Source organism: Mus musculus, chromosome 17 (genome assembly GCF_000001635.26).
Source record: "Mus musculus strain C57BL/6J chromosome 17, GRCm38.p6 C57BL/6J".
Classification (NCBI taxonomy): domain Eukaryota; kingdom Metazoa; phylum Chordata; class Mammalia; order Rodentia; family Muridae; genus Mus; species Mus musculus.
In genome coordinates, this window is record NC_000083.6 from 88435896 (window position 1) to 88507984 (window position 72089).

Sequence of the window (72089 nt, forward strand, 5' to 3'; positions counted from 1 at the left end):
GAGATGGCTTTGTGCATAGAGGCTTGCTGAAGAGCCTGCTGACCTGAGTTTGGTTCCTGGGACTCAGGTCATAGTAAGAGAGAGCTGACTCTTGCATGTACAAGTTGTTCCCTCATATCTATACATGTGCTGTGACACATGCTCCCCCCCCCCCCCCCAAAGCAAATCAAAGACTGTAGGAAACTGGCTGGATTTAGCTATTAGGACAATAGTTTGCTGAGCCCCGTATGCAAGTACTTAGACGACACAGCCTTCTCATTACAACTCCTGCTGGTCCTTGAGACCGGTCAGGAATTGACTGCTAGTCGCTCAGCAGTCTAGCTAGGTAGACATGGAATGTGGATGCTGCTATTTGGGGCAGCTTGATTAGGCCACATGGAATCAGATAAGTGAGCAAAAAGACCCATCCCCATGAGTGAAGGAAGCTCACAAAGAAATGTCAAGACTAACCTGATAAGGAGAGAGAGAAGAGAGAAAGAAGCAAGTTCTTGCAACTCTAGCTGAGCTTACCAGGGCTGACTCTCAAGTAATCCCTGCCTGTTTTTGTATCAGATATCTCTTATGTAGCCAGTTTGCTTGCATTTCTGTTTCTTGCCACTAGATAACTTGAGCAAGCTTATCTATCCAACTTTCCAAATAAAAACAGCCATGAATCTGCAGTGTTGGGTTTTGCTAGGTTCCTTTCTGGGATTAAAGGTGTGCACTGCCGCGCTTGGTACCCCAATTTATCTTTGAGACACGGCTGAACTCTGTATTCGAGGTTACTGTGGAACCTGTTTTGTAGACAGGCTGACTTGGAACTCGGAGCAACCTTCCCACTCCTTCCTGTCAGAGTGCTCAGATTGCAAGCGCTTGCAAATATGTTTGCCTACTTTTTTTTTCTTTTTTCTTTTTCAAGTTCAGAATCAATGATAACTCAATCACTGGGCACAACAACTAACATCCAAATTATAAGCCACACTAAATTAAATCCTCCGGTAGAGGATCCAAACGGATTGGACGATTGAAACTGGGCCTCAGCTATCTACATATCTTGCCTCAACTGTCCCCTTCCCAAAGTCTGGTATCTCTTTCCTGCCTCTTCTCTTCCTCTTTTGCCTATTCTGTCTTTTTTTTTTTTTTTTTTTTTTCCCCTGAGACAGGGTTTCTCTGTGTAGTCCTGGCTGTCCTGGAACTCACTCTGTAGACCAGGCTGGCCTCGAACTCAGAAATCCGCCTGCCTCTGCCTCCTGAGAGCTGGGATTAAAGGTGTGTGCCACCACGCCTGGCTTCTTTTGCCTATTCTTAAACAATTTCTTTTCTTTTTTTTTTTTTTAAATATTTTTTTTATTACGTATTTTCCAACAATTTATTTTCTAATGTGTTAGTTTTCCTGTAAACCTATACTGAGTAAGTTTCTTTAAAACTGTTGTGTAGCTGTTTACCCCAAAATAAAAACATTCCAGTTTGGAGGAAAGCTCATTAAGATGCAGAATATTTTAAAGGGAAGCAAAAAATTCCTTTCATCCCATGGGGAAGCTTGTAAGATAGGGAAATAGACTAACAAAGGTTTCAGGAAGTCCCTGAAATTTACCAGATGAACTAGGCTCCTCCCAGTCCAAGCTTATGTAAGCAGTAAGGACTACTGGGAGGCACTATCAGACCAAACAAGCTTCCTAGAACCAAAGATAAGCCAAACTACCTGGAAGGAGCAGAGACTGACTAAACTGCTTAGAAAGGGCTATCTCCAACTTGCAGGTTGTGCCCTGGGTCCCCAGTTTCCAACTTTCACGAGGTGTCCTCATGCTGGAGTGGGCTTTTGGTAATGCTGATCTTTGAGTAATTTCTGTTCCTCCACTAACACACCCTCCCTACCCCTGTACTCCTGTTAGAAACTCCAACAAAACACATTGGTTCGACAAGTTGTACGTTGATGGCTTGTATTTGTCCCCTATTTGGGGTGAGTAGGTATTTGCCCATGTCCCCCGAGGGCACAAAATCACACAACAGAAGTACTCTGAAGAAAGAATAAAGCTGCACAAAATCTGAAACCTGGGGCTGTTTTTTTGTTAAGAGGTAAAGTTTTGCTCTTTTAGACTGCTTACTCTTGTAAACTCAAGGGAAAAGCTGCCCCTTCTGGATCGCCATTATCTTTAATCAGAGCTTTTCCTTGGTGGATGTTCAAAGTCCTCTAAATTAGCCTCTTGGTATACAAGAATCTCCAGACTTTGAACTAAGTGGAGCGGATTTGCTAAAACGCTTGAACTTTACAGGTTGAGGTTGGACAAAGGTGCCCAGGCTTGTGGTCTGAGTGTGGTCTGGGTGTGGTCAGTCACGGCAGGGGACCAGCAAAAGGGCTTAATGAATGAAGATGCAGAAAATTCATTACTTGACCTTGGATAGGTATATTTTTTTCTGAGTTTATCTATTTTATGGTAGGCTGGCTCCTGGGGTGATTTATCTCTGAACTATCTGCAGCTTTCAAATTTTATGATTCCTTCGGAGTTCAGGAAGAGCATTTAGCTACTTGAGTTTAAAATAGATGCAATGATGAATGGGAGAAAGAACTACATAAAATATAAGTTCATTCTGTATTTCAAATACTGTACTAGCAATATTAGTCCATCTTTGTCAGAAGGTGAAAGGCTAGCAGATAACCTTGGCTGAGACACTGACGTTGTGGCTGCTTTTTGTCGTTATTGTTTGTTTGTTTGTTTGTTTTGAGACAGGGTTTCTCTGTGCAGCCCTGACTGTCCTGGGACTCTCTCTGTAGATCAGGCTGGGTTTGAACTCACAGAGATCTGCCTGCCTCTGCCTCCCACGTGCTGGAATTCAAGGCGAGCACCACCCCTGGCTGAACTTGGTTTCTTAAAAGCCAACTTTTCTTGCTCTTCCTTTCCTTCTCGTGCTCTTTCTTCTGTATCTTCTTTAATTTGTCTACATGAGTGGGGGGCAACAGTGATGCTATGTAAGGAGATTTGCAGTAGATGTTGCTCCTCCGCTGAAGCACATCTTACATTTGCCCTGAGATTTCGTACTCTGAAGAAAACTGGGATTCTCCGGGACTTTGAAAAGAAAACAAACAAACAAAACAAAATGAAATAGAACTGGTAGGCGAGCTTACATGGATCATACGAATAATGTTGTTTGTGGAATGAGGGAATCAAATATTTCTGGCTTTGTTCTTGTACATCGGGGTGCCTACAATTCCTCTGCATCTCTGCCATATTCACAGCTCATCTACTTTACTGCGAGCAGATAGCCTGCTTCAGTCATTTTATATGCAAAGACATTGAATAGTCAACATCCCCTCATCAGGAACCAAATGAAGCTTTGTTGAGCAAGCAGACGGGCAATGTCTCCGTTTTAGAGACCCTTTCTCTTAATCCATTTATATCTGTGTGAAACAGGTATCAGTAGCATGGTTTTTAAAGAACTGGGTATAGAAATTGAAAGGTTTAATTTCCAGGTTCATAATGATAACAGTAAACTCAAACTATAGTTTTCTTTTAGAAATTCAATGGAATAGTCCTCTCTCTCTCTCTCTCCCTATGTAGATGGCCTTAAACATTTGAGTCTCCTATGTCCTCCTTCCAAGTTCCAGGATTACAGGAATGAGGCACTATACCCTGCTTTCCTTTTGAGACAGACTTCTTTTTTTTTTTTTTTTTTTTTTTTTTTCTGAGGCAGGGTTTCTCTGTGTAGCCCTGGCTGTCCTGGAACTCACTCTGTAGACCAGGCTGGCCTCGAACTCAGAAATCCGCCTGCCTCTGCCTCCCGAGTGCTGGGATGAAAGGCGCGCGCCACCACCGCGCAGCTGAGACAGAAACTTCTTATGAAGGCCAGGGTGACCTCTAAATCTTGGCACTCCTCCAGCCTCACCCTACCCAGTACTGATACATAAACCTTCACTGCCAAGGGCAGTTTGATAGGCTACTTCTAGGCTTCAGTTTCCTTCTATGTAAAGGGAATTCCTGAAATTGTAGAGTTGGCAGATTCACTAAAACATGAAGCAACCAGAAAGTATACCCCGAAGGGAATGTCCTTAACATTAAAAATTATTCTACATTTGTCTGCAATTCAGAATTAACTGGCCACTCCCGTTTTATCTAGCAGCACTGTACCCGCAATACAGTGTAGGCAATACGTGTACAATGCATATTAAGTCCTTATTACTGTACACAGCAATTAGTGAGAGCTCTGTACATTTTTGTTGTTGCTGTGTTGCCTTTTATTACTGGTTTTTAATTTGGGAGACAGAGTCTCAGAAAATCTTTAGTAAAATTTGGATCTGATTCCAAAGCCCCATTTCCCCTCTAAAATCTGCTCTGCATAGAGTTTCCACGGCACTTCAGTCAGAAGAAGGTAGCGTTGTTCTCAAGAAAGCTTCCCGGTCCCCACACTTTCAAAGCCAAGGGGCTGTTCGGGCCGTCGCGGCAGCCCCAGCACACGCGTCGCGGGCGGACACTCGCGCGTCCCGCGCCAGCTCGTCCACTCAGCAGCCGCGCCGCGCCTCGGTCGCCCTCCCATAGGTCCTTCCGGGCGACAGGCGAGGGCTTTTCATTTTCCCGCCTGCACGCCCAGCTCCGTAAACCTCAGCGTCCCCTCGCTTTGCCTTCCGAGCCCGCTCCACCCTTCCGGACGCCACCTTCCCCCCCACCCGCCTGCAGGACGACAGCTCGGAGGGGCGGCCGCCGCCCTGGTAGGAGGCGGGACGAGGCAAGGGCGGGCTGCGGGAGGCGGGACGGAAGGAGGGGCGGGGCCAAGCGCCTTGGCGCCGCGTTGTCATGGCAGCGGGGCGGGGAGGAGGGGAGGAAGCGAGCAGGCGGGAGGGGTGGGGGGGGGGGGGATGTGGTGCTGCGGCGGCCGCCACCGCAGCTGCCACTGCCTGCTCGCGCCTGGGTGTCCCGGAGGCGGCTGCTGGGAGCCACGGGAGCAGCTGCGGTGCTCTGCCATATTGTGTCTGGCCCGGCCCGGCCCTCGCCTCTGGTTCGCGGCGGCTGAGTGACGGTGAGTCCCCGGGGTCGCGCGGCGCGGCGCGGCGCGGAGGCAGCGTGTGCGGCCGGCGCTGGGCGTGGGGGCGCGGAGGCGGCTGTCCCGTGACGCGCCGGGACATTTTTGTGTCCCGGGAAGAATTGGCGCCCCTGCGCGGGGGTGTACCCGGCGCGCGGCTCCGGCAGAGCGTGGGCTGCCCCGGGGGTGTGGAACCGAGGCGAGCACGGGTCCCCGGGAGTGAGGAGTTAGGAGTTTTCTCCCGAGGTAATGACCGTACCGGAGGGGGCGTCGCGCAGTCGGAGCCACAGAGGGCAGAGGACGCCCAGGCGGAAACCTGCGACCCCGGGAGTTGCTGCTCTAAGAGTCCCGGGGAGCCCGCGCCAGCCACGTCGCCGCTCCGGCTCCCATCCGAGCGGGACGCGCGCGGCGTGGAGTCCCAGTCCGGGGCCCGGCCCGGCCCGGGCGGGATGGCTGGGCCCGGAGAAGTAGTGCCCAGGAGGACTCGCGTAAACTTCGGGCGCGGGGCCCCGATGTGGGGTGGCGACCCCAGCCCGGTTCTCGCGGCCGGAGGCGCCCCCAAGCCTGGCTGGCCCGGGCCGGGGGTGGGGTGGGGTGGGGTGGGGGTGGGACTTGGACTGTTTCGGCGTTGCAACATGTGCACTTCCTGTTCGCCATCTCCTTCGGGGCCGAGGTTACTTCTGCCCTCCGGCCCGGCGCTCGGGCCGGGAGGGTGCGCGGTGGTCCGCGGCCTTGAGCTTGGGTGCCGGCCGGCGTGCAGTGCCCGGCAGCCCGAAGCCGAGCCGGGGAGGTTAGGGGCAGGGAGTCCACGTGCTCGGTGCTCGGTCTTGCACTGCAAACTCCGCCCCCGGCTGCCCTCCGGCAAAATGCCTGGGTTCCCACCGCCGCACCTCACGCGAGTTGGGGGTAGCAATTTCATTGGGAAGCCGCGCTCTCGAGATCTTCTTGCACTTGGTTTCTGCTTTAAAGCTTTCCTTTTTCCACCTTTTGGGTGGCGGTGGGAGGAGTCATAAGTGCAGAGAAATGACAGACTTTTTTTTTTTTTCCCCTACTTGCAACTCCGCTGTGAGCGGTTAATTATTTCCAGGTTAGTTGGTGCTCTTTTCTCCTGTCTTCTGATTGTGACAGCCACGTGGCCGGCTGAGTGCAATAGAGTGCTCTAGCGGCCAGAGAGCTTGAGGCTTCTCTCGCAGCAGGGGCTTTGTAATGGTATAGTCTTGGCTTCTGCGCTCTAATAAGAGGAAGTGGAAAAAGCCGAACCGATCACATCTAGTTGTTTCACCTGAATCGTAGAATGGCTTTCCTTTGCAATTCTGGTAAGGTGTCTATTGCCATTTTTGCCATTCGCTGCAACTTTGATGATTCATCTTAAAATTTCAGCAGTGTTAGGTATCTTCAAAGAGCGACAGGGCAATGTCTTTATAAAAAGAGTTCCCCGACTCTTTAGAAAAATCGTTTTAATTTCAAAGCCAATAACGAGCGATTCTAATGAATCTGAAATGATAACATTCTGGCATTATTTCGGGCTTATGAAAAAAACTCATTTGTTTCTTTTTACACAGATTAGCAATGAAATTATCTTTTTAAGGATAAATACTAGTTTTGTATGTAGTCAGATTTGAGCAGAATTCATAGGTGGAAATTATAGTATATAAAAGTGAAAGAGAAAATGATTAAAGTTAAAAAAATAAACTACTGGAGAGTGAAGATTTAGAATGTCTTTACAGTCTAGATCATGCGTCATTTTTTTGATCGGCAATTTTAATTTGTTTCTATGGCATGTTTGTGTTATTACTTAGTTTTACGTTATTGTTAAACCATTAAGAAGGAAACCCCTTACATTTATAGAGTTCTGGAGAAATGGTTCGGACTTCGTTTACTGGGCTTTTGAATGTTCTAGTGAAGTTAATGAAGGTATCGAAGAGGGTGTAAAGCTTTCTGTAGGAAAGAAGATAGGCTGGAAAGTGAGTGTGCACTGACCACTGAGAACAGTTCATAGTTGAGGAAGAAAAGTAAACGAACTGAAGAGAAGTGAAGAGACATTTACATAAAGCCGGAAGCCTGGAACACTGCAAACAGTTTAAAGTAAAGTGAAATTTAAAAGTAATACTCAAACAGCAAGTGTGTGTGTGTGTGTGTGTGTGTGTTTTGAGAAGGCTTTCACTCTGTGGTCCAGGCTGGCTTCAAAGTTGGCGTGACCCTCCTGCTTCTGCAGCTTCCTTTTGTTGTTTTTGTTTTTTTGTGTGTGTTTTATTTTGCTTTGTTTTGTTTTGTGAGACAGGGTTTCTCTGTGTATCCCTGGCTTTCCTGGGAACTCACTCTGTAGACCAGGCTGGCCTCGAACTCAGAAATCCGCCTGGCTCTGCCTCCCAAGTGCTGGGATTAAAGGCATGCGCCACCACTGCCTGGCTCTTTTGTTTTGAGACAAGCTCTCACTGTGGAGCCCTGGCTGTCCTGGAACTTGCTATGTAGATTAGGCTGGCTTGCAGTTCTCAGAGAACCACCTGCCTCTCTGCACCATGGATGCTGGAATTGTAGGGTGCATCACCTGGGTTGCTTGCTTGCATGTAGTTTCGGTTTGTTTGTTCAAGACAGGACCTTGACGAGATCAGCCTCTCGTGTAGATGAGGACAACTTTAAATTCCTGATCCACCTGCCTCTGTCTCCCAAGAGCTGGTTGTATAGGTGTGTACCACCACAGTTAACTTTATGTGTTTCGTTGCTGTTTGTTTTAACAACTCAAAAGAATGGTTATTTTTAAAATAATATTTTTATTCTTCAAGACTGTCATACAGTGGAACTCCCCAGATCCACCCACATCTTTGCACCCACCCAAATTCATGTCCTTTTTTTTTTTTAACTTAAGAGTGATATTTTTTTTGTCTGTTTTTTTGTTGTTGGTTTTAGATTGTGTACTAATAACTGGGTTTTATGTAAATGCAAACAGTCTTCCAGTTATAGTTTTGAGTGCCCAGGGCTTGAGGTTGAAGAAGTAAAACACAACTGAGACAGTACAAGGAGTTAAACCGTACTAAAAGTCAGATTAAGAGTGAGTGTAAGAGAGTCAGCGGGGAAGGAAGTCGTAGAAAACTTGGGAGGGTAGGAGAGGTTTCTTGGAAAAGGCAGGTGTTGATTTCTACGGGAGAACTTCTATGCTAATAATGTCGCCCAAATGGCCACCCTCTGTTTATTATTAATTTATTTTGTTTGTTTGGTTGGTTGGCTGGTTCCTGGAACTCTCTCTGTAGACCAGGCTGGCCTCAAACTCAGAGATCCACCTGCCTCAGCCTTCCAAGTGCTGGGAATGAAGGCGTGTACCACTACCCCTCCCCCTCCCCCCTTTAAATTAAGCTTGCATAAGAAATTTATTTTGTTAACTTTCACACTTTGGTTCCAGTCTTCTTTCTCCCATCTTAATATTCTACTGTTCTGCAGAAACTTAATTATTATACCTCAGCATGGTACTACAATTTATATTTATGTTGACAGTATCTTTTTATCTGTTGGAAATACACTTGGACACTCCAGTGTAAGGCCTGGCTGAAATACTGATTGTTCTATGAGCCTTGGAATCACAGACTTCTAGATCCATCTTTACTTTCAACCATAAATTCTTTCCCTTTTGTAATAGCATATAATTCTTTCAGGCTGTAGCATTCTCTACTGCCTCACTGATTTAACAAAATTAAAAAAAAAAAACCATATTGAATACCATGTGCTAAGTAAGCTCCATCAAAAGAGCAGTGCGTGGAGCTGGACAAGAGGGATTCCTTCATGTTTTATTATCTGTTAGGTTTTGTTACCCTAATTAAAAGATACGTCCTTGAACAGCAAGTTACATAGAATATATTATTTGCCAGCAAGACACCCTTAGAGCCTTATTTTAGATATATACTCTCTGCCTAGTCTGAATAAAGAAAAAGTAAGATTTGTGGTGTGAGGTGTGAAGTTGAATAGAAAGATCTGTTTTTATAAGTAAAGGTGGGAAGAGAAGAACTACTTTTGAATTTAAATATGGTCTCATTTCCTCCAGAATGAGTTGGAATATGAAATAATCCTCTTTTGAGGAAGACTCCTTTGACTCGGTGTGGTCCAGCACTCAGAGAACTGGGAGGAACTGGAAAGAGTACTACTGAAGGAAAAAGTAACGATGGGATGAAGTTAGGGCTGGTGTTAATAGTCAGGATGCTTAGTTTAGTCAGCTGAATGTAGATGAATGGGAGCGGGCAGGGTGAACACGACCTGTAGGAGTGGCCCACAGAGCTTGGGGGCAATGCAGAGGTGACAGCTAGTGGTATGAATTTTTTGTTGTTGTTGTTGTTTGTTTTTTTGATTTTTCGAGACAGGGTTAGGGTTTCTCTGTATAGCCCTTCTCTGTGTAGCCCTGGCTGTCCTGGAACTCACTTTGTAGACCAGGCTGGCCTCGAGCTCAGAAATCCACCTGCCTCTGCCTCCCGGGTGCTGGGATTAAAGGCATGCGCCACCATGCCCGGCTAGTATGAATTTTCTTAAGAGCTAGCAGTTAGTACTGAGGACTAAAATGTTGCTTGGGAAACTAGAATGTAACAGGCATTAGCTATGGTGACAGGGAGGTTTGAGGTGACTACTGTAGACTTTATCATTCTTTTGGTGTTACTGATAATACATAAACGTGCAAAACCTTACCCAGTTTGTCTGATTAGCGTTTTACACACTCTGGTATGTTGTCACAAGCAAGGAAACAAGATTCCAGTATTACTGTTAATTAGATAAATCATTCAAATTTGCCTGATTTTTCTCTAATGTCCCTTTTTATTCCACAACTAGTTTTTAGGAATTTCGTAGAATGTCCTTGAATTGAGATTACCTGATATATTTCTCAGGATTAGGCTTGGCTGTTGGTTTAGTGCAGGTAAACAGGTGAAGTGCCTGTATAGTATAGACAGTAAGGGTGCATGCTGACTTGCCGTGCCATGGGTAACCATCACTGACTATGGCCTTTGCGTTCCTCACTTACATTCCTCACGCTCCAGAGCTGCTTTGGAAGCAAAGTACTAAGTACAGCTCCTGTTCACAGGTCTTGACCCAATTTTGATTGATATGTTTTTTTTTTTAATTTCCCTCAACCTAATTTTCTGTTACATAAAGCAACAAACAAACAAACAACCTGGGCAAATACTTGTGAGCATCTACTGTACTTAGTGCTAAGACTGGAGTTGTGAGCAAGAGACATTTTTATACCCAAGGAGGTCTGTCTGCTGTCATCATAAAGTAGGGTTTATTGGCTTGCTGTGTCTTTTGATTTCATTAGCATTTATACATACAAAGTTACCAAAGCCCTGAAAGTCTAAACAAAGCTCTTTTAAGTAGCCATTTGTAAGCTACTATCATACAACTTTAGTATGTGTGCCATAAAAATAGCTGTCCTTTTGCTGTCAACACACATTTTCATTCTTCCCAAGTAGTTATATTCTGATAAATTTAATTTAATTTGTAGTCAACTATTTTCATAGCTTTGGTGTGTGTGTGTGTGTGTGTGTGTGTGCGCGTGTGTGTGCTGCACCTGTGCTATGTGTTTGTGTGTGTGTTTGTACTGTGTGTGAGTGTGTGTGTGAGTCTGTCTCAAAGCCTCTTGTGTAGCTGAGACTGACCTTGGGCTCTGGTCCTCTGGCCTCCATATCTTGAATCCTGGTGTTACAGGTAAGAGGCAAACTAGAGTTTGCAGGTGTAAAGAAGGCAAGAATTTTCTTGCCTTTTAAAAAATTTGAATTTTACGTGTTGGTGTGTGCCAGTGTGTATGTATGCAGAGCACATGTGTGCAAGTGCCTAAGGAAACTACTGTCAGAACACCTGTACCTGCAGTTATAGGTAGTTGTGAGCTGCCCAGTGTGGCTGCTGAGAATTGAACCCTGTTCCTCTGCAAGATTAGCAAATACTCTTAACCACTGACCCATCTCTTCAGCCATTCTTTGCCTTTCTGATAGTTCTTTCTTAATAATACAGATTTAGTTCTTTTGGCACCAGAAGCTTGTCTTATTTGTTTGAGAAGTGCTTTGAATTGAAATTGATATATGAAAATATATGTATGGGAAAACAGATTGGGAAAAGACAGGGCACATGGGCAGGTAGAGGTCAGGACTCTTGTGGGAGTTGGTTTTCAAGAGTCAACAGAAGTTACAAGGATGTGGCAGGTCCTTTCACCTGATGAGTCATCTTGCGGACCCTCTTTTTTTTTATGTTTCAGACAAGAGCGCTGTGTGTTCACACTGGTCTCAAACTATTGATTGTCCCACTTCAGCCGTCTGAATCTTAGGTCACAGATATGTAGCATCACATCCAGCTTTGAAAAGTTTCTAATTTGTAGAAATATTCTTAACTTGTGGATTCACGGAGCAGAATTTAATTTTAGATTCTGCAGTGATATGGTGCTAATAGTGATTTTTGCTGTTTTGTTTTTGAGACAGGGTTTTACTATGTAGCACAGATATCCATTTGCCTCTGTCCTAAGTACTAGGGCTAAAGGTGTATAGTTATTTAGAATTGTTTACATAGCCTTAGAGGTAAAGGATTTAGGAAACTGATAAAAACATGCCCTTGTGGTTTATGTTAAAAAAGAAATACAAAGAAAAATGGGGAAAAGTTTCTTTTGAATTAAGATTTTGCTGTACTGTGACTTTGTCCAGCATCTTCATCCTTAAAAGTTTAATTGAATGATACTCTGTCCCCCTCCCCCCCTACCCCACCCCCACCCCTGCCAAAATCAGTGTTTGGGTCCCACCTGACAAGGGATTGAATTAATATATTCTGGAAGAATAATGAGCTCTTAGCCACTGAGCATCTCTCCAGTCTGAAGTAAACCTTTCTTTTGTACTGATTGAACATTTATCAATAATATCAATAATTGCTAACTCTTATTGCCTGTTGTGTCCTGGCCTGCTAGACACAGGAGTATATAATTCTCAGCAACAGCCCTGCAGGGAATAGTGTGTTTTTGCACATATACGAAACAGATAGTGAGACATTATGTCAATGTAGTGCTGGCTGGGTTTTGAATAAAAATCTGTCATAGTAAAAATCCATGTTCTTTGTATTATAATCTGAAGTTTTTTAAGAAAATGGGTTGTTAGAATGAAATGCTTCTATATTGATCTGTCCCAAGCTGGAACAGTAAAGAATGCTTGATAGAGAAGCCGTTATTCAGATGCCTGAACTGGCAGGAACGCCACCACTTTCTTTGTTACTGTGATTTCAACAATAGGTGTGGTTGCCTAGGACCCAGGCAGGTTCAGTCATCTGTCAGACTGTGTAGGTGAGTTGGTGGCTGGTGGGTTTGCTTGACTTCAAATCTTACTGTGCAGTTACCTAGTGTGACATTCTGCTATAATTATTTTTTAAATGTTTGCTCACTAAATGTTATGGGGTTTGCTAGAGCATAAAAAATGGATACATTGCATTTTGCCTACAATGACTTAATGTCTGTCTGTCTACCCACTTTTCTCCCTCTCCAACTCTGTTATTTTTGAGGCAGGGCGCCACGTGGTCTAGCCTGGCCATGAACTAGCTCTGCAGGGAAAGATGACCTTAAAGTTCTGTTCTTCAAGTGCTGTTATTACAGATAGACATACCTGGTGTGTGTGTGTGTGTGTGTGTGTAGAAGTTAGACCTGGTTCTGCCTCCTAGCCCCATGCTCATAGAAATAAGACTCAGACTCAAAATATATTTACAGATATCTTAGTCATATCGCTAGGCTCTACTCTGACTAGATCAAAACTTAAGGTATCCAATTGTCTTACTATGGGTGGTTAGGTAGCATGCATCCATCTCACATCTTCCTGGGTGGATCTTCATGCACCTCACATTCTATCCCATAATCCTTTCTCCTTCCGGATGTCTTACCATTTATTTCCTGCCTAAGCCATAGCCACAGCCTAGCCACCTGTTTTTAATTGACAGGTTTTGCATCTATACAATACATAAGATAGTCTCTGTACATATGTGTGTGTATGTATCCTGTAACAGACACATGTGTATGTATAACAGCACATGAAGTGTACACAAGTGCCCCTTACTTTCAAGTCTTTAGTATTTCATAAATAGATGCTAGAATCAATATAGATAATTTTATCCATCATTCCTCTGACAGTGTTGGGTTCAGTGTAATAAGTGACAAAAGGAAAGCAGCTGCCCTCATTTTAGACAGACAGCCCTGTCATTCTGTGAGTCTTATACACCAGTGTTGTTGTTTGTTACTGGGGATTGAAACACGGGCCTTGCACACGACTCCCAGCCTTCCTTAGTTGCTGCCTTTATCTGCTGGTTATGAACAGTCAGGAATTTGATACACTGTAGCTGCTATCTTGAGAAATCCTCTCTGGGATAGTTTTTAATTTTTGGGGTGGTCACTTTTTTTACAGTAATTTATATAACAAAAAGTCCCGAATTTGTTTTTTGGGTTTTTTGTTTGTTTTTGTTTTTCTGTTTCTTAGTTGATCTAGCATTTAAGGATCTAGTAAAGAGGCTTAGGAAGGGAGAGGTTGCAGATATTTCCTTGACTGCTCTAATTTTGATTAGTAATTACTAGCCACCCCTTATGGAATAGTGCAGGTGCATTCTAATCATAAAGAGAAATAGTTGGATTTAAATAGCTCAGTATTGCTGGGTTAGTGTTTGGGGAACATGTTGGATTTTATTATTTGGAGAATATCTGATTCAGATATGATTGCACATATTCCTAGATAGTTTGAGATGCAGAGGCAGGGAGATTTACTTAGCCTCTGGGGTAGGACGCCTGTCAGAGTCGTGCGGGCTCTGTAGTGCCACCTTCCAGTGAGTCGTATACCACGTAATCTCCCTGTTTCCACATAGAAAGTAGAACCCAATGATAGTAACTATCTGGTAGGGTCGTTACAAAGTTCATGAGATAGTTTTAGGAAAGGTTTTTAAATGGTATCTATTATCAATAAGCATCAACAAGTGTTCTTTTATTCTCTAATATATGTACATATGTACATTTATCTACAGGAAAGCCAATAATACTTGAATTTGAGTGTGTGTTTAAAGACAACATCTTGCTCTGTTGTGTAGGCTTACCCTAAAATTCCTAAGTGTTAGGATGCACCACCTGAATTCAGTTTTGATTATTAGATTATCCTAGTAAAATTGAATCATACCATTTCTCAGATACCAAAGTAGCATAATAGCAGAACTTTGATTCATCATACAACAAACATTAGAGCAGAAAACAAAATACACAGTTTTGCCCTTGTGGAAACTTCAGCCTGTTTGTTGAAAGAAGTGTATTAAGCCATTTGAGGTGTTGCAGGGTTTATTATTATTATTATTAATTATTATTATTATTTAATTGTGGAAGAGTAGAAGAAGGCCTCTTCTTAATCTTTATGTTAGACCATTCTTACAGTTTTTAAGGCGAAATGTGAAAGATGAATAGCTGTTGTCTAGAGTTAGGTATGCTGTGTACGAACAATTTTAAGGCAGAGATATGCAAGGGAACTTAATTTAGGGACTGCCTTAGTCAGGGTTTCTATTCCTGCACAAACATCATGACCAAGAAGCAGTTGGGGAGGAAAGGGTTTATTCGGCTTACACTTCCATACTGCTGTTCATCACCAAGGAAGTCAGGACTGGAACTCAAGCAGGTCAGGAAGCAGGAGCTGATGCAGAGGCCATGGAGGGATATTCTTTACTGGCTTGCTTCCCCTGGCTTGCTCAGCCTGCTCTCTTATAGAACCAAGACTGCCAGCCCAGAGATGGTCCCACCCACAAGGGGCCTTTCCCCCTTGATCACTAATTGAAAAAATGCCTTACAGCTGGATCTCATGGAGGCACTTCCCCAACTGAAGCTCCTTTCTCTGTGATAACCCCAGCCTGTGTCAAGTTGACACATAAAACCAGCCAGTACAGGGACATATCAGAGTTCCTATGTGTTGGAGTTTCCATTTCAACATACTGTAGTTTTAATGGTCTAGGTAAAAAAAAAAAAAAAGCAAATAAAAACAAAAACAAAACAAAAAATTAGAATAAATTAATCCCACGATTTAGATAATAGTGAATGTTTTCAAATTGTTTTGTTTGCAACCTAAAAATAGAAAGATTCACTTTCTTTGTTGGGTGCCATGTAGGTTCTGTGATACAAATTCAGTCTTCTGCAGGAGCAGTCAGTGCTTGCAATCATTGAACTATCTCTCCAGCCCTTACATTTGGGATTTTAAATCTGTCTTCTAGTCTTCAGAATTGGGTGTTATGGAATGGGCACTATTTATAATGGAGAACTTTAAAAAATATGTTAAAACCCTAGTAAAAGCTGGGGTGTCTTATGGTCCCTGTCTCAGTAATTGTTCTATTCTGTGAAGAGACACTGTAATAACAAAGGCAACTCTTATGAGAGGCATCATTTACTTGGGGGCTTACTGTACAGTTTCAGAGGTCCTTTATCATCATGGCATCCTGACAGGGAGCATGGCAGTATTCAGGCAGGCAGGGTGCTGGAGAGGAGGGGAAAGGGGGGCGGTGAGCAGAATGGTCAGGAGAGCTTGAACTCAGAGATCCTTCAGCCTCTGACTTCTGAGTGCTAGGATTAAACCCAGCCAGAAGGATCTTGATAATAGAAATTCTGATGGAGGACAGTAGATTCTAAGGAGTTGAATACAAGTGAACGTAATTCTGTACACTTTTGTTAGACGCTGTATTGTATTTGTTGCTTTGTCTTCTGTTTCTGAGAATGGTATCAATAAGTAAAACAACCCCTTTTCTAAATTTCTCAGGTTATCTTTTTAAAGATTGTAATTTTATATATGTGTGTTCCCTCCCCACCCTGTGTGTGTGTGTGTGTGTGTGTGTGTGTGTGTATGCGCGTGCCTGTGACTGGAGCTACAGGTGGTTGTGAGCCACTATGGTGTTCATTTTAAAGATTTCTTTTATGTCTAAGAATGTTGGTATAGTGAGGTAGCTAGGGCGTGGAGTCGGCTGACACCGGCAAGCTACCCACAAGACCTGCCACGGGATCTTAAGACCTCTGGTGAGTGGAACACAGCTGCTGCTCCCATCCAATTACGCTGGACCTGAGACTGCATTAATTAGGGAAGCAGAAAACCCGGCCTGATCAGCGGCACAAGTCCCTTCTGGTCCACGCCAGCACAGTGGTACCTTGGGCATGGAGTCTGCGGACACCCGTAAGGTATACACAGGACCCTCCATGGGATCTTAAGACCTCTGTGAGTGGATCACAACTTCTACCAGGAGGCAGGTTCGAACACCAGATATCTGGGCATCTTCCCTGCAAGAGGAGAGCCTACCTGCAGAGAGTATTCTGAACACTGAAACTCAGGAGAGAGCTAGTCTCCCAGGTCTACTGATAGAGGCTAACATAAACACCTGAGGAACAAGATCTAATCAGAGACAACAACAACAACTAATTCCAGAGATTACCAGATGGCGAAAGGCAAACATAAGAATCTTACTAATAGACACCAAGACCACTCACCATCATCAGAATGCAGCACTCCCACCCCACCCAGTCCTGTGCACCCCAACACACCCGAAAAACTAGAACCGGATTTAAAAGCATATCTCATGATGATGGTAGAGGACATCAAGAAGTACTTTAATAACTCACTTACAGGAGAACACTGCTAAACAGGTAGAAGATCTTAAAGAGGAAGCACAAAAATCCCTTAAAGTATTGCAAGAAAACGCTACCAAACACGTGATGGAATTGAATAAAACCATCCAAGTCCTAAAAAGGGAAGTAGACACAATAAAGAAAACCCAAAGTGAGGCAACGCTGGAGATAGAAAACCTAGGAAAGAAATCTGGAACCATAGATGCAAGCATCAGCTACAGAATACAAGAGATGGAAGAGAGAATCTCAAGTGCAGAAGATTCCATAGAGAACATCAGCACAACATTCAAAGAAAATACAAAATGCGAAAAGATCCTAACTCAAAACATCCAGGAAATCCAGGACACAATGAGAAGACCAAACCTATAGATAATAGGAGTAGATGAGAATGAAGATTTTCAACTTAAAGGGCCAGCAAATATCTTCAACAAAATTATAGAAAAAAAACTTCCCAAACCTAAAGAAAGAGATACCCATGAACATACAAGAAGCCTATAGAACTCCAAATAGATTGGACCAGAAAAGAAATTCCTCCCGACACATAATAATCAGAACAACAAATGCACTAAATAAAGATAGAATATTAAAAGCAGTAAGGGAAAAAGGTCAAGTAACATATAAAGGCAGGCCTATCAGAATTACACCAGACTTTTCACATGAGACTATGAAAGCCAGAAGATCCTGGACAGATGTTATACAGACCCTAAGAGAACACAAATGCCAGCCCAGGCTACTATACCCAGCCAAACTCTCAATTGCCATAGATGGAGAAACCAAAGTTTTCCACGACAAAACCAAATTCACACATTATCTTTCCATGAGTCCAGCCCTTCAAAGGATAATAACAGAAAAAAACAATACAAGGACGGAAACCACGCCCTAGAAAAAGCAAGAAGATAATCCCCCAACAAACCAAAAAGAAGACAGCCACAAAAACAGAATGCCAACTCTAACAACAAAAATAATAGGAAGCAACAATTACTCTTCCTTAATATCTCTTAATATCAATGGACTCAATTCCCCAATAAAGACATAGACTAACAGACTGGCTACACAAACAGGACCCAACATTCTGCTGCTTACAGGAAACCCATCTCAGGGAAAAAGACAGACACTACCTCAGAGTGAAAGGTTGGAAAACAATTTTCCAAGCAAATGGTCTGAAGAAACAAGCTGGAGTAGCCATTCTAATATCGAATAAAATCGACTTCCAACCCAAAATTATCAAAACAGGCAAGGAGGGACACTTCATACTCAACAAAGGTAAAATCCTCCAAGAGGAACTCTCAATTCTGAATATCTATGCTCCAAATGCAAGGGCAGCCACATTCATTAAAGAAACTTTAGTAAAGCTCAAAGCACATATTGCACCTCACACAATAATAGTGGGAGACTTCAACACACCACTTTCAACAATGGACAGATCATGGAAACAGAAACTAAACAGGAACACAGTGAAAATACAGAAGAGATGAAACAAATGGACTTAACAGATATCTACAGAACATTTAATCCTAAAACAAAAGGATATACCTTCTTGTCAGCACCTCATGGTACCTTCTCCAAAATTGACCATATAATTGGTCACAAAACAGGCCTCAACAGATACAAAAATATTGAAATCGTCCCATGCATCCTATCAGACAACCATGGACAAAGGCTGATCTTCAATAACAACATAAATAATGGAAAGCCAACATTCACGTGGAAACTGAACAACACTCTTCTCAATAATACCTTGGTCAAGGAAGGAATAAAGAAAGAAATTAAAGACTTTTTAGAGTTTAATGAAAATGAAGCCACAACATACCCAAACTTATGGGACACTATGAAAGCATTTCTAAGAGGGAAAATCATTGCTCTGAGTGCCTCCAAAAAGAAACTAGAGAGAGCACACACTAGCAGCTTGACAACACATCTAAAAGCTCTAGAAAAAAAGGAAGCAAATTCACCCAAGAGGAGTAGACGGCAGGAAATAATCAAACTCAGGGGCGAAATTAGCAGCTTGACAACACATCTAAAAGCTCTAGAAAAAAAGGAAGCAAATTCACCCAAGAGGAGTAGACGGCAGGAAATAATCAAACTCAGGGGCGAAATCAACCAAGTGGAAACAAGAACTATCCAAAGAATCAACCAAACGAGGAGCTGGTTCTTTGAGAAAATCAACAAGATAGATAAACCCTTAGCCAGACTCACTAGAGGGCACAGGGACAGCATCCTAATTAACAAAATCAGAAATGAAAAGGAAGACATAACAACAGATCCTGAAGAAATCCAAAACACCATCATATCCTTCTACAAAAGCCTATACTCAACAAAACTGGAAAACCTGGATGAAATGGACAAATTTCTAGAGAGATACCAGGTACCAAAGTTAAACCAGGATCAAGTTAAAGATCTAAACAGTCCCATATCCCCTAAAGAAATAGAAGCAGTCATTAATAGTTTCCCAACCAAAAAAAGCCCAGGACCAGATGGGTTTAGTGCAGAGTTCTACCAGACCTTCAAAGAAGATCTAATTCCAGTTCTGCACAAATTATTCCACAAAATAGAAGTAGAAGGTACTCTAACCAACTCATTTTATGAAGCCACAATTACTCTGATACCTAAACCACAGAAAGATCCAACAAAGATAGAGAACTTCAGACCAATTTCCCTTATGAATATCGATGCAAAAATGCTCAATAAAATTCCCGCTAACCGAATCCAAGAACACATTAAAACAATCATCCATCCTGACCAAGAAGGTTTTATTCCAGGGATGCAGGGATGAAAATCCATCAATGTAATCCATTATATAAACAAACTCAAAGACAGAAACCACATGATCATCTCCTTAGATGCGGAGAAAGCATTTCACAAAATCCAACACCCATTCATGATAAAAGTCTTGGAAAGATCAGGAATTCAAGGCCCATACCTAAACATGATAAAAGCAATCTACAGCAAACCAGTAGCCAACATCAAAGTAAATGGTGAGAAGCTGGAAGCAATCCCACTAAAATCAGGGACTAGACAAGGCTGCCTGCTTTCTCCCTACCTATTCAACATTGTACTTGAAATTTAGCTAGAACAATTAGACAACAAAAGGAGGTCAAGGGGATACAAATTGGAAAGGAAGAAATCAAAATATCACTTTTTGCAGATGATATGATAGTATATATATGTGACCCTAAAATTTCCACCAGATAACTCCTAAACCTGAAAAACAGCTTCGGAGAAGTAGCTGGATATAAAATTAACTCAAACAAGTCAATGGCCTTTCTCTACACAAAGAATAAACAGGCTGAGAAAGAAATTAGGGAAACAACACCCTTCTCAATAGTCACAAATAATATCAAATACCTTGGGGTAACTCTAACTAAGGAAGTGAAAGATCTGTATGATAAGAACTTCAAGTCTCTGAAGAAAGAAATTAAAGAAGATCTCAGAAGATGGAAAGATCTCCCATGCTCATGGATTGGCAGGATCAACATTGTAAAAATGGCTATCTTGCCAAAAGCAATCTAAAGATTCAACTTGATCCCCATCAAAATTCCAACTCAATTCTTCAACGAATTAGAAAGAACAATCTGCAAATTCATCTGGAAATACAAAAAACCTAGGATAGCAAAAACTCTTCTCAAGGATAAAAGAACCTCTGGTGGAATCACCATGTCTGACCTAAAGCTTTACTACAGAGCAATTTTGATAAAAACTGCATGGTACTGGTATAGTGACAGACAAGTAGACCAATGGAATAGAACTGAAGACCCAGAAATGAACCCACACACCTATGGCCAATTGATCTTTGACAAGGGAGCTAAAACCATCCAGTGGAAAAAAGACCGCATTTTCAACAAATGGTGCTGGCACAGCTGGTGGTTATCATGTAGAAGAACACGAATTGATCCATTCCTATCTCCTTGTACTAATATCAAATCTAAGTGGATCAAGGAGCGCCACATAAAACCAGAGACACTGAAACTTATAGAGGAGAAAGTGGGGAAAAGCCTGGAAGATATGGGCACAGGGGAAAAATTCCTGAATAGAACAGCAATGGCTTGTGCTGTAAGATTGAGAATTGACAAATGGGACCTCATGAAACTACAAAGCTTCTGTAAGGCAAAAGACACCGTCAATAAAACAAAAAGGCCACCATCAGATTGGGAAAGGATCTTTACCTATCCTAAATCAGATAGAGGACTAATATCCAATATATATAAAGAACTCAAGAAGGTGGACTCTAGAAAATCAAATAACCCCATTAAAAAATGGGGCTCACAGCTAAACAAAGAATTCTCACCTGAGGAATACCGAATGGCTGAGAAACACCTGAAAAAATGTTCAGCATCCTTAATCATCAGGGAAATGAAAATCAAAACAACCCTGAGATTCCATCTCACACCAGTCAGAATGGCTAAGATACAAAATTCAGGTGACAGCAGATGCTGGCGAGGATGTGGAGAAAGAGGAACACTCCTCCACTGTTGGTGGGATTGCAAGCTTGTACAACCACTCTTGAAATCAGTCTGGCAGTTTCTCAGAAAATTGGACATGGTACTACTGGAGGATCCCGCAATACCTCTCCTGGGCATATATCTAGAAGATGTTCCAAGTAGTAAGAAAGACACATGCTCTACTATGTTCATACCAGCCTTATTTATATTAGCCTGAAACTGGAAAGAACCCAGATGCCCCTCAACAGAGGAATGGATAAAAAAAAAAAACGTGGTACATTATACAATGGAATACTACTCAGCTATTAAAAAGAATAAATTTATGAAATTCCTAGGCAAATGGATGGACCTGGAGGGCATTATCCTCAGTGAGGTAACCCAAACACAAAAGAACTCAAATGATATGTTTTCACTGATAAGTGGATATTAGTCCCGAAACTTAGAATACCCAAGATATAAGTTATAATTTGCAAAACACATGAAACTCAAATAGAATGAAGATCAAAGTGTGGACACTTTGCCCCTTCTTAGAATTGGGAACAAAATACCCATGGAACGAGTTACAGAGACAAAGTTTGGAGCTGAGACAAAAGTATGGACCATCTAGAGACTGCCATATCCAGGGATCCATCCCATAATCAGCCTCCAAACGCTGACACCATTGCATACACTAGTAAGATTTTGCTGATAGGACCCTGATATAGCTGTCTCTAGTGAGACTAAGCCGGGGCCTAGCAAACACAGAAGTGGATGCTCACAGTCAGCTATTGGATGGATTACAGGGCCCCCAATGGAGGAGCTAGAAAAAGTACCCAAGGAGCTAAAGGGATCTGCAACCCTATAGGTGGAACAACATTATGAACTAACCAGTACCCCGGAGCTCTTGACTCTAGCTGCATATGTATCAAAAGATGGCCTAGTCGGCCATCACTGGAAAGAGAGGCCCATTGGACTTGCAAACTTAACGCCAGGGCCAAAAAGTGGGAGTGGGTGGGTAGGGCAGTGGGAGGGAGGGTATGGGGGACTTTTGGGATAGCATTGGAAATGTAAATGAGGAAAATACCTAATAAAAAAAAAGAAAAAAAGATTAAAGGATAAATTTTTTTAATGAAAAAAAAAAGAATGTTGGTATAGGGTACAGCTGGCAATAAGGAATCTTTTTACATTAATAAAATATTAAAATTTTGAGATTTAAATTATTATAAATTGCTTAAATCCCAGTGATTGGAAGGATTCTATTAAGTGATACGTTGGCAGAGTCCAGTTATAAATATAGTACATGAAACAGAGAATGAAGAAGTGAGTGTTGCACTATGCGGAAGATGGGGAAACAGTTATTGCAGCACTCTGAGAAGTCCATGTTCATGGCTCTCATGCCCAAGTCTGTCCTTGGTGATGGGGGAGAGGCATACTTAATCTTTTTGTAATTTCAAAACAAAAAATAATCTCTGTTAAGTGATGGACTAATTCATGTTATAGAAAAAGCTTTGTGATAGAATCGGCTGTTCTAGTCATTTAAGAGGTGATTTCTGTGTAGACCTGGAGTTTCCTGCTAAGTCTGTGAGTTGCTGTGGTGTGTGTGTGTGTGTGTGTGTGTGTGATGTAACTACTACAAATAAAATAATCTATCACAACATTCTTCTCAAGAACCTTGAGCTTAAGTTTAAATTATAAAATAAATACATTAAAGAAAACTTGGAAAGACAAAGGCCATTACTAATTTAATGATATAAACAACTTTTAAATATACTGTCCTCTAGTTTTTACAAGTTCTTTTGTTTATTTCATTTATTGTTTTATAAGGTCAATTTTAGTGGCTACCAAATAGTAGATTGAATAGGTAATTGCAATTTTTCTATTGCAGGACATGAAAGTTAGTAGTTTTCCAACTTAAATGATTCTTTGGATATTTGTAAGGATGGAGGTGGAAGAGGGCAGGTTGTAGAGGGGTTATAGATGTACATGATCTAATTTATATGTTTTTGGACAGAAATGTTGATTTTTTTTAATTACCAATATTTTTTTAATTACTAATACTATACTTGCTATATATACCATGTTCTGTGCCACATAATAATTAACATCAGATATTGTTTTGTTTCTTTTATTTCCTTGATTGCTAGTGATAGTATTTTTTTACGTATTTTTTTATTTCCTTGATTGTTAGTGACATTTTCTCACGTATTTTTGCTATTGACACTTAAGTCTGCCGTGGCAGACATTGTTTGGATAGAGAGTGATTTTAGTACTCTAAAATGATGGTGTAAAACAATTCCTTGTTTCTCCTTGAAAATACTGCCAATTTTGCTAAGGAAATGCCAGCCTTCTATCTCATCGTGAGTTTTCCTGTAACACTGAAGCACGTTTACTGCCATTTATACTCCATTCCTAAATAATGGTCTTTTAGAATTCATATCAGTGTGGTAATATGTCAGAATTGTAACAGGATTGAGGGACACACACATCATAATAGTGTGAACACCAGTCATCATAGTTATGAACCCAAAAAGAACCTAATAAAGGAATTTTTATAAACTTGTATTTTAGAAGAAAACCATATTTGCCCCATATAAGTTAGTTTCTGATAATATTTAGTGAAGAGATTTTGATTTTTGAGTACCTGTTACAATACATTAATACAATGGTGTTATCTGTAGCAAAGACAGCCCAGCACTGCCAAGAGCAGGCCAGGAGGTTCCTTTTCTGCTTGAAGACATCCACTCAGGTAAAGCCTTATCATTGACTGTGCCAGAGTGAAACGAGTGAGGTTGTTATCAGACGTGAGAAGTCACAGCTTGTACCCTCTTAGCTTGATAACAAGTTCATTAACTATTAAGAAAGAGATACAGGCTGGGGGAGGAAGGAGTAAACAGTCACAAAGCATGATAGGCTTCTGGGGTGGGGGGTCACTTTCTAAGGTGTCTTTACCATGACTTCACATGATCCTGTGGCTCAAAGGTTGTAATTTACAAGGTTACAGATTGATCAAAGCTTAGACTTGATGTTTAGCTATTAAGTAGAAATGTGTAAGCTGAGGCACTTCTCTTTCTTTCAGAATTTGTAAGTTGAATCAATCTTGTTCATGGTTATAGCTTTCAGAATGAGAAAGGAGATCTGGGAGGCTCCTTCCCCAGCACCTCACAAGCCAGATGTCACCACAGCACAGACCTGTAGTTCCAGCACTCAGAAGGTTGAAGCTGCAGGACCTGAAGTTCAGGGTCATACTTGTCTACATAGGGCTCAGGTCCTGTCTCGTTTCTATACGTTCTGCCCTTGAGTAAACAGAGTTCACTTAGTATTTTAGTGCTCTTACTATAGGACTTTTTGGCTTTTTCAAGGCAGGGTGTCTCTGTGTAGCCCTGGCTGTCCTGGAACTCACTCTGTAGACCAGGCTGGCCTCGAAAATTCGCCTGCCCTTTGCCTCCCAAGTACTAGGATTAAAGGTGTGCTCCACCACCCCGGCCCCGGCTTTTTTAGATATCTCTATGCACTTTTGACTTTATCAGTTGTGTGGAAGTTCCTTGACTCTGAGTCAGCAGGAAAAACAAATACTCACGGGTGATGTTTATATACTATTACCATGGTATATTGGGACTAGACTTTTGGTTCTGAGTTTGCCTGCTTGGGTGTGGATGTTTAGCCTGAGTCCTCCTCCTCCTCATCTATAGAATAATAAGGTTCATAACTGTCTCAACTTTAATTGATGGCTAACTGACACAGATTCCAAGGTGACTGGCCCTCACAATATTGACTGATGTTATCACTATTTGAGAAATCAATAATAGCTCCCAGGATGCAAATAGACAGATTTCATAGTTCATGAGTGGCCTGTTGATGGTGGGCTAAGCAAAAGAAGCTCTATAGGTATGTCTCCCATTTTATTTAAATAAGCATGAGTCAGTCAAATTGATTATAGGTTTTTGCTGTCTTTAAAAGTAAGACATCTTTATGTATACTGAAATGAATTAAGTAGCACTAGTATATCCTTCCCTCTGGTCATCTGTGCTCTGGGAAGAGTTATTTGTTATGGCAGTTCAAACATCCTATAATAATGGGATATGTTGAGGCCGAGATGATTGGGAATTCAGAGTTAAGTTAAATATTGGATTAAAAAAAAACACAAAACAGCAAATTTATTCCCAATTTACCTTAGCCAATAATGAATGTAGGGAATACGAAATTGGCAAGACAATAAATATTAAATATTTTCTTACTACATAGAGAAATAACTATGTGAAATGACTTATTTCATTTATGTGGGCTTCTTTGGTGTGTGCAAGTATGTGTGTGCATGTGTGTATATGTGTGGGTGTGTGGGTCTGTAGACCAAGCTGGCCTTGAACCTAGAATGATCATCCTGCACTGCCTTCTAAATGATGAGGTTATAGGAATGCATGATCATCCTCTTCTAATTAGTCTATTTTAATCATTTCACAATGAATACATGTGCAACTTTATATAATTATCCTGACAATTAAAATTAATGTGATAATTTTTTTTAGTATGACATATAAAAAGAGAACTGGTTTACTTTTGTAAAAATTTTATGTGTACGAATGCTTTGCTTACATGTAATGTGGCCACCATGTGCCCAGTGTCCATGGAAGTTCGAAGAGAGCATCGGATCCTTTAGAATTGGAGTTATGGATGGATGAGCTGTCATTCAAATGCTGAGACTTTAACCCAGGTCCTCCACAAGAGCAACAAGTGCTCTTATACTGAGCCATTGCTACAGTCCTAGGAATGGCTCTTTTCTTTTCTTGTAAATGATAAATATTTAAGACTTGAAGATTTATTTGGAATTATTGTTTAAACACTTTCAAATTTGAGTATTTTAAAGATTGAACAATGTGTATAACTATTACAGTAAAATGTAGATACTTAGGATAAATTATAAAGTTATGATGCAGTGTTTACTATACTTACTTATGTGTGGAAACCGCTACATAATACTTGTCACTGTGCACCTGTGGAGATCAGATGACAGCTTACAGGCATTTGCTCTCTTCTTCTACCTAATGGGTCTGAGAGTTGAATTCAAGTTGTTATGCTGTATCCAGTAAGCCATCTCATTAGCCCCACTGTGTTTAATAATGGCTACTACTGGTTATTGTGGACTAGAAACTTTGCTATACTATATTGTTTATTATTATCAGCCATACGTATAATGCTGTAAAGTTACATTTTATTTACTGTTTATTCTTTCAAATAATATAAAGCAACTAGTACTTTGTATGCATTATAACTGTAAAAACTATTTTATAGGGGACTGGTGAGATGGCTCAGTGGGTAAGAGCACCCGACTGCTCTTCCGAAGGTCCAGAGTTCAAATCCCAGCAACCACATGGTGGCTCACAACCATCCGTAACGAGATCTGACTCCCTCTTCTGGTGTGTCTGAAGACAGCTACAGTGTACTTACATATAATAAATAAATAAATCTTAAAAAAAAAAAAAAAACTATTTTATATTTAAGTATTATATGGGGAGCTGGGCATGGTGGTGCCCACCTTTATTCCTAGCACTCGGGAGGCAGAGGCAGGAGGCTCTCTGAGTTTGAGGACAGTCTGTTGTCAAAGAGAGACCCTGCCTCAAAAAACTCAAACAAAACTCCAAATATGTATGTGTGTGTGTGTGTGTGTGTGTGTTTATTTAATTACTGTATGGCATAGTCAGTTGCAAGTTTTCTTAACTTGCATATATGTGAATGTTTATTTGCTCTTCTAGAGTTTTAGATTTGCATTCATTGGTAATTTGTTTTTTATTGCAGAAATATACGAGTAAATGGGTCCAGTAATTGGAATGACTCCAGATAAGAGAGCTGAGACCCCGGGAGCTGAGAAGGTTGCAGGACTGAGTCAGATTTACAAAATGGGAAGTTTGCCTGAAGCTGGGGATGCTGCCAGGCCAAAGGCCACTCTTGTGGGCAGTGAGTCAGCAGATGACGAGCTAACAAACTTGAACTGGCTTCATGAGAGCAGTAACCTTCTAACAAACCTCAGACTTGGAAGTGAAGGCCTTCCCATGGTCAGTCCGCTGTATGACATAGAGGGAGATGAGATGCCATCCTTTGGACCATCGTGCTACCAGAACCCAGAAAAAAAATCAGCAACTTCAAAGCCCCCGTACTCCTTTAGTCTTCTCATTTATATGGCTATTGAACACTCGCCAAATAAATGTTTGCCTGTCAAAGAAATTTACAGCTGGATTCTGGATCGCTTCCCATACTTTGCCACTGCACCTACAGGCTGGAAGAATTCTGTTCGGCATAATCTATCCCTGAATAAATGTTTTCAGAAAGTGGAAAGAAGTCATGGCAAGGTGAGTGTTCATAAACATCGTTCTGTGTGGTGAGGGAATTAATAGAGTCCTGTAAAATTCAAGACCAAGAGAAATAAAGGCATGTCAGGTTAGCTCGAAGTTAATTATAGTCTTCATGTGCTTTAATATATGGTGTTTTAAGATTTCTTAGTGTTGAAAGAAACTTACTAAAATTACATTCAGTTTGCTTTTGGCACCTAGATTATTCTTTGACGTTTCTTTTCTACCTTGTTACCCACCCTTCCCCTTATCTGAAATTGAACTTAGGGCCTTGAAGATGCTTTGTTAGGAAAGCATGCTACCACTATTCCCAGACCACCAAGTTGCTTTTCTTCCTTTCCTTTCCCATTCCCTTTCCGTCTCTTCTGTGTAGCCCTGGAAATCTACTCTCTGTAGATCAGCCAGACTTGCCTCAAACTCTCAGAGATCCATCTGCCTTTGCCTCCCAGGTGCTAGGATTAAAGGTGTATGCCACCACTGCCCAGCAGATTTTATTTTTAGATGTGTGTGTGATTCTGGGTTTGTGCTTGATTATATTGTCTTCAGAAGTCACATGGATGTTGGATTTCTTGGAGCTAGAGTTAAAGGCATTTGTGAACTGCCTAATATGGGTGCTAAGATCTGAACTTGGGTTCTCTGGAAGCCGTAGTACATTCTTTTAACCACTGATGTGTCTCTCTAGCCCCAATGAGTTGTTGCTCCCAATTTCTCCAACTATGTCAGTATATATATGTATGTATGTATGTGTGTATGTGTGTGTGTGTGTATATATATATATATATATATATATATATATATATATATATATATGTATCCTGTTTATCCAGTATAACATAATGAAAGTGTAGCTCATTTATATTAGAAGTAGGAGGTATACAAAGGCAGTATTTCATTCTGTACAAGTGAGAAATGTAGGCAGGTAGAGTGGAAAGGCACAGTGAATGTGAAGGCTGAATGTTATAAGTTACTAGGGCTTCAGTGTTGAGATCAGAACAAGGGTGTGATAAGGTTTTTCTTTCTTTCATTTGTAAATGATAGTGCATTGTTGTTCTAAACTGTCTGGATTCTCTAAAAAGAGAATTGTACATAGTATCACACATGGATATGGTTTTAATAAAGATGTAGGGTTTGAAGTGTTGATAGTAATACTTGTCTCATGTCTAAGTCTGTGGACTTGTTTTGACATTGTGTTAAAAGGTAAGGATAGCTTTAGAAATTACTTGATTTGCATAGTATATGAAACCATGTTCATACTTCCCTGGATGCTTTTTCTTTACTTTAACTTTTTTGTTTAGTTTTTGTTTTTTAAGACAGTTTTTCTGTGCAGCCCTAGCTGCTAATGGAGCTTAGATCAGACTGGTCTTTAACTCAGATGTCTGCAGACCTCTACCTCCAAGTGATGAGATTAAAGGTGTATGCCACACCCAGCTCTTTTTACAGTTACTTTTAAATCGTTGTTTAGGAACTTACTTTCCCTTTTGCCTGTTTAGTTTTGTGTTTTCTTGGGTAACAGTATCCATTCCTTTGGCTTTACATAGCATCCGGGTGCTAATGACTCTATTAAGTTCTCCTAAAGACCAGACCTAATTTACAACTCATTGTTTAATCTAGAGATAAATTGGGACTTTGTTCTTTCTTCTTCTAAGACCCCAGATTCTAAGCTTGATGTTTGTTCTTCACGATGCCAAGTTACTTGGATATAGAATTTGAAAGGAATTTATACATTATCCTGATGAACTATCTTATTTCATGACCAGGAAAATAAGACCTAGATAGGTAAAACTGTTTGATCCTGGTATATAATAACAGTAGCAAAATTATAGTTATGAAGTAGCAATGACATAATTTTATGTTCAGGGGTTACCACAGCTAGGGAAACTATATTAAAGGGTCTCTTAGCTTTAGAATTGTTGAGAATCACTGGCCTGATATAGAATACCATGTTCATACTTGATTGGATTCTCTTTCTTTTACCATTAATTGGGGGGTGGGGACATGGTTTTGAGACAGGGTTTCTCTGTGTAGTCCCGGCACTCACTTTGTAGACTAGGCTGACCTCACACTCAGAGATCTGCCTGCCTCTGACTCCAAGTGATGGGACTAAAGGTGTATGCCATCACCAACCAGCAACCATTAACCTTATAATTGATTTTCCTTTTAAAACTTATTTTCACTGTTATCTTTTTAGTTTAGCATTCTCTTTCCCTCCCTCGTGGCTCCTGTAGCCCTTTGTTTGTTGTTTCTACAGTATATATTATAGTTGTGTACAAGTTTTTATAGCCTACTGGGGAGGGTATAAACGCTTCTAAAAGTCAAAAATCTTATTGCAGTAATCACATATGGATATCTACCTACTTATCCTTGCTTTACATAGTGATTGGTCATAGGGCTCATGATTCCACCAACCTTTCAACTGCTGGTGAATGTTCAGGAAGGAGGCGAAAATTTTCAGGCTCTTGTTCTCTGAAACTAGAGAGGGGAGAATGGACTACAGTGTGTGGCAGGGGGAGGAATTATTTTGTAACCTTAAAACAATGTTCAGTATTTCCCAAATACTTAGGCATCTGAGTTTCTAAAGTTTTTTTTAAAGACTACTATATAAAGTTCTTTTATATTCATTTTTACTTGTTTGATTTTTATTTAATGTTTGTTTCCTCCCTCCGTCCCTCCCTCCTTCCTTCCTTCCCTCCCTCCCTCCCTCCCCTCCTCTCTCCCTCTCTTCTTGTCTTTGTAGAGTTAGGATTTCATGTAACCCAGCTGAGATCAAACTCAATGTGTAGCTAAGGGTGGCTGTCTTATATACTTTGAAATTGTTGTGATACCATGGCCGATATCTGGGGCTTTTCATATGGTGGGCGTGTTCCTTTAATTAGCCTATGATTTTAAGGACAAACAAAATGAAAAGGGAACTCCAAGTTCATCAAATCACCCATAAAGTGGCGGCAAGAAGTTACTCCCTCGCAGGGCTGTAGTGGCATACTCCTTTAATGCCAGCACTTTTGAGGCAGAGGCATGTAGATTTCTGAGTTCGAGACCAGCTTGGTCTACAGAGTGAGTTCCAGGACAGCCAGGGCTACATAGACAAGCCCTGCCTCGGAAAAAAAGAAAAAAAAAAAAAAAAAAAGAAGAAGAAGTTACTCCCTCAAGCAGAGGGAGCAGGCTGGGATCCAAGAGGAGGGTAAGGGTCCTGGAGCCCAGAGTGGACAGCCCAGTAAATTTCCTGTGGGAGAGCTGATCACTGATCACTTTCTTCTCTAGATGCCCTCCTAGGCCGTTGGGTATTGCCCATGAGAACCACAAAGTCAATATGGAAATGGTGATTGCCATCTCAGAATTCCAAAAGCCAACTTTTCTTTTATAAAGCTTTTATTTTAGCATTAAAGTTTTGTTGGTTTGTCTGTTTTCTCTTCTCATGATAGGGCTTTTCTATTTAGCTTAGGCAGGACTCATGATCCTTCTGCCCTGGCCTCCCACGTATGTTATCATCACACTAGACTTCAGCCAGTGCTTTGCAGATAACAGAGGCTGTAAACAGATATTCAAGGCAGTGTCTGGAAGGCAAGAGCACTGAGGGAAGCTGCCTAGGAAAGACAGAAGGAAGGAACAAAGGGACCCCAAAGGCAGGGATAAGTGCAGCTCAGAAAAATGCCTGAATATCATGGTAGAACCAAGAACCAGCCATGCAATATATTTTAAGAAGACATTCTCAGCTGGATGCTCTGGGAGTCACGTGATTATCATGGAGCTCCTAGGAGCTCTGGATGCTGATCCAGAGAGTCAGACAGCTAAAACTCTGTGTTTAGAAGGAGTGCTGTTGTAGTATTTTCTACTTAATAAATCCCGATGGAGGGTTTGCCCGCCCCAAGGTTTATGTTCCTGAATGAAACACACGCACAGCTTTTATATTTTGATATGCCTTAAGTAGCTCAATAGCTGGACCACTGTCTAACCTCCATGCAGTTAATCCTCAGTTATTTACCAATTTTATGTTCTATCTTGGCTTCTCTGGACTCAGGACTGCTCAGTTGGGCCAAACTCTCCCAGCTCATTAACATGGCAACCATATCTCTCTTCTCAGGCATCACATCTTTCCTCCCTCCACACTTTCCTGGCATGTTGGATCTCTCCTTCATCCCTTCTCTCTTCTGGCCCCAAACCTGAGAATCCTCAAATCCTGCCTGTGTCTCCCCCCCCACCCCCAGCTATTGGCTGTTGGCATCTTTATTACCAATCTGAACCAATGGGGGCGGGGTGGGGTGGAGAAGGGAGGGTGATGGGGGGGGGCAGACTCCCAGGAGTTAAGTGCAGACACTCTCATACAAACAGGTTTTTAGTGAAACATAATTAGCATTCGTAATACAAGCAGCAGTTGGTTCTTCATCTATCAAACAAGATGCCAATGGCCAATTGCTGAACAAAGGAAAGAGACGGGACTTCCACATCCTGCCAAGCAGGCTAAGAGACACAAGACGAGGAAGGGAAATGTCTCCATGCTTCGGAGGGAGAAAAGGTGACCAGCCATGTGAGATCTTGGGGAGCCGCCCGCCATAGGCCACTTCCCCAGGTGAAAGATTAGAAAAAAACTAGCTGAGGGCAGTTTTGGGTTGTTGAACAAGGAGAAGGTAACTGGGTCACTAAGCTAAGGGCAGATTAAGATGTGCTGAGCTAAGAATAGTGGGAAGGACATGCTAGCTACAGGAGATTAGAAGTGCCCAGCAATTGAACCAAGGTGGCAGGTTGAAATTGAGCTGTGTGTGTGTGTCTGTGTTTTTCGTCCATGGATCCAGTATTCTCTGGGCAGGGCCCGGTAGTGCAGTCCACTCAGAGCTTAAAGCAAGTTCATAGGAACTACATGCTACAAGAAGCTACAGTGTAGGCTGGTAGGTGGGGCTTTGATGGCCCCACCAGGAGGGATCCCTGCGAGGACAGGGAGGAAGACTAAGAAGGGAGAGAGGGGCTTCTCCTATAGGAAACACCGAGAAGGTCAGAAAAGAAAACTTTATTTTCAGAGGCCAGGAATGAGAAGTTCACAGTCTAGCACTGGACAGTCGGAGATGGGAGAAAGGACTCCATGGGTATACACGATAAAGCCCCATCCTGGCTTCCCCACCCTTTGGGAGAGGTTTGAGGCACCATAGGACTAGGCATGGTTGGTGTGGTTTGAATGAGGTCTCCTGTAAGTCTCCCAACATTTGGATATTTGGTCCTCAGTGGTTGTTTGAAGAGGATTAGGAAGTATGCCCTTGCTGAAGAATGTATGTTATGGGGGTGAGTTTTCAGATTTCAGAAAGACTCCTACAAAGATCGCCGATGCTCTTGGATTGGCAGGATTAATATAGTAAAAATGGCCATCTTGCTGAAAGCAGTCTACAGATTCAATGAAATCCCCATCAAAATTCCAGCTCAATTCTTTTTTTTTTTTTTTTTTTTTTTTTTTTTTCCCTGAGACAGGGTTTCTCTGTGTAGCCTTGGCTGTCCTGGAACTCACTCTGTAGACCAGGCTGGCCTCGAACTCAGAGATCCGCCTGCCTCTGCCTCCCAAGTGCTGGGACTAAAGGCGTGTGCCACCACGCCCGGCTCCAACTCAATTCTTCATAGGGAAGAGCAATTTGCAAATTCATTTGGAATAACAAAAAACCTAGGATAGCCAAAACTATTCTCAACAATAAAAGAACATCTGGAGAAATCACCATGCCTGACCTCAAGCTGTACTTCAGAGCAATTGTGATTAAAAACTGCATGGTACTGGTACAGTGACAGACAGGTAGATCAATGGAATAGAATTGAAGACCCAGAAATGAACCCACATACCTATGGTCACTTGATCTTTGACAAAGGAGCTAAAACCATCCAGTGGAAAAAAGACAGCATTTTCAACAAATGGTGCTGGTTCAACTGGAGGTCAGCATGTAGAAGGATGCAAATTGGCCCATTCTTATCTACTTGTTCAAAGCTCAAGTCCAAGTGGATCAAGGAGCTCCACATAAAACCAGAAACACTGAAACTCATAGAAGAGAATGTGGGGAAGAGCCTTGAGGACAGGCACAGGGGGAAATTACCTGAACAGAACACCAATGGCTTATGTTCTAAAATCAACAATTGACAAATGGGATCTTATAAAATTGCAAAACTTCTGTTAGGCAAAGGACACTGTCAATAAGACAAAAGGCAACCAACAGATTGGGAAAAGATCTTTACCAACCCTAAATCTGAGAGGGGCTAATATCCAATATATACAAAAAACTAAAGAAGTTAGACTCCAGAGAACCAAATAACCCTATTAAAAATGGGGTACAGAGGTAAACAATTCTCAACTGAGGACTACCAAATGGCTGAGAAGCACCAAAAGAAATGTTCACTATCCTTAGTCATCAGAGAAATGCAAATCAAAACAACCCCGATATTCCACCTCACATTAGTCAGAATGGCTAAGATGAAAAACTCAGGTGACAGCAGATAGTGGCGAGGATGTGGAGAAAGAAGAACACTCCTCCACTGCTGGTGGGATTGCAAGCTGGTACAGCTTAACAGAAATCAGTCTGGCGGTTCCTCAGAAAATTGGATTCATCTATACCACTCCTGAGCATATATCCAAAAGATGCTCCAACATATAGCAAGGACACGTGCTCCACTATGTTCCTAACAGCCTTATTTATAATAACCAGAAGCTGGAAACAAATCAGATGTCCTTCAACAGAAGAATGGATTCAGAAAGTGTGGTACATTTACACAGTGGCGTACTACTCAGCTATTCAAAACAATGACTTCATGAAATTCTTAGGCCAATGGATGGAATTTGAAAATATCATCCTGAGCAAGATAACCCAGTCACAAAAAGAAAATACATGGTATGCACTCATTGATAAGTGGATATTAGTCTAAAAGCTCAGAATACTCAATATATAATTCACAGACCACATGAAGCTCAAGAAGACCAAAGTGTGGGTGCTTCAGTCCTTCTTAGAAAGGGGAACAAAATACTCACAGGAAGGAATTATAGAGACAAAGTGTGGTGCAGAGACTGAAGGAAAGGCCATCCAGAGACTGCTCCACCTGGGGATCCATCCCATATAGAGACACCAAAGCCAGGCACTATTGCAGATGCCAAGAAGTGCTTGCTGATAGGAGCCTGATAAAGCTGTCTCCTGAGAGAATCTGCCAGAGCCTAACAAATACAGAGGCAGATGCTCACAGCCAACCATTGGACTGAGTAGGGGTCCTCAGTGGAGGACTTACAGAAAGGACTGAAAGAAGTGAAGGGGTTTGCAACCCATAGGAAGAACAACAATATCAACCAAGAAGACCCCCCCCCACCACCCAGAGCTCTCAAGAACTAAACCATGAACCAAAGGGTACACATGGAGGGATCCATGACTTTAGCTGCATATGCAGTAGAGGGTGACCTTATCAGACATCAATGAGAGGAGGGGTCCTGGATCCTGGGGAGGTTCCATGTCCCAGTATAGGGGAATGCCAGGGCAGGGAGGTGGGGGTGGGTGGGTGAGTACCTTTATAGAAGCAGGGAGAGGGAGAAGGATGGGATAGGGGGTTTCTGGAGGGGAAACCAGGAAAGGGGATAACATTTGTAAATAAATAAAATATCCAATAAAACAAAATTTAAAAAAGGAAAGAAAAAAAAGACTCCTACACTTTCAAGTGAGTTCTCTCTTTGCTTCCTGTTTGTGGATCTAGACATGTGTGAAATCTCTGCTGCTGTTCCTGTCCCCTTTTGCCTGGTACTTCCATTCTTCCATCATGGATTCTAACCCTCTCACTGTACTCTATGACTAAACTCTTCTATAAGTTGTAGAAAGAAAAAGATACCATGACAAGACAACTGGCAGGAGAAAGAGTTTATTGGGAGCTTACATTTTCAGGGCGAGTCCATAACCATCAAGGTGAGGAGTGACAGGAAACAGGCAAGTATGTTGTTCAGAGCTTGCATCTGAGACACAAGCATGAGGCTGAGAGAGGGAAGAGACAAGTGCTGTGAATGGTGTGGGCTTTTGAAACCTTAAAACCCACCCACAGTGACACACTTCCACTAACAAGGCTACACCTCCTAGTCCTTCCCAAACAGTTCCACCACTAAGGACCATGTATTCAAAGATAGGTGCCTGTGGAGGCTTTTCTCATTCAAACCACTACAGTGGCCTTGAACTCATTAAAAATTTCTATCCATCCATCCATCCATCCATCCATCCATCCATCCATCCATCCATCCATCCATCTATCTATCTATCTATCTATCTATCTATCTATCTATCTATCTATCTATCTATCTAAATTTGAGAGGCTTTCAGTATGTAGCCCTGGCTAACCTAGAATTCAGTATGTAGACCAGGCTGTCTGGAACTCAAAGAAATCTGCCTGCTTTTGCCTCCCAACTGATGGGGTTAAAGCCATGCACCACCATGTCCACCCTACTCCATTTTCTTTAATGCGTATGTCGTCAATAAATGCATGTGTATGCACTGTGTACATACAGGAGTCTGAAAAAGGCCAGAAGGCATCAAATTACCTGGAATTGGAGGCAAGGTAAGCCATCATGCAGGTGCCAGGAAGTGAACCCAGTTCCTCTGTAAGAGCAGCTAGTACTCTTAACCCTTGAGCCATCTCTCTAGTCCCAGGCTCGAACTTTTGATGTTGATCTGCCTGCCTCTGTCTCCTTAAATGCTAGGATTTCAGGTCTGTGCTGCACACCTCAGGCAATTGAAGTGTTCAGAGAAGGGATGGGGAAGTAAGAGCTAGAGAATGCATGGGAAGGATACTGTCTCAAGTTAGGTAGAGTTTGAGAAAGAAAAGTCTGTTCATGAGAAGGAGGGTTCAGAAATTGTAACACAAAAATTGGCAAGCTATCACAAGTAAGGTTAGGTGAGAAGCTTTAGGTACAGGTACCAAACTCCAACTTGGTGAACCAATGCTTTTCATTTGAGTTGCTTAATAAGAATGTGTAAGGGGTTACTTACAGGAGCAGAAATGACTCCAAGACAACTCCATCAGCAAAACTACCCCAACATGGGACAGCTCACAAAAGCCGAGAATTTGGAGTACAATGCATAGGCTGCACGCAGCTCAAGGGATTGGAGCAAGTCCTTTCCAGGTGGCTCAGTTGGTCTACACTTCTTCAGGGCAGCTCAGCTGCTCTCAGCTTCTTTCAGAAGCTTTGCAACTTGTCTTGCCTGAGGAGTGTGAGTGACTTGTAGAAGTCTGTTTGTCTTTCTTTCTTTCTTTCTTTCTTTCTTTCTTTCTTTCTTTCTTTCTTTCTTTCTCTCTCTCTCTCTCTCTCTCTCTCTCTCTCTCTCTCTCTCTCTCTCTCTCTTTCCTTTCTTTTCTGTTTGTTTGTTTGTTTGTTTGTTTTCAAAACAGGGTTTCTCTGTATAGCCCTGGCTGTCCTGGAACTCATTTTGTAGACCAGGCTGGCCTTGAACTCAGAAATCTGCCTGCCTCTGCCTCCCAAGTGCTGGGATTAAAGGCATGTGCCACCATGCCTGGCAGAAGTCTTTATTTTTAATGTGGGAGGGATGGGCATAGTGAATCTGTATGTTTTAAGGACTTCCTGGAGCTGTATGGAGTTGTTTATGTTCTGTCTTGAGGAATTTCTTTGCCGGATGGGATGTCTCCACCTCAGAGGAAAAGGCTCCATGTGGATGAGAATAGAAGAACACTATTTGGGATTTAGGAGTGTTGCTACATTCAGGGGCAGAGGAGAAAGTTCATGTGGGGAAATGTGCCACCACCTCTCAAGTGCTAGAATTACAGTTTTCCACCACCACACCCCAGGGGTTTGTTTTGTTGAAACCTTTTTGAGTGTCTCAGGATGTATTTTTCTTTGCATCTGTGGAAGATAGGTCAGTTATTCTTCCATTAAATTGAGGTTCAATTGAGTGCCCTTGACAGCCCTTTTCTGGGTCTAGAGATGTTATCTAGAGATGTAGTCCTCCCCACAGAAGGCAAGGTCTGGTTTTCTGACCCCTTTGTAGTATCCATAGCACTTCACAAAAATCAGATCTAAAGGGTCAAGTCTTTCCCTGTCCCCCAGGCCTAGAGAGTAAAGCTTTATGTTTTTCTGAATTTTTTATTAAATGTAAGTGAAAATTATGACTAGGATTTTAGTCCATACACACGGAATTAAATCTTGCCTAGTTTAGTACAGACAACTCTTGGTTTTTCAAGGCCTGGAACTCACTTTGTAGACCAGGCCGGCCTCGAATTCAGAAATCCGCCCACCTCTGCCTCCCGAGTGCTGGGATTAAAGGTGTGCACCACCACGCCTGGCTGTACAGACAACTCTTAATGTAGAAGGCAAGAAATAATATTTCAGAAATAGTAAATTGTATCTTCTCTGGATTTATTATTCAAAACTTTTAAGATGGATCTTTGCATTTCACCCCTTTAATGTAGCCCTTTTTACAGAACCTTCGAAGCCATTCTCAGAGCTTTATAGTTCATGATAGTGAAGAGGAGAATGCATATTTTCTGTTTTCCAGTAAGTGTCCAGGCACTTCATTTCTTACAGACAGATTTTATGTTAGGACAAAGATCATTTGGGTTTTATCACTTAAGCAAATTTTAAGGGAGAAGAGTTTTTAAAAAATCATTTTTCAAACTAAAATATATATGAGCAAATACATAGTTTTATTTCTTGTTACTAATGGCTCATGAACAGGCCCAGTGAAAGGCAGTGTTGCCATGGCAACCGAGGCCTGGCTGTTAATTCGAAATTCTGCTCAGGACATTTAAATGTCCTGAAACTGTAAGTTCTCAGCTTTTACAATTTGCTGCTTCAAGGAAATAGCTTTTCTACTGTGATCAGAAACAATTTTCAGTCTTCTCACTGTAGAATTTGAAAACAAAACTTGAACCCAACACTTTGTAGGAAGTATTCCTGGAATACCAAAGTAGAATATGGGTGGTTATAGAATTGTTTGGTCAGTGTATGAAAAATTACATATGCATATGAAACCTAATTAGAACAAAAGATAAAAGTATTGACATTTAGTTTTACTTCCCAGTTGTCAAACTATATCTATCATCTTGTCTAAATGATTTATTTTATCTAAGTTATCTTTTAACACTTAATCTAAATCTTTATTTGCAAATCTTAAGGTTTCTTGGGAAAACTTATCTGCCGCTTAGTTTTTTGTTATTCCTGTTAGGTTTTTGAGACAGGGCACACACACTCACAGGCACAGACAGACAGACAGGCAGATAGACACACACACAAATTAAATACTGCTAGTTGGGACAGATCTCCCCGTATAGAACAAGCTGACCTTGAACTTAGGACAGTCCTCCTGCCTCTGCCTCTGAAGTACTTGGGTTGCACCACACTTACCCTAACACTTCCTGTTGTTTCTGTGGTTCTTGCTACTGAGTGCCAGAGTTCGAATCCCAGCCCATTTCTCCCTGTGCTACTGTGTTAAAGACACGCACTTTCCTTTTTCTGCATGTCTCAGTCGCCAGGGTGTTTAAATCTGCTCCATTCTCAGTAGCTGGACTTTTCCCCAGAGAAGCCGCTTTCTTCCCCAAATTAGTTTTATACCTTACTGTTTATCACCTAACCTTTTGAAAATTTAGTTCCATTTTTATTTTGTATTATCGAATTCCCCTTCAATAAACACCCTATGCCAATTTCAGTATAACAAGTTAATGCTCATGTATTTTTAGCCATGTCACTTAGCTATAAATTACTTTATCTGAATCTTACCACAATTCACTGAAATGACCTTGAATCTTTATGAGTAAAATGTGAGAGATCTGACTTTCAGAATCAACAATTTGTCCAATTTCACATGACTAGTCAGTAAGTAGTAATGAGTATCTTGTTTTTAGGATTTTTTTAAAATTCCATATCACTTATGAGAGTATGTATACCTGTGTGTGAGTGCCACTGGAGGAAATTCCATATCACTTATGAGAGTATGTGCACCTGTGTGTGAGTGCCACTGGAGGTCAGAGGGCTCCAGCCCCTGTGCTTGTCTGAAGTTGTAATCCTGATAATATGTGTTGGGAACTACTCTTAGGTTTCTGCAAGTCTGGTACAATGTACTATTAATTGCTGAAACCATCTCTCCAGCCCCAGATCTTTAAACTTGTAGAATAATATGTTTTCATTATGCCATTTTATAAAAATGAAACAGTATTCAAAGATAAAAGATCTCACTGGTTGCCCGATATTGCTGTGACTGAGAACATAGAAAATGGAAGCAATGTGGAGATAAATGCATCAGACCTCACATCATACATAGCTTTATGCAAGGAAGCAGTGAGGGGGAGGAATAAGTCAATTTAATTAATTCCCAAAGAATAACTGAAAACACAGGGTCAGGCTTAGAAGCACTTGCTGCCGAGAGTGAGGAGCTTGACTTTGAGTTCTTCCATCCACACAGTAAAAAGAGAGAACTAATACACGTATGCTTTCCTTTGACCCCTGATTCATGTCTTGTCTCTCTCCCCATAAATAAATAAATGTTAAGCCTGGGTATAAATAAGTTCCAACCTCTCCCATCTTGGGTTAGAGCATACATTGGCAGAGCAGTTGGGTGATAGATAGCTCCAAGACACTAATTCTTGTACAACTTTTTTCTAGGTTAATGGAAAAGGCTCCTTGTGGTGCGTTGATCCAGAATATAAGCCCAATCTTATGCAGGCCTTAAAGAAGCAGCCTTTTTCTTCTCCACAAAGGTAAGGGCCTCTATGTGATTTAGATTTATTATGTGAGCTGGAGAAAACAAAGCTGTAAGTTTTATTTTAGTTGTCTTATTTTATTTGTGTGTTTATCTAATTGTACAGGGAAGTATTTACTGATAACATTGACCTAAGATATTTTCTTCTTGGTTCATTTTTTTTTCTAGAAAACAAAATGCTGGGTAGTTGAGTATCAATTCTCAGAAAATAAGTCAGTGTACTGTATTATAAGTAGTAAGCTTAATAAATTGTATAACTTCAGTTGCAAAAACATTAACTCATTTTAATTGTTTGTATGCTAACAAGGACACAATAAATTAAATACATATTTAAAATATTTGAGTAAGATGATTCATCATTTGTAACCATAACATTTTGTAAGGTCCATGATTCGCTGAAGAACGATACCCAGACTCACATAGTATGCAAGAGCAACGAGTGCTTTATTCTACAGAAGTCCAGCATGCTGGGGTCTACCATTTACCAAGATGGACATGCCCAAGTGAGCTCACAGGCCCAAGTGAAAGCACAGTAGGGGAATTCTAGGGAGGGGGCAGGTGACATTTATCTTAATTGATTGGCTCTATATCTAGGGACATTCCCGAGCCACTGCTGGGGGTTGTGGGGACTGGAAACTGTTGCTGGGGAAGCCTGGAAACTGTTGCTGACCCATTGTCCTTGTCTCAGGACAGGTGGTGGGGCAGCTTCTGATTGGCTGCCCAAGGCCTGGGGTTTTTCCAGTATCTCAGTTGCCTGGACTTGTCCAGTTCTTGGAAACAGAGATTTAGGCCCAGTCTCCTGACCTGCCAGTGTGAATCCTGTCATGGAGTCAGCCTGACTCTGTCCTCCCACTGTTGCCTAAATCATTCCCCCTCAGTCATGGGCCATTTCGAATCCTTGAGATGTTTCTGTGGACTGCTATTGTTGTTTTAGAATCATTAATTGAACAGTGGAAATCTGTTCCTTAACAAACCTAACTGAAGGATTGATTATGTAGGGATTATAAGTCAAGGCCAACCTCAGTAGCCTAAGAGGGTCAGGGCAGAGGCCATGGAGACCTGTTGAAGAGGGACTCAAACTAACCCTGAGACTGTTGTTTTGTTTGTTTGTTTTATACTGTCTTTCTGATTAAGGCCGTGGATTTTTTTGGCCATCCCTTAGTAGTCAGCATAAAAACAACATTCCTTACCTAAGGCAGCTGGAGGAACAAGAAGTCTAGGCCTCTTCTGTTTTGTAAGACTGCTTCTGCCAGGGAGGACAGGGCACCCTGCAGGGCCGTGATGGACTTTCCTGTCTCCTGTATATCTGCATCTATAGCCATCCGTAGAGCCTTGTAATTTTTATCCTCAGTTACTAGGACTGAGACTCCTACACTAGCAGCTCCTGCCAGCCCTACGCCCAGGAAAGAACCTGGTAACACAGTGGGGGTGGCCATTCTTCTTACAGTTGGTTCGATGCAGTGGGACCTCACTGGGGCAAAAGCGTGGTGGGTCCTGATGAGGGAGCAATGGTGGGCTGCGGCAGAGGTTGGGGGGTGGTTGGTTGGGCCTTGTTGGGGCCTCGGGACTGTGGGTCTCAAGAGGCTACCTTAGAGCAGTTAGACATTAAACAGGAGTCCCAAGTCATAGGCAGAGATGTAAAGTCTTAGTCCCAATGTCTGAAGTGTCCGTGTTGGAATATGCCTTTATTAATTAAGATAAATTTAAGGGTTGGTTGTCTTTGGTGCTTAGTTTGTTTTTTCAAAAGTCTGAAAGGTTATTAATTTTCAAATACATACAGAGGAAGAAAACTAAAATGAAATCTCACTGAAACAAATTGAGAATTTCCTATTGTAGTTTATTTGAATTCTTGAGAATTGTTAACAAAAGGTTATGGTTGAATGTTGTAAACAACCAGGAGAGTGAAGTTGCAATGTCAGCAGCCTCACTTCTGGGACATTACCTCAGCAGCATAGAAGGAACCAGGAGGATGTGTATCCTTATCAAACAAGAGTTTTAAGGAAGTGGTTGGAGCCAGGAGTAGTATTGCATACCTTTAATCCCAGAACTCAGGAGGCAAAGGGAGGCAGATCTCTGTGAGTTCAAGGCCAGCCTGGTCTATTTGTTGAAACCCTGTCTCAAAAAAAAAAAAAAAAACCAACCCAACACCAAAAAGAGAGAGAGAGAGATCACGGCTTTGGAATTGAGTTGTTCTTTTTAGTTAACATTGGTGCCTGTGTGCTATTCTGATTAGCAGTTTGGAGCTAAAAGAAGTATCGTTAATAGTTGATTTATTTAGCTATGCTCTTCATTAAAGATAAAGTGGGAGACTGGCACTGTTTGTAAGACATCACAAATATGTTTCACTATGTCTTTATTTTTTATTTTTTTTAAATATATATTTTTTAAGATTTTTATTTATTATTGTATCTAAGTACACTGTAGCTGTCTTCAGATGCACCAGAAGAGGGTGTCAGATCTCATTATGGGTGGTTGTGAGCCACCATGTGGTTGCTGGGATTTGAACTCAGGACCTTTGGAAGAGCAGTCGGTGTTCTTAACCACTGAGCCATCTCTCCAGCCCTCACTATGTCTTTATTTACATTGGTTAATCTTTAGCTTTATCATTATAATGTATTTCATTAAATACATTAATGCAAATTAATATAAAATAATAACCTTTCAGACTTGAAAAAACAAACTTTAAGTATTATACAAAAGTGATTTTTGCCTTTTTTTTTTTAAAGGAGATTGCATAACAGCATGGGGTTTGTTACTTATTGGCTTTAAAACATTTTAAAGCTTTTTATTCTGTTTTGCTGTTTCCTTCTGAGATGTTTTTGTGTAACCCTCCCATAATTTATAACTATGGGAAAAAGGATGGCATTTATGTAGAAACTGAATAGGAATTAATTTCACTTTAAAGGATTATTCTCTATAATCACAAAGAGAATCCCCTAACCCCCCAAAAGTTTTCATTTTTATACTAAAAATCTCTTGGAATTTCACTCCTATTAGCGTTATACCAAATTTAAATATGTGATATAAAAACTAAATTTTTATTTATTCATTGTTCAAGGCATTTAAAACACATCAATTTATAATTGATATAAAAATACTATGTGAGAAAACTTCTTTGTTCTAACGGTGACCATATAATTATTTTGAGAGTCGCCCTTTGCACACTTCCTCCCTGAGCAGACTCTCTAGCCTTCGTGCGTTAGCAGAGGGAGCGAGGCAGATGCTGCGTGCGGGTTTCAGGGTGTGTGGGTTATGACTAGGCTCTGCTCTGTAGGAGATGAGACGATAGCAAGTAAGCAGTGTGTCTTCTCTTCCGTTTTCAGTGCTGCTTTATCACCTCACTGCTTAAGCTCTGCTCTCAAGCAAAGCCAAGTGCAAACTCTCCAAGGTAAGTGCGAGCCGCCGTGCTGGGTCACGGAGCATTGTTAATGAGATCTAGGAGTTGTAGGAGAATAAGAAATAAACTTCTGGAGAAAAAGTAAAAGTCCTCTTTTACCGACATTTGGTGTGGTAAATGCATGTTTTCCTCCAATAACTCATAGTGCACAGGCATTTTATCCTCTTCTTCATTGGTTTTATGTATATTTTTCCTTGAATGTGGCATTTAATTTCTTAGTAATATTTTCATTGGAGTTACTTTTTCCTAATATTATGTGGCCCATGATAATGCAACATTTATGAAAAAGTTGAAGAAGAAAGAGAACAATAATATTTTGAGACATAGTATCTACTATAGCTGCAGGAGTACTTGTGACCTTGTGCTAAAGAATTTTACCATCCCATAGATTAGGATATAGTTCAGAATATTTTTTAAAGATTTATTTATTTATTTAATGTATATGAGTACACTGTAGCTGTACAGATGGTTGTGAGCCATGTGGTTGCTGGGATTTAAACTCAGGACCTTAGGAAAAGCAGTCAGGGCTCTTAACCACTGAGCCATCTCACCAACCCGTTCAGAATATTTTTTACAAGTTTAGACTAAAGGGCTTTAATTTGGACTAGTGAATTGGCTTCTTATAAAGGAATTTTGGGGCTATTACCCACCACCACCACTTTAATTTTTATGGCATTTTGATATTTAATGGGTTCTGGCTGATCTTCCCTAACTCCTCCTGTCCACCATTGTCCCGCCCCCACCTAACTCTTCCATCTCCAATGCTCTAACTTTCTTTTTTGTCTTTGTTGGTTGATTGGTTGTTTTTTATTGTTGTTTGTTTGTTTGTAAGACAGTCTATGTGACCCTGGCTGGCCTAGAACTCTTAGGTAGACAGGCTAGCCCCAAACTCACAGCGATCCATCAGATGCTGCTGCTTAAGGGCTGAGATTACAGGCTGTGTCACCACACCCTGCTCATCCACCCCACACGTGTTTATTTTATTACCGTCTCTATCGCTCTCCCTTCTCAGGGGGCCCTTACCAGTGTCCCCACATCTACCTGTCTGAGTGCTCACCTAGGTACGCATATGTGACACGCAGAGGCTGAGCTCCACTTGGAGAGAACACGCTCTCTCTATCCTCGTGGGCCAGGGTTACCTCACTCTGCACCTCCATCTCTTCTCCTCAGGTTGCACGGTTTCCTGTTGACTGCCGAGTAAAAGTCTGTTGTGTGTGTGTACGTTTCGTTATCCTTTCATCTGCCTGTGGACATCTAGCTAATGCCACTGCTTTGCTGTGTGAGTCATGAACGTACAGATGTACGAGCATCTCAGAGTAAGATATGGAGACCTGAGTGCTCTAGCTGGGTCATACAAATTTCTACCTTTAGTCTTTGGAAATTTTCCACACTGATCTTCATTGTAGCTGCAGGAGTGAATAATGGTGACCCCTTTTCCACAATCACCACTTGTCACTTGTTTTCTTGATGGGAGCCACTCTGACATCGTTTAGAGGCTTTTTAAAAAACACAAAACTAACAGTCTCATATAGCCCAGTTGGCCTCTTAACTTGCTATGACCTTGAACTTCTACCCCCATCTCCAGAATATTGGCATAACAGGCATGCAGCAGCTTTATGTTGTGCTGGGGGTGAACCCAGGGCTTCATTCGTGCTGGCAAATTTTGTACCAAGACTACATTCCCAGCCTTCCTTGGCAAGTTGTTTTTTTGTTTTTTTGTTTTTTTGTTTTTTTTTAATTTGGTTGTTTGCTACTTAATTTTTTTAAAAAATTCCTTTGGATATACTCGGAACAGATTCTCTGTTGTGTGTAGTTGGGAAAGGTCCTCTTCCACCCTTCCTCATTCAGAATCAGCCGTTAGCTGTTACACAGAAAGCTGTCTGATTAGGAGAGTCTCCATTTGTCTGTTGTTGGTCTTACTTCCTTTGTGACTGTCCTTATCAGAAAGTCTTTATCTATGCCTGCATCTCCAGGGTATATCCTACTTTTTCCTCCAGCAACACCAATATTGAGGGAATTCTTTTGTGTTGTAAAAACAAATCCAGAGATGTATTGTTTCTTTCTGGAGGTGCTAAGACTCAAAGCCTTGTGAGCTTTAGCAAGCTCCACACCACAGCACATCATGTCAGATGAGCAGAGATGAGGCACTTGCAAGCATCCTACGGAGGAACAGACCTGTGCTCCTGTGGGAAAACAGGCTGGAACCACAAGGGTCTCCTCTGGAAGAAACAAAATTTGAATGCAATGAAACAAGAGCAAGAATAGATTCTAAGAACTTCCTAGAATTCACAAAAACTGTGTTGGGGTTGTGTCTTACTGTCTATGGTAATGTTGAGCGTGATCCTCCAGACCCAGAGTCTGCACACAGCCTTGGTTGCCAGCAGCGGCTCCTTCCTTGCTCTTCTTGCTTGGGCAGATGAGGGTTCCTTCCCTAGCCACAGCGAGTTAGGTGAGGAGTGTGGGTGATAGATAGTCTAGACTGACACAGCATTTTTGAGACAGGATTTTTTTTTATTGTGTTCAAGGCTAGTCTGGAATTCATGATTCTTGTGCTCCTGTTGGAATACCCTGTGTGAGGTCATTTTGTAAACCCTGTGAAGTAGCATACACCTAATCTAAACTCCAGAGGCAGAGGATCAGGATTCTTAGGCTAGTCTATGTGACATAGTGAGGCCTGTCTCTAATCACAGAAACAAGCAAGCAAACAAAATACATAGTACTGGGGCTGGAGAGAGAGAGAGAGAGAGAGAGAGAGAGAGAGAGAGAGAGAGAGAGAGAGAGAGAGAGCGCACAGTCAGTAAGATGCTTCCTTACAAAGCCCTGAGCAGGAGCCCTAGAACCCATACGAAAAAGCCAGGTGCCTATAATTCCAGTTCTAGGGAGGAGGAGACAGGGTACCCTGGGCTGGCTTGCCGATTGGGCTTGCCTACTTCACAAGTTCTAGACCAATGAGATATTCTGTCTCAAAAATTACCCCCAAACAAAAACCAGGAGATCTGATGGCCTTGTCTGGGCTCTGCAACAAGCATCAGAGACACAGATGTACACAGACATGCATGCAGGGAAGACACCCATATACATAAAATAAAATACTTCTGTATACAAATTGTCAGTAAGAACTTCTTTTGTACTTTGACTATATGGGTTTGGCAGCTTTTTTTTTTTTTTTTTTTTTTTTGAGTGAAAAAGAAATCTAATTGTAGCCTTAATACTCATTCAAGGAAAATGAGATATTGAAAATTTTCATGCAGTCACTATAATGAACCGTTATGAAGTAAGTAAGGCTCATTGTGTCTGAAATTTTTTGCACCAATGTGTAGGCGTGAGTTTTATAGTGGAAAGAGAAGTCTTTCCTGAAAAGTCCATTGACAGTGAGTTTAGAAATTGGCAGGCATGTGGTAGTTCCATGTCTTTTAACAAATTAGCAAGTTCAGAGCCGGGCTGCGGTGCCACAGGCCTTTAATCCCAGCACTCGGGAGGCAGAGGCAGGCGGATTTCTGAGTTCGAGGCCAGCCTGGTCTATAGAGTGAGTTCCAGGACAGCCAGGGCTACACAGAGAAGCCCTGTCTCAAAAAGCCAAAAAAAAAGGAAATAAATGAATAAATATTAGCAAGTTCGTTTGCTATGTCAATTTTAAGTAAGTAATAACTATGTGGTTTTTGTATTGAATTCTTATTGTTCAAAACTGTGATTCTAATATAGTATACTGGTATATAAAATATATTTTTATATAAAAATATGCCAAGATTGCCTTTGTATTTTGAAGAGCCTCGTAAATTTAGATAGATGTTCCATAACAAAGCTACACAATGAGTATCAATAACAAAAAGAGTGACCTGGCTTCTACACACATGTGCATACACACCAGTATAGACATGAGCATGTATGTATGTATGTGTACACACATAAGACCTAGTAGTTCTTATAGGCGTTTGTATAAGTATGGCTGAACATGATCAATATTTTGATCCTACAGTAACTTCATTTAGCACTTAAAAGTTCAGGTCATAGAGTGACCAGTTAGTTACATGGGTTTTTTTGTTTGTTTTTTGTTTTTTGGGGTTGTTGTTGTTGTTGTTGTTGTTCTTGTTTTTGGTTTTTCGAGACAGGGTTTCTCTGTGTAGCCCTGGCTGTCCTGGAACTCACTCTGTAGACCAGGGTGGCCTCGAACTCAGAAATCTACCTGCCTCTGCCTCTCGAGTGCTGGGATTAAAGGCGTGCGCCACCACGCCCGGCTCAGTTACATGTTTTTAATCTTTCAAATATTGTATAATAAATGTAAATGTATTTTATAACAATAAGCTTATCCAGGGTAAATGCTAAAAAAACAGTATTATGCATTCTAGCTAATTTAGTTTAGAGGTAACTCTGGAAAGGCAGTGATTGTTCACAGTCGTTATGAATGAAGGAAGGCAATCTTACTGCTTGCATCTCTCTATTATCTTTGACATAATACCCTCAATAAACTGTTCAAAATCTTAAAGGAAAACAAATTGTAAAATAACAAGTAATAAGAGCTTGGGATCTATATAGCTCAGTTGGTAGAGTGCTGTTCTAGCATGTGGGGATTCTGTCTCCATATAAACTGGGAATAGTAATACACAGCTGGAATCTAGGACTTCAGAGGCTAAAGCTGGAGAATCCAGAGTTCTGTGTCATCTTCAGCTATATGAGACTTTATTTCAAAATTGTGTGTGTGTGTGTGTGTGTGTGTACAATATATATATATGGGGTGGTATATGGAGGTGTGCTGTTTTTTTATTTTGTTTTGAAACATGGTCTCTCTAAGTAGCTGTGACTGGCTTGGAACTTGATGTGTAGACCAGGTTGGTTTTACCCTTGTGGTTGTGAGCCTGGCCTTCCGTCAGTGGGTGAGCCTTCTTTCCAGACGCAGGTTGATTCTGAAAGAGATGTTCCTTTGCTTCCTCATGCTGGGGTTGAAGGTGTGTGTCAAGACGCTGGGCCGGCAGCGTCCTGATGCTGATCACGTTAACTGTGCAGAGCTTGCTCTCAGGAAGAACATTAATGCTGTCTCTCCTCTCCGTTTTCAGAATCTGACATTGATGCAGCCACTGCAATGATACTTTTAAATACTTCAATAGAACAAGAGATTTTAGAATGTAAGCAGTCATCCTTTTTAAAGTAAATGTTATAAGTGTGTTTTCAAGCTAATGATATAAAATATAAGATGATCAAGTGCCATAACAGAATTCTTTCTTTCCTCTAAATTGTGTTTTAATCTGAATGACTCGGTTTCTTTTGTTTGCTTTTTAATTTTATTTTACTTATTCATTTCACATCCTGCCCACTGCCCCCTCCCGGCCACCCCCAACCACAATGACTCAGTTTCTGTTTCTGTGGAGATCTGAGAAAGCGCGGTTAAGGCTGTGCAAAAGTATTGATAAATCAGTGTAGGGAGGAAACGCTTTTCAGGTAAACTCGAAGAGCTAAAAGCAAAGACGAAAGCTCAGGTCAGTCCCACGGACCTTTGTGGAGAAGTGATTCTCAGGGCTTCTGCCCTCTGATTTCAGTAGCGTGCGCGCACATGCACACACATATTTGCAAAATAATTTTTTACAGGTTATTTAAATTTTGGAGTAGGAGTATTAAGGTATAAATTGCAAAGTCTACTAAGAAAAGATGGACAAATTTAGTTAAAGACAATAGAGTATGTTTGAGAACAACAGACCAGCATAATTGGGAGGGTGGGGGTTAGTGCTGGACCCCCATTATCTCAGCACCTGGAGACTGGGTGAGAAGATCAGGGGTTCAGGCTGGTCAACAAGCTTGAGACCACCCTGGGAGGCTGCATGGGTTTAGAAGGCTTGCCTACCACATACCAGGCCCTGGGCAAGTTTAACCCTCCAAGCACCACAAAAACGGAAGGGAAGTAAGGCAGAATATGGGAGAATTCTTCTTAACTATGTATAATAGACAAAAGCTTAATATTATGCCTGTGTGTTGAAGGGTGCACCTAGTAAGAAACAAACAAACAGGACCCACAACTGCCATTCTAGTCTGTGGGGAAGAGGAGGCAGAGACTGAGCCAGAGGCAGTGGGAACGTGGTGTCTTCAGACACGGCAGTACTGAAAAGGCTCTACAGGTTCAAAACAGACAAAGCGCTGCACTAAGGATAAGTAGACACCGAGGCCCACTCCTGATCAAGAAGCAGTTTCCTGCTGGAAAGGGAAAATATGTTATCTCCAACCTTAGGCCTCATGCCTGGGGGTAGTGTTTTGCTTTTATTTTTTATTTCATTTTTGTCATATTGTATTTGTTTGGTTTAGTTAATCTATTTCAATTTTCAGTTTTTGTATTTTGTTTTTATTCTTTGGGGGTTAGAGAGAGAGGGAGGAAGAATAAAGTTAGGTGGGGAGGTGGGTGGGGAGGAGTCAGGAAAGGGAAAGAGTGTTATAAACCTTTATGGCACTAAAACATTGGAATAAAAACATTTTAAAGTAAAAAAAAAATTCAGGACAGAAGAAAAGTTAGTTGGATATATGAAAGTGAGTTTTAAAAGAAGAAAGATGGAGGAATAAAAACTAACTTTTAAGATACTATCTTTCAAATGTAAATGATTGCTATTATAATATGAAAATAGTTTGTTTCCATACACTTCAGGGCTGTTTCAGCCATGCGTCCCAGGGTTAATCTGACCCTGGCTGAATTTGAGGCAGATTTCCCTCCCTTTGTACTCAGAGCTTGTGTTTGCCATCCCTCCTAGGAACTCTGTGTGTGTAACGGGTATCCGACAAACTTGATTGCTCCAGCGTTATTTGTCGCAGTGCAAACTTAGAAACAATGTAAACACCCACAAGGACATTGTTAAGCAGTGGTGTGGGCATACTGAGACATTCTTTGCAAATAGTTCAAAGTTTTTTTTCAAATGGTTTTTAAATGTTTCAGACTAATAAGTGTAGATAAAATAGTATATTGGGGGAATCCTAGAAAACTACTAATGAGCTCTTATTACTCAAAAGTGAGAGTTTTCGGGGGTCTGATCTTACAAGCAAATACCTCTGACTTGTTGATACAAGTTTTCTTTCTCACAGGTGAGAAGCCACTGCCTCTTAAAACATCACTGCAGAAGAAGAGGAGTTACGGCAGCGCGTTCAGTGCCCCCGGTGCTGTGCGACTGCAGGAGAGCCCGTCTCCAACCGCCGGCATCGACCCAAAAGCCGACCATAACTACAGTGCCAACAGCGTGGCGGCCCAGCGCTGCGCATCCAGGGCGAGCATGTCTTCTCTGTCCTCTGTGGATGAGGTGTATGAATTCATCCCAAAGAGCAGCCACGGCGGGAGCGACGGTAGCGAAGGCTTCCACAGCGACGAGGAGACGGATGCGGAGGACGAGGAGGATCCTCTGGGAGACAGTGGCTACGCACCGCAAGCTCGTGGACACAGTACTCTGAAAGGGCAGCCAGGCAAAAAGATCCCAAAACAGTCCTGTCAAGAGATTGATGAGGAGCTCAAAGAGGCAGCCGGGTCGCTGCTCCACCTTGCTGGAATCCGCACCTGCCTTGGTTCCCTGATAAGTACTGCGAAGGCACAGAGTCAGAAGCACCGGGAAAAGTAGACATGCGCAGAGTGTGAAGTTACTCTAAAGTTACTCTAAAGTTACTCTTCTACTCAACTTTTACAGGGATGTCAGAGCCATAGCGGACGGACGGACGGACGGACCTCTTCAGCTGAGGGTGGGGGAGGGGGCCACTTGTTTCTTTCTAAGTCTGTTTTGGTTGCTTTTCTTTTTTTTTGTTTAATTAATCAGTTGCTCTTAGGATCATGCCTAATTGTAAATCTGACATAAATGGCCCCACAATTTAATTTCTGTGAATAAGTGTCTCCCAGATTTGGAAAATTTTGTATAGGAGAATTCTCAGCCTCTGTCTTAAACTTACAGGAAAAAAAGTCCCTTTTTTTAATCGGTAAAAAATTGGTAACTCGGACTTTTCATTTTTCTTCCCATTCTGCTATTAACTAGTTACTGGCATCTTTCTCACATGCTTCTCTCCTGACACACTGCAGAAGGGTGGAATGGGGATCTTTTGTCTTTGTTTTCAGGTTACTCTTTGTTACAGCATGAGCATAGCCTTTTGAATTGGAAAGATCCTAGATGCCTAGAAGGTTCTCTGGTTTGTAGAGAATATAACTGCTCTAAGGATTAGGAAAGGCCATTTGGGGATGTGGCCATCTTAAGACTAATTCCTCCTGCAATAGTTATCTTTGAAATGTTTTTACCTCGCAGTTAATGCATAGCTTCACTGGGGCCTTTACCTTTTCCCAGAATACTCTGCAAGTGTTTAAGTTTTAGCTGCTAGCTGTCTTAGTTAAGTAAGAATTGTCTGATGAGAGGATACAGCCAGAGCGTGTCATGGAATGACAGTCATCGTGACACACTTGTACCGAAAGAGATCCTTGCATTTGTTTTCTCAGCGTACTGTAATGAAGATGTGTTATGACATCATAAGTAAAGGAAAGTCATCGAGGGCAAGACTCTCCAAACTTTGTATAATTGAAATTAAATGTGTAATGAATTAGATTTAAAACATTATTAAATGTTCCCATTAAGGAAAATACAGAGATAAATATCTTCAGGGATTTCAAAATATATGTAAAAATTGGATCTTACACAAAACTCTTTGAGAAGGCAATGTAATACCTGTATGTGCCATTAATCCACGCTAAAAGATTTTTTTATACTACTATTTCAAAAGTGCATTGGCTAAGATATTTTAAGTATTTGAATGGAACTGCTTATATAAGTCAGTTTTCATATCACTTACAGTTTGATTATAGTATTTAGAGCAGGGATACTAATACTATAACTCACATATATATTTTTTTACAGTGGTGAGAGAAACTTTGGGAAAGTTTAGTCTTATTTCATGATACGTCCTGTATTCTAGACAGCAACCTTTGAATTTTTCTCATTTATATGGATATATATACACTTGCTATATGCAACATACATAGGCTCAGGTTAGTTTCCTGCTTTCAAATGTTTTTATGACTATGGACTTTTTTAAAGAGACAAATGTTTTTATTTTTACTTCTAATTTCTTTCTGGGCAATACTGTCAAATGAGAAGAAAAACAGAAGCCCTGTTTCTTAATTGACACCACTTAAGCTATAACAGTATTGATATACTCCCGTTTCCATGTTAGTTGTAATTAAATCTGGATAGCCGACTTAATGGAATTGGTGCTACTAAAATATAGACATTTTTCTTTTATTGATAATGCAGGATGAAGAATTTGGAATTTTTCTAATTCATAAATGTCATCTTTCTAGAAAACAGTTAAATGAAGTTAGTTTTTACTGCAGTGAATAAAACACCAAGCAGAAGTGTGAAGTGTGGTCTTATCGTGGTACAAGTCTTAAAGAGATGGTAGAGTTCAGTGGATAGCAGGGAATTGTGAAGCAGGTCACCACGCCCTTCTGGGTGGACCTGTCACAGGGTCACCACATTCCGTGCTTCACCAGCAGTATGTCTCTCAAGGCCCTGTGCAGCGGGCATGTTGTTCTGCAAATGGAGGAAAATGGTCTGAAGTAGGAGGAAAGAGTTGTTCTCAGCTCCAAGAGAAAGACCTCTCCAGAATTCGTGTTTAGGCAGTAACTTAAATTCCTTTCCCTCCTCCTTCAAATGGCCTCTTACTTAAAGCAACAGCCATTAGCAAGGATGATGCATGCCCGTGCACTCAAGACTAATAAGCAGTGTTCTCTAACACCTTGCACTTGGCTCTCTTACAAGGATTCGATTTCTCACTTTTCATTTGCTGCTGTGTCTAAGCATCCTCCTTCAAGGGGAGAGAGAGCCTTTGAGATCTGGTCCCTTGTGATGTTCTTAGAGACAGATTATGCTCCTGTTTGGTGTGCTCAGATTGAAGCCTGGCTTGGAACCATCCAGGCGACGAATTGTATGGGCTAGAAATTCCCAATAGATAACAAGCTTTGTGTATGAAGTAAACACGGCTTAGAAATCCAGGGACAGCCCAGGTCTCAGTGATTTAAAGCTGGTGTTGGCTAAGGTATACTCTGCCTTACACCGAAACAAGAATTTGGTTGGAACGAATTCCATTTCTAAGGGATGCCTAAAAGAAGTTGTGTCCTACTTAGCACTGTTAGCTTCATTTTCCACTTTGCCAAGAGAATCAGTGTTTCTTGAGTATGACTTTGAAATTTGTGCAATATATTACTAAAATAGTTGATTTTTTTTTTTTTTTTTTTTTGCTTTCAAATTTAGAACGAAACATTGCCTAGATCAGTAGAAAAGCAAGGGGTGTGTCACCCCCTTTCCTTGGAGCCTTTTCTGCTCTCATAGCCAGCTCTACTTCTCTTGACTGGGATTCCTTTGTACATTGTAAAGTTGAGCATATGTTCTCAGTGCTTTCTGAGGCATTATGTAAAGGGTTCATACTAGATGGTCAGTTAGATACATGTTAGCATTAGCGTAGTTCAAAGCTGGAGCAGGCGTTGAGGGAATGCTTGTGTCTTGTAGACTGGAGGCCTTTTCAGTAGCTTAGGCTGTTGTCCCAGATGGACAGCAGCTTAATGCCTTTTGAAAACTATATAAAGCGACTTTTGAGGCTTTCAGGTTTACATGTATGTCGTAGGTATTTTTTTTTAATTTTGAAATGTTTAAGTTTTAATTAAAGTTTACTCCAGTATGTTAATGATGTAGTCAAATATTTATTGAAAGGCAAAATAGAATATTTTAATGTTATCCCTGCCATTTTTCAAGAATATTCTTTGCATCTAACTGCCAGTGCCATTGTCAAACTTGTTTTCAAAATTGTTGTACTTTTTTATTAAACAGAGTGCTTAATTTTAAAGTATTATGTTGCCATCATATAGTGTATAAAATGTAAAATTGCCAATTCATTGTACCTATTATTTATTTTTAAACTAAAGTATAAGAATACCTTTTGATTGAAGAAATTTGTTATTAAATTGTTTTTTTTCTGATGTAGCATAAAATCTTCTGAGTTTAACTGCCAATAGATGACCAGCCACAAGTGAACCACTTCTCAGTTGCCAGCCTTGCTTATAGCAGAAGCAACTTACAAACATTTAGTTTTTGTATCTAATCTCTGACTATTAAAATGTTTATAAAGTTTATTTTTACCAAAGAGATGCAATTCATTATGATAAAGTTGCAGAATAAATGTCGTTTTATAACACTTTGTGCTTTGTTATTTGTGAGTTTTTAAGTGTTATATATTTTGACCTTTAAGTAGTTTGTGTGTGTGCATGCATTCACACGCCGGTGAGTGTAAAAATTAGGACAGCTTTGGGGAGTTGGTTTTCTCATTTCACCGTGGCTTTGGGGGATGGATCTCAGTTTGTGGCAAGTGCTTTTGCCAGATGAGCAGATGGTGAACCCCTAGCTTATTTATTTGTTTTTTGTGTCAGGGTCCCACTATGTAGCCCTAGCGACTGACGAACTCCAAATCTTCCTGCAGCAGCCACGTCAAAGCTTGGCTTACGGGCTATCGCCGTTCCTCTAGGCTGAAGTTTTGTTACTTTGTGTGTGTGTGTGTGTGTGTGTGTGTGTGTGTGTACACGTGAGTGAGAGTGAGATTGTTGGCATTTGTATGAGGATGTAGGAGAACTAGAGGTCTTGAATAATTACAAATGGTTACTTTGAAAAGCAATGTGAACATGACTCAAGAAAATAAAAATAAGGTTATTATGTGATCCAGTTCGAGCCCTGTGGCACATACTCAAGAGTGTGGAAGGATGGAAGGCACCCTTCGCTAGCCTGATCAACGCCGTTTGGCCACTCTGAGTCTTCTATTACTGCCCGCTTTCCTTTATGAAAGAGCTGAGTTGCTCTTCAGCTTCCTGGCAAGCCTAACAAGATGACAGGAATCACAGCGATGCTTTTCCGCAGAGCAAGACTTTCTATCCCATAGGAACCAGCTTGTTCTCAGTGATGACAGTAATACCGACTTTGACAGATTCCCCTTGCAGAAGTAGACCAAGATGAGTGATCGATCACTCGCTGAGCAAAATCACACACTCCCGCGGAGTACCTGCTCCAGCTCCCTTCACTTCTCGTTCTGTAAGATCTCAACGTCAGCAGCTTGAAGACAGACTTGGGAGGGTGTCACTAAACCCATTTCCCTGTTTTTTCCTAATCTGACCACATTGTGCCTTTAATGTCTGATGTAGGTAAGGGTCATCTGTTGAGACTTGCAAAACCAGGGCTTCTGCCCTAAAACCCTGGCAACATTGACGGTGACACTACTCAACAGAACCACGTCTAGATGACAGCACGTCGTCCATCAGAAGGTGAGTAAAGGGAAAAGGGGAGATGCACAGCAGAACATTCGTCCTTAAAAGGTAGGACACGGGACAATGTGAAGTCGGGCCACGTTGAAACAGAAACCAGAAAGGCAGTTGTCTAGGGCCAGGGTCTGTCTGAGGGTCACAGGAGGGTGAAAGAACAAAATGTACAGAAAGAAGAAAGCTGTCTGGAATTCTGCTCTGTTCCCTATTTTTAGCATTTTTTAAAAAAATATTTTGTATGTATGGATGTTTTGCATGCATGTACATCTATGCACCACATGCATGCATTGCCCAAGGAAGCCAGAAGAGGGCTTCAAACCATTGGAGTTACAAACTTGCCATGTGGCCATGAAGACTAGAACTCACATCCTGTGGAAGTACACACTCAGCTGCTGAGCCATCTCTCCAGCCCTTCTACGCTCTTTTTTAAAGGTTGATTTTATGTTAAGTGTATGAGTGTTTGTATGAATGTACACTGTGGGCCTCCTCACGCTGGTGGATGGTCTACCAATTCAGTCCTCAAAGGCAAGGGGAGCAGAAACAGTGAGGTAGGTAGGGATAGGGATAGGTTTGGAAACCCTGCGAGTACGTATGGGAAATGGCCATACTTGGGACCCCTTGTCAGAATGACCACACTGCGACTGCTTGTCAGGAGGCAGATCAACTTTACTTAGGGTGATTGAAGGCTCATAAGGTTTTGGGGGACTGAGGGTAGGGACATCCAGGATGGACAAAGGTCACTTGTTGGCTGGGGGCTTAGGGTACCTGGAATACCTCTTCAGCATGGGGAAGCAATTGAGGGAATCTCAGGGGCTCGATGAACAGGTTTTGTCAGGAGAAAGGAAATTGATCTCATAAACTAATTGAGGCAACGTGACATTCCTCAGGTAGAGGCTAGTGTAGGGGCTTAGAATTCCCTGGACAAGGTCAGAGAAGGAGAAGCCCTGCTGACCGGAAGGGAGTCTCCCATATTTCACCAAGCTCAAAGGCTATCCAGTCATAGTGGACTTAAGCGTATGTTATCAGTTTTCCCACAGTATACCACAAGCATTCCTGGTGCGTGGGGATCCAAAGAGGGTCAGATAGATGCCTTAGCATGGGAGGTAAGGATGGTTGTGAGCCACTTCCTCTCTCTGGTCCTGGGAACTGAAGCCTCGTCTTCTGGGAGAGAGCAGGTGTTCTTAACCTCTGCGCCATCTTTCCAGTCCCTGTCTTCATTTTTTCTAAGACTTGTTATTTCTGTATGTGTATTCTTCTCTACACAGATGTGCATATGGCTGCTCACTGCAGGGCAGGAGAGGGCTTTGGACCCTTGGAATGAGTTACCTGGTGTTTTGTGAGCTAGGAGCTGGCAAGTAAACCAGGGACCTCAGACAGCAGTAGGTGGTGTTAACTGCCAAGACCTCTCTCCATCTCCCAATCTGAATGACTTTTTGAGGGTTAGGGAGGGTTGTTTGGGTCGTTCTATTGTTTGATCGTTTTTTGGTTTGGTCTGGTTTGGTTTTTCAAGACCTAATGTTTCTGTGTAGTCCTCGCTGTCTTGGAACCCACTCTGTAGACCAGGCTGGCCTCTAACTCACAGAGATCCTCCTGCCTCTGCCTTCAGAGCACTGAGATAAAAGGAATGCAGCACAGCTACCTGCGATCTGATTTTTAAAGGAAATTTTATGAATTTTTTTCCTAAAAATGCTTGATAATTCTAAGTATATTCCTGTGTCCTGGCTTCTGTGTAAATGCTCTTTCCCTGGTTTTAGATGAATGTCCTCAGGACTAGCTTTAATTCTCATTAAGAACAAGCTGGTTATTCAAGCAAGAAATAGTGATGTTCAGCTACTTACAGCCAGCTTTGGGTAGAGCGGAGTGTCGTCCTCTCGGGTTTCAACCGACAACATGCACTTCATTATTCGTGGATGTTATAATCGGGACTGTAGAGAATATATCATACCCACCCCCACCCCTCCGCCCCGTGTCTCTGTCTCTGTCTCTCTAGTTGCTTACAAAACGGAATTTGTTCTCTTCAGTTTCCCATGGGGGTCTGCCTTTGTTACAGCTCAACTAAGCTTCCTATGGAGTTGTCGCTTCTGAAATAGAGCATTAATTGGAAGCAATTATCCAATTATACCAGCAGTGACAATGCTGTATACTAAATATTTACCAAGAAGAGAGAGCGTTTAACTTAGGACTTAATTCAGCAGCCAAGCACAATGAGGCTGCAAGAAACCCTGCAATCGCACAGTGTCTTCAGTAGCTGAAATACGCGTGTGTTTGGTGTACCTGGTGTGAGTTGCAGAATAAAATAAGGAGTGTAAGGCTCGGTTCTCAGAGCAGCACCAACATTCGAGATGTCATATGCAGAAGTAATCAAAGAGCTGTGTTTCTTATCTAAACAGTGTGAGATGTGTCCAACTGCTTGGTTTTAGAAGTAGGTAGGTCTTTCACTTTAATCACTATTTTTCCCTGGCGTTCCTCCTTAGATGCCTCCTGTGTGTGCCCTGAGCTGTATTCTGAAGCCAGCCTTGAGGTGGATGCTTCGGAAGCACTTTAGACACTTCTCACATAAGCACCGAGGAGAGCTGCCTCTCACAGGACTCTGCGCTGCGCCCCAGGGCTGCGATAATGAGCTGCAGGCAGTCATTTGCTGCCTGTGATCTGCAGCTCCCCGAGTGCTGGCCAAGGCCTTGGCAGGGACCGTGTTGGCTGGGCTACTAGCATTGATTAAATGGGTGTAAAGAGAATCCACATGATCTTAAGGAATATTTTTATGGGCAAAAATCCATCAGCAACACCTACAACACTAACACTCCGAGAAATGTCCATTTGAGAGGAGAATGCCCAAGCGTGTGTTAGCTCAGTGTGAAAGACACTAAAACAAAGGAATCTGAACGTGCTGCCACCAGCTCGTGGGTCATCTGATTGGGGTTGTCTTGACAAAGCAATGCATTTCTTCTGCTATGATGTCACCTTTGTCCAATCATAACCTCCTTTATGAGAGGAGAGGATAACTCTGGAGACAAGGTGAATGACAGCAGGGAGCCGCGCAGCAGTCACTAGGCAACAAGAACCAGCCTTCAGTGAATGAGAATTCTAAAGCGTTTAACCCTTATGCTGGCTGATGCTGGACTGGTGGGAACCTCAGCACAGAAGCCAGTAGGAAATGCGACTGTCTGTCCGTCTCCAAGAAACAAAGGGGGTGGTGGTGTGGGATTCCCTCCTCGGTCTGAGACGGTTAGGACCTCCTTGATGTTTTCTCATAGCTCTTCCTTCGGTTGTTCTGCCTAAGCAGGCTGCACGGATCACAAAAGGCATGTCACAAAGGGGAATGTCTCTGAGGTCAGCCCGCACCCCCTCAGTGTAGGCTACGGTTATGGCAGTGTGGAGACAGATGGATGTCTGTCCAGTGCACTGCTTGCTTCATGAGGTACGCTGAGCAGTTTGTCCACCTGGGACAGGTGCTCTTCTTCCTCGCTTGCACAGAATTGCTGCCTGGACATGTGGGGTGAAGCCCACAAGAAAGCACTCACTCTCTCTCTCTCTCTCTCTCTCACTAACTAAACAAAAGTTCTACAAAATTGCCCCTCCTCCTTCCTGAATTTAGCACATGGCTAGACAGGTCCAGAGTGAACTACTCATCTTGTTTTCAAACTGGGGTCCTAGAATCCCCTTATTCAGATGGTTTTGGTTAGGGTTTGAACGTGCAGTGGTGAGGTTTCCCTTGAAACTGGGCTCTTACATTGTTATTGTTATTATTGTTCATTTGAGGGCCCTTGTCCTTTAACTTTATTTTCTTCCCATTCGCATTTACATAGTATGGTGATGATCTCTTTAAGAGAACTCCTCTGTGTTTTGTTGTTGTTGTTTTTTTCCCCAGATCATAAACTGACCAGTGAGTGCTGCTGTGAGGTAGAACCCTAGAGAACAGGGCTCATCCTATTTTCTGTAACAACCTGGTCTACCTACTCACCTACCCGGCATAAGCATAGGCCTGTGTGCGTGAATGAGACAATCAGCTGATTAACTAATTTAATTCATGGTGTTCTGTCCAGAGATATCTAATAGAAGACAGATGAGTAGCATCTTAAAATTGTCAGAAGCCTAGCAAAAAGTAGTGGCCCAAGCCTACAATTATAGCACTTGAAAAGAGGAGGCAGGAGCATTGCCGTGAGTCTGGGGCTAACCTGGGCTGTATAATGTAAGGGACCATCTCAAAAAAAAAAAAAAACAAACAAACAAAAAAAAAACATCATGAAGAACTGTGTCAGAGACCTCACAGGTAGTCTACTACACTACCTGTTTTGCAGCTAGGAAACTCAGACCTGAATAAGTCCCCAGTTCATTAAAAAGTGTAGGCAAGTTTCTCTGTAATCAGCCGGTGCAGAGATTGATGCGGGTGACAGTCAACATGGAGTTCAGCGATTGCTTTCTTTAACTTTGCCCACTGTTTCATCTAGGGTCATTAAATTTGTCTTAATGTAGTTGAACACTGAAACTCATAACCAGGCCAGAAATACACAGACCCTATGATTGACTCAAGTGAGCCACATAGATTCTGGAAAATAAAAACCTCAAAAAGATTTACATAGGTTGGTAGGTTGGTTGGTAGTTAGGTAGGTTGGTAGGAAGGTAGGCAGGTTGGGAGGTTGATAAGTAGGTAGGTAGGCAGGTTGGTAGGTAGGTAGGTAGGTTGGTAGGTTGATAGGTAGGTTGGGAGGTAGGCAGGTTGGTAGGTAGGTTGGGAGGTAGGTTGGTAGGCTGGCAAATGGATGGGTAGGTAAAGAACTAAATGAATGACTACCTAGGTAGGTAACCACAGCTACACGAGTTTCCCTGTGTTCGTTAATGCCTGCTTTCATCAAGCCAATGGAACAAGCTTTTCTCTTCCCTTTTTGGGCTCTTTCCTAGGGATAGGGGAAGTAAAAAGAAAGACATCATTTGATTTTCTGTTTCTGAGCCACAGGCCTCAGAGTTCTCTATGGATTTCCATCTTCCCCAGAGACTTTTGTTTAATATAATTAAAATATTCATTTCTTATAACAAAACCTTGGGAAATCCAGGGGATTTATTAATATTCACAACCAAAATAGTTTGTCACAAACTTGGCTTATTTGTGGCTATTTTTAAAATGGTGTTATCTTAATAACTGAAAGAACATTATTCTCCTTTATTTGGAATTTTCTAAACTAAACGTTGTGTTTAGAGATTGGAAAGGCCTCTTTGCCTGCTATCGTTACCAGTAATGAGGTACCAATCAGTGGTCTATGCACTGAACTGATGAAAATTCTTACTCAGATGCATATCCACATCTTTTCTGTTGAGGGAATTCCACAGTCTTTCTTAGAGGCTGTCAAAAGGCTGGGCTGGTGACTCAGGTACATATTGAGTGTGTGCCAAGCAAGGTGGCTATATACTTAGTTCCTGGAACTTGCAAATATATTACCATTAATGGCAAAGGAAGTGAAGGTACTGTATGGAAATGAGCTTTCTAGTTGTATTGTAGATTATCTGTGTGGTCACCATGTCCCTAAGTGTGGGCAAGGGTCAGGAATGAGAACACTGAAGTAACTATATAAAAGACTCAATCTATCAATGCTGGCTTAAAGATACAAGGGTCATGAGCTAAGGAATACGGCAGCCTCTAGAAGCTATGAGGGACAGGAAATGGATTCCCCCCTATAGCTTCCAGAAGAAACACACAGTCTTGCCAACACCTTGGTTTAAGTCCATCTAAGCCTTTTTGAGACTTCTGACTATAACTGAAGGGTTATGTCTCCCTTACAAACTATGTAGAGAAGACTGTGAGATTTACAAACAGGTTCTGCAGGGCTAAAGAGCTAGAGAACTCAGAGAGCATGGGTCTCACTTCCTCCTGAGGGGCAGGTGGGGAGAGCACACCTCCACCCCAGTTCGATCATTCAGGGGGAGTTTCCAAGATGGCTCTCAGAGACCTAGAATTTAGGGAGTGAATTTTGCCTTTTACAAAAGACACCTACTAGTGAAGACTGGATAGGACAATGTCATGCCACAGGGACAAAGAAGAAGAAGAAAGAGGAGGAGGAAGAGAAGAGTGGGGGGGGGGCAGATAAAGATAGGTGTTTTCCTAGGGCCAGTGAACTCAGGGAGGCAGGCAGCCTGGGTTGTAGTAGACAGACTACACAAGAAGATTTCTGAGTGGGTAGGCAGAAGGGAGTAGAAGGGAGGGGAGGAGAGAGGAGGGGAGGTGAAAGGGGGAAGGGACTGTTGGAAACCCTGGGCTCACGGCTAACGGAGAGCTTCCAACCAAAGAGACAGCATCTGTGATGGTTAGTCTTGGTGAGATTGAGAATCACCAGGGAACTAAATGTACCGTCAAACCCTCGGTCCAAACAAACCCTTGCTTAAGTCCTTCTGTCAGGTCTTTTGTCACAGCGATAAACAACTTAAGTAAGGACTACACATCTATACCAAGGATTCTAAGGAGCAACTCATCAAAGCCCCACAGAGAGTCCCTCAGGGCCCACTGCTTTCCACGGGAGCCAGTTGTGTCTCAGGACTGTGCCTGCACGGTAGACTGTCCATCTCCAGGCCCCTACCTCCCATCCCCTGTTCTAAGGCACCCAATCTTGTGTAAGAACGGGTGGAGCCGAGCAAGGAGAGGCCCTGAATCTTCAAGCTTACACACTGACCACAAGGAGAAGTTAAGTTTTCTCCACTGTGTGGAACTGCCTGGCTCCCAGCAGGCAGCTGGTAGACCACAGAGGTACTGTGTAGTACATTCTCTGGAATGTGCTAGTTAGTCATTGTTTAGAACACACTGGAAACAACCACATCTAGGTTTAAACACAGGGGTCCTTTTCTTATCTAACTGAAGCCATTTAGTCTGGGTAAAGCTCCCAGCATGATGTTAGCCATTTGCTTTGAATGTCTGCTATTGCTGTTGTTCCTGTAGGTTTGTAATCCGCTTGCTTTAGTTCACTAGGTGAATTGTCTTTACCCATCTTTACCCTTTTTTTTCTTTTGTATTTTTTAATTGTTTCTGTTCTGTTTTGTTTTGGTGGTTGGAGTCCAGGTCTCATGGCTAGCCCTGGCTAGCCCTGGCTAGCCCTGGCTAGCCTGGGACTCCTCTTGCCTCTGCCTCAGCCTCCTCAGTTTGGGGATCATGAATGTGTTCCAATGTACCTGGTTTATTTTCACGTCAATAAATAAAACCACGGCATGTGTGTGGAATGAGGTCTCATGGTTTTATTTGCTAGTATATCCTTTTGTTTACTTCCTGGCCTCCAGCAGGCAGCTGGTAGAGTACAGAAGTAATGGGTGGTGCATTCTATGCAATGTGCTATAGTTATTCATTGTTCAGTACACACTGGGACCAATCACATCTAGGTGACTCCCGATCCTTCTATTATCATAAACCAGTTCTAACAAACATTTTTAGTTTTACTTTTTGTTTTTTGGGTTTTTTGTTTGTTTGTTTGTTTGAGTCAAGTTTTCTCTGTGTAGCTCTAGCTGTCCTAGAAATCACTCTGTAGGCGAGGCTGGCCTTCAGTGCTGAGATCGGCCTACCTCTGCCTCCTAAGCGCTGGAATGAAAGACATGTGCCGCCATACCCGGCTATTTTTACAGTTTGGTTTACTCTATGTCTTTATCTTCTCAGTGTAAATTCAAAGAAGAGAATCGTTTTATGAAAGCTCCCGTGGCTTATATAAGTAATGATAGCTCAGGCGGCCGAAGCAGCAAGTGTCAGGTTAGCATAGAAAGACTCTGTCTCAAAATAAACAAACGAACAAGAAAACAAACAAAAAAACAAACACCTTCCGTTGAAAATTAATGCCGGGCTGGTGAGATGGCTGAGAGGATAAGAGCACTCACTGACTGCTCTTCCAAAGGTCCTGAGTTCAAATCCCAGGAATCACATGGTGGCTCACAACCACCCGTAATGAGATCTGATGCCTTCTTCTGGGGTGTCTGAAGTCAGCTACAGTGTACCTATGTATAATAATAAATAAATCTTTAAAAAGAAAAGAAAATTAATGCCAAACTGGTGCTATGGAGAGATTTAAATTTTTTCCAAACCTAGAGGATGTGTTTGTTATCTTTTCGTATTTCCAAATATGCCTGTGCTCTAAGAATTTGCTACAGTTTCCATCCAAGTAGGATTTCTGAAAGGTTAAAAGTAAAGATACATGTCACATTTCAGTAACTTTTCCCAGGGCACCGATGAAATGAAATATGGAGCACCTGGCTCCAAGCTGCAGAGTAGCTGACTCCTCAGCAAAGGAGAGTCAGTTCTGCAGGGAACAATGTCTTCTTGGCATCCCAAGGAAGACTCCCCGGGCAGAAGGTGGCTGTGTGCAGAGCATCGGCTACATGCGGTATTGTGCTGGCTGTCAGGGAAACGGCCCTCCACAGTTAGTGCAATGACCCTCCTCTCCCCACATTCCTGGATTCACCTCCCAGAGTTGGCACACGGATGGGAAACACAGCAGGTAAGACACAGACACATCTGTGAGGCTGAGCAGTGCTCCCTAGGTGTTGCCACTATCCATATTCGATTCTTTGAATGACTAGTTTCAGTGTACGGCACTGTACCACTGCCATCTCGCTTCTTCTCATTTGAAATGGGCATGTTTCTTTTCACAGGGTTTGAAGGGTTGGGTTTTTGGGTTGAGCAAATCTGTCTTCGGTGTGGTTTGCCATCTCCAGATTTGCTTAGAATCAGGATCTAGTCAGAACAGATAACTTTGATGAGCAGCCAAAATAATAATAATAATAAACCAAAACCAGCCGGGCATGGTGGCACATGCCTTTAATCCCAGCACTTGGGAGGCAGAGGCAGGTGGATTTCTGAGTTCAAGGCCAGCCTGGTCTACAGAGTGAGTTCCAGGACAGCCAGGGCTACACAGAGAAACCCTGTCTCGAAAAACCAAAAACCAAACCAAAACAAAACCCCGGGAGCTCATACACCCCACCAGGGTGAAGTCATCTAAAACATTGCCTACCTCTGTCCTTTAAAGAAAATTATGTCATTTTAGGCGTGTGAATGTTTCACGTTTCTGTATAAATATGTACCATGCGTGTGTACCTGGTACCTCCAGAAAGAAGAGGGCCTTGGATCCCTGGAACTGGAGCAGCAGATAGTTGTGAGCTGCCATGCTCACATGTTACTGGAGCAGTCAGGGCGCTTCATTGTGGGGAGCGGGTGTGGCGGCAGTCCCAAAGGCGCCAGGGACTGCAGCTAAGTCATATGACTTGCACCTGACTTCCTCATATAAGAAACAAACATCTTGAGTGCTGCGCAGGTGTACCAGGATACAGGTGAATCCAGTTTGATGGAGATATGCCCCTGCTGCCCTGATTAGCTGAAGCTGCGTGCCTGGTGAAGTGGCATGGCCTGCTGTGCGTGGATGGGAACTGAGAGTATATAAGAGTGAGAGGCCCGGGTTAGAGGGAGGATTATTATTCGAGAGAGGATTGTTATTATTGGGAGATATAAACAAGGGAGATATAAGCAAGGGAGATATAAAAACAAGGGAGATATAAACAAGGGAGATATAAACAAGGGAGAGATATAAACAAGGGAGATATAAACAAGGGAAATATAGAGAAAGAAGAAACAGGACTGAATAAACGTGTGCAGAAGGATCCTGTAGCAGCGTCGTTCTTCCTGGCCAGTTGGGCGAGCGCAAGAGTTGGTGCCGGAAACCCGGGAAGAAAAACTCGGGACGGGACGAGAAGACCTGGGACGAGAAGACCTGGGACGAGAAAACCCGGGACAAGAAACATCTTCAGGCATGAGTGAAGACCCCCTGCTACAGGGAGGATTCAGAACTGCATCACGGGGAAGGAGTGGTTAATAAAAGTTCCTGTAAAACAGACTGTTGAGAAGGATCCGGCGTGGATTCAGAACTCTTCAGCTGGGGAACGGTACTGATGAAGAGAAAGAAGAAAGATGAGGACGGAATAAACTGCTGTTAGAAGGACTGGTGGTCACGTCGTTCTTGCTGGTCGAGAGCAGACGCGACAATTGGTGGCCCGTACGGGGAACCGACTCCCCCACCGAGTTCAGAACTTTCAGCAGTCAGTGGTTGCCGGCAGGCAGGGTAAGTTCACGGTGAGTGAAACTTGCGACCCCAGGAGTTTGGGAAGGACCTTGGATAAAATAGAGGTGAGCATAAAGTTGCCAGGAAGTAGGCACAAAGTAACCCAGGAGTTTGGGAAGGACCTTGGATAAAATAGAGGCAAGCATAAAGTTGCCAGGAAGCAGGCACAAGGTAACAAAAGGTTCATGGCTTTGGGACAAGTTAAGGTTCCCGGTTTGGGGACAAGTTAAGGAACTATGATAACCTCAGTGTAGTGATCAATAGATCCTCGCTGTGTAGTTATGCTTTTTTCTCCCATTGGCCCTTTGTGGGTAGGTCTGATAGTTTTGGTCTTTTTTGTTCTGATATATGGACTCTGTTACTGTTTGAATCAAGAGGCAGTCAAGACAGGTCAGAAAATCCTTACAGAGCAACAAGAAAGTATGTCGGAAGAGGAAAAGGGCTTAAAAAGAAAAAGGAAAAAGAAAGGAGACACAGTGTTATCAGGTGGTCAGGAAGGACGAAACAAAAGAGTTGAGGCAGAGGAGGAAGGCGAATTAGCTTTTGCTCCCCCTCCCTATGCCTCCTCGTCAGCCATCTATGGGCAGACCTTCTGTCCGGAGGTCTGGAAAGAGGATAGATTCTCCTTGCTGGGATGTCCTATTTTCACTGATCAAGCTGAATTTGCATGGGATAGAGATATGCTGCTTGATCAAGGTCGATTTGCACAACAACAGACAGGATATCCAGTGCAGGTGTTTAAGCAGGTGAATCGGATTGCCATAAGGGCACGGAAATCATTGCCCAACAGAGGGGAAGCTAGTGAAAACTTGACTTTCATATTGACTTCCCAGATGAACACACAGGTGATTGAGGTTATGGTCTCATCACCACGAGGTATTGTGTCCATCTCCCCTGGGGATCGACCAGATCAGGTGTTGATGTGGGCGAGAGGGTCTGTTTGTGTGTTTCCACAGGACCAGACGGAACCTCTTTGGGTGCCGGAGAGATTGGTGAGACGCTGCAAGAATGAGGCTCCTGATCCAGTTGCCCCTGTGGATGTGGTGGATATTCCCACAAGCACAAACAATGGAGCCGAGATGGGAGATCCTTTCGGTATTCCAGAAGCCGATACCAGCTTGACATGACATTCAAATTTTTCCACGCTTTTTGATCCCTGAATTTCCCTTAAAGAGATAGCCCCGCTGGCCATCTATCCCTTGCTTCAGGGAAGATGAGCGGGGATGAGAGCCCTGGGATGTATGCTTGTTATAGTGTGTGTGTTTTTTGTGTTTGGCACATGTGTTAGGTGCAGAGTGTGCGGCCCACACTTTTGCCATGGTAGCGTAGGCTTTTGCTGCAGTGGAGGCGGGACAATCTCCTCAGATTCGGTTTGCCGCTCTAAAAGAAATAATGCTGCGTTATGCCATGGGTTGCGAGGCTAAGCACTGCACAGAGGATAGCTTGCTGTTGGCATCCTGTGGAAGGCATGTCTGATTGCATGAAGGTTCAGTGTCCTAGTTCCCTTCCCCCAGGAAAAACGACACGGGAGCTGGCCAAGACCTCTCTGGGTGATGAGCCTAAGGGATGGTTTTGTGTAGGGCCCCTATGCTTGCACACTGGGGATCAGACCTCTACCTTCACCCATGAGGCTTGCTTGCAGCAATTAAGATCTGGCCATAGGTTAATTAACATCCTGGCCTTTTGATGCACCTGCCGCAAGCAAAACACAATCTCCCCAGGTGTGGCTTGGCATGATTGAGAGGTAGTCAGTGATAAGACTCCCTAGGCATGTCACCAACCTAAGACAGGGATCAAACCAATGCTGTTTGTCACCCAAGGACGGGTAAGGGACATGGCTGCGGGGGGCTATCTACAGACATTCTCTCTGCCAAAAAAGAAAAAAGGGGGAATTGTGGGGAGCGGGTGTGGCGGCAGTCCCAAAGGCGCCAGGGACTGCAGCTAAGTCATATGACTTGCACCTGACTTCCTCATATAAGAAACAAACATCTTGAGTGCTGCGCAGGTGTACCAGGATACAGGTGAATCCAGTTTGATGGAGATATGCCCCTGCTGCCCTGATTAGCTGAAGCTGCGTGCCTGGTGAAGTGGCATGGCCTGCTGTGCGTGGATGGGAACTGAGAGTATATAAGAGTGAGAGGCCCGGGTTAGAGGGAGGATTATTATTCGAGAGAGGATTGTTATTATTGGGAGATATAAACAAGGGAGATATAAGCAAGGGAGATATAAAAACAAGGGAGATATAAACAAGGGAGATATAAACAAGGGAGAGATATAAACAAGGGAGATATAAACAAGGGAAATATAGAGAAAGAAGAAACAGGACTGAATAAACGTGTGCAGAAGGATCCTGTAGCAGCGTCGTTCTTCCTGGCCAGTTGAGTGCGCGCAAGTCATATGACTTAGCTGCAGTCCCTGGCGCCTTTGGGACTGCCGCCACACCCGCTCCCCACAATTCATGGCTGGGCCACCTCTCCAGCCCCTGGCAGCATTTTCAGTTGTTCCCAGGCACTGCCAGTGGGAAAAGCACTCCCACAGAGGGGACCAGCTGCCCACCCAGTGTCCCCTCGCTCCTTCTTGCTACAGACCCAGTAGATGAAAGGCAGCAATGCCCAAGTGGATACCACACTTCCAGCATGGCGTTGAGCACGGGGACCGCCAATGGGCTAGAGAGAGAGTTCTGAGGTGAGAATTCCAAGCCTCCGCTTCCCTTCCTCCCCACGCCCTCCTCTTTCTCTTCCCTCTCTTTCCTTCTTCCAAGTTATATTATGAACACAGTGGCTGGGCCTTAGCAACCATTCTCTAGTTATGAACTTGGAGGTGGAATTTGAGTCTAGGAATGTTGAAAGAGAAGCAGCGAGAAGCTTGGTTAAGCCAGCCCAAGAATCTCCGTCCTTAGGTTGATTTTCTCGTGAGGAAAGCAAACCCTTACCTTGTCTAAGCAACCGCTCCCTGAAGGACAACATTAAGGGCATTTTGGACATTTTTGGGAGGGAGGAAGGTTATATATATTTTTTTTGTCACAATGAATAAAAGTAGTATCTTACATTCAGTAAATATAGGATATCCTGTTTACGTTCATGTAAGTTTAAACACAACAGTGACAGCAAAATGTTTATAATTAACTGTGCTTTGACTCTAACATATACATATGTGACATATATTTATGAATATACCCTATAAACATTTTATATATGCATAAGCACAATACTTTTTTGTGTGGTAACAGACATGTAATTTTCTGGGAATTTGACTTTCATATAAACCAAAGAACTCTTGGATTTTGCTTTTTGAATCTTAATTAGGATTTATTCCCCACCCACAAAGTAATGTCTACATTGGCAGTGTTAACTGGTTCCCATATAGCACACTTATATTAATCTCTTTGGAGTTATCCATTTAGGACAAATGCCCAAATCTTTCATCCTATCTCACAGGGTAGCATACACGAGAGGCATTTGCTGGATTAGAAATGGCCTCCCCCCACCCCCATTTGTCTTTTGATCTCTCCAGAGAAGAACAGTGAGAGAGGGAGCACACGGGTAGGTGCTTGTCAGTTCAGGGTCACAGTTGCGCTGGGGTTAGGTAGGGGAAGCGTAGGCCTTTATGATGCTCGAAGCCCTGCTTGCTACAGAGAAGGCAGGGAGAGCAGCATGCCCAGGGCCATTGGAAGACCTGCAAGCCAGAATTATCAGCCTTGCCTTTTGCCACGGTCAGCCCGCTGCAACTGCTGAGTTAAAGGCATGCTCGAGGTCCTTAATTGGAGCAGATAATTGGTGAGCTGGCTCCGTGCACAGGAAATGTGTTCAGATGGATTTGGCGAAGTAGAGCAGGAAGAAGGGAGACCACCTGATATCCTCTTGTGCCAAGGAGGGCAGCACAAAGGGGCAGTGTCTCCCAGCACAGCATGGGGCCAGCAAGTGCTGTAAGCCCAGGGTCGTGTTCCCTTCAGGAACCTCAGCACCAGAACCAACCGGGTGATGGCTGGGCAAACAATGGCCAGAAGCCACAGGGGCAGACTCTGGGCTGAAGAGGCTTCCCTGCCTCGTGCACACCAGTTAACCTCTTGGTGTCTGCTTCGTTAAAAATCCCCAAACATGTTAAAATCTTGCCATACTCTTCCATGAGATCCACAAATGGTGCTTGCATGTCTACACAGTGACACACATGCCAGGGTCTGTATCTACAGACGGTTTCTGAACCTAGAAGAGGAGAGTCAAACAAACAAACAGGCTCCATGAGCCTTCCTCTTCTTCAGTAAATCACTACTACTTTCTGCTCAGGTTGGGACACGTGGCCAGAAAGCCCCCTGCGCTTTGTCCTGACAGTGGAGCTGACCATTGCTGGGGCAACAGAAATATAGCAGCAGCGGCAGCAGAGATGTCCCTTTCCGAGGCCAAGGATGTGCGCCCGATGTCCAGCCCTGTGACTGACAGAGGCACAGTTCCAGCTTCTTTTTGAAACCTTTATTCCTGGAAAACCCTTCGGTATGAACTGTGTTCAAGAGCAGAAAGGAAGTGAAGGGCCGCGATGGCCGCTCCCCTGCGTGCTCAGTGTGCCTGCTACAAACATGCGCAGGAGGCAGGCGCACATGCGTCCTGCGGAGCCATAGCTCATTTTTTTTTTTTTCTTTCTTATTTTGCTCTGGTGTTGAGAACAAACCCGGGGTCTTCTGCTTAGTAGGCAAAAACTGTGCTACCCCGAGCCCAGCAGCTCCTCTGTGAGCCTTCAGCTTCAGTCACTTCTAGCTTCAACTTGTTTCTTGTTTTGTTTTGACATTTCTTGTTTTTGTTGTATTTTTTTGGTTTGGTTTGATTTTTGGAGACAAGGTTTCTCTATGTAGCCCTCGCTCTCCTGGAACTTGATCTGTAGACCAGGCTGGCCTCAGAGATCTACCTGCCTCTGCCTCCTGAGTGCTGGGGTTAAAGGTGTGTACACCACCATCTTGCTTATTAATTTTTTAAAGTTTTAAATTAAAATTTATTTACCTCCCCACATTCCTGTGTATGTGTCCCGTGCATTCTATAGCACGTGTGTGGCAGTCAGATGGGGGGGGGGGCGGCGGCGGCGGCGGGGGTGTGTGTCTCTGCAGGGGTCAGGCAGAGAAGCAAAGGGAGAAGAGAAGAGAATGAAATTCCGTTCAGCTTTGTTAGCCAAGTCTGCTATCGGGTGGTTTATTCCCAACATATTTAAGCCCAGTATAATTTGGTGGGGAAAAGTTTCCTGGTATAATACAATCCCTGGTGCACCCAAATAGACATAATTACATGAAAACGCGACTCAGGGCACATACCATTTCTTCCAAGAAGGTGATTTCTTGAGATATGCTTTGGCCTGGACTCAGTCATACAGATAGCATAGAGGCCATTTGGGCTATTAACCACGTCTGGTCCTGGATTAAGAACTTGGTGGAGCCTCTGGCTACAAGGGTCATTTAGACAATTAGATATTGCAGTCCTGGTTGATATAGCCTGGCCCAACAGATAACGAGGATCACAAGACTATTGATCACTTCCAATTCTCACTTTCCCATTGGAAAGACTGCTGTGTGCTTAACATTCTTGGATTCTCTGGGGAAATCTGTGTGTGCAAACACTTTAGTGCTGTGCTCCCACAGAGGACAACACATAGGACTTGATTCTGTCCTGTTGCCATGTGGCTCCCAGAGATCGAACCAAGGTGGCCAGGCTTGGCATCGAGGGCCACCCTGCCCGCAGCCATCTCAGAGACCCATTTCTGTTTTTTGAGACAAGATCTTCCTGTATATCTCCAGCTGGTCTGGAGCGCCTGATCGTCTTGCCTCCGTGTCTCAAGTGCCAGGATGACAGAAGTGTACCATCAGTGGCCAGATGGAGCTGCTCGCAGAGGATTTCCTCCTGGCCTGCCAGGAGCCCTGCCTGCCTGGCCTTGGGTCTGGGGCGGGCTTCCTGTAAGTCTTTCCCAGCGTGGTAGATGGACAAAGGCAAGAGATGGAGCCATTTGACTGCGGGCCAGCCTTTGCTTTCCTGTTTAGCAATGGAGGCATTTTGTAAATGATTTTCTTTTTTTATTTTTATTTTATTTATTTATTTACTTATTGGTTTTTCGAGACAGGGTTTCTCTATGTAGCCCTGGCTGTCCTGGAACTCACTCTGTAGACCAGGTTGGCCTCAAACTCAGAAATCTGCCTGCCTCTGCCTCCCGAGTGCTGGGATTAAAGGCGTGCACCAACACGCCCGGCTGATTTTTTTTTTTTTTTAAGAACAAATTGTGGAAGCATGCAGAAAGTGT

The 72089-nt window shown here is 42.5% G+C and overlaps 1 protein-coding gene and 1 non-coding gene across 9 annotated transcripts; one reads left to right on the top strand and one right to left on the bottom strand.

The window, feature by feature from the left end:
* The first annotated feature begins 4808 nt into the window (after window positions 1-4808).
* Window positions 4809-54638, top strand: Foxn2 (forkhead box N2). 8 transcript variants are annotated; one of them, NM_001355742.1, is made up of 6 exons: window positions 4809-5238; window positions 26818-27368; window positions 39961-40055; window positions 43381-43445; window positions 48506-48574; window positions 50508-54638. In NM_001355742.1, the coding sequence occupies exons 2-6, from the start codon at window positions 26832-26834 to the stop codon at window positions 51029-51031; spliced, it is 1290 nt and encodes a 429-aa protein (NP_001342671.1). In that variant the 5' UTR covers window positions 4809-5238; window positions 26818-26831; the 3' UTR covers window positions 51032-54638. The 8 variants fall into 8 exon arrangements, with proteins under 8 accessions (NP_001342671.1, NP_851305.2, NP_001342672.1 ...); NM_180974.5 differs by having other exon boundaries at window positions 4809-4989; XM_006523653.4 differs by lacking the exon at window positions 4809-5238 and adding an exon at window positions 5599-6079.
* Window positions 23462-23561, bottom strand: LOC115488851. Its single transcript, XR_003952453.1, has one exon. It is a non-coding gene; the product is annotated as a small nucleolar RNA U13 (small nucleolar RNA).
* Window positions 54639-72089: the final 17451 nt, after the last annotated feature.

Bases quoted from the DNA above. Each gene is read 5' to 3' on its own strand.
- Foxn2 (NM_001355742.1), top strand. From the start codon at position 26,832: ATGGGTCCAGTAATTGGAATGACTCCAGATAAGAGAGCTGAGACCCCG. The intron at 27,369-39,960 runs GTGAGTGTTCAT...ACTTTTTTCTAG, and splicing joins TGGAAAGAAGTCATGGCAAG to GTTAATGGAAAAGGCTCCTT. The intron at 48,575-50,507 runs GTAAGCAGTCAT...TCTTTCTCACAG, and splicing joins AGAACAAGAGATTTTAGAAT to GTGAGAAGCCACTGCCTCTT.